Source organism: Lonchura striata, chromosome W (genome assembly GCF_050655825.1).
Source record: "Lonchura striata isolate lonStrDom1 chromosome W, ASM5065582v1, whole genome shotgun sequence".
In the NCBI taxonomy this organism is placed as follows: domain Eukaryota; kingdom Metazoa; phylum Chordata; class Aves; order Passeriformes; family Estrildidae; genus Lonchura; species Lonchura striata.
In genome coordinates this window covers 25,300,103-25,361,050 of record NC_140743.1, presented here as the reverse complement: position 1 = coordinate 25,361,050, position 60,948 = coordinate 25,300,103, and the positions used below count along the sequence as shown (strand labels likewise).

The following is a 60,948-nucleotide window of genomic DNA, read 5'->3' as shown; positions in this document are numbered from 1 at the left end:
GTTATAACTTGTTCATCCCAGATATCTAGGCTGTTCATTGTGGTTTCCACAGCCGGTGGGTGCCCAGGTGAACTGTAAAATTTTGTCGGGCTCCTGCAGTTGCCACCCATCTCCCCATGGTCTGGCATCTGTAACAATGGTTTTGCAGCCCAAATATCCGCAATGTCCCCACTCCGGGTAGTTGCAGTACCTTTTCCCTGGGTTGGACGCTGGGCACTAGTAAGATATGTACATTAGTATGATATGTGGGTTAATGGGCCGTAGTTTGGGTTGTCCTGGAAACAGATTGGCTATGTGGAACACGAAGGATGGGGTGTTCGCTGTGGTGACTTCTTTGAACACCTTGTCGCTTGAAAGATGTTTCATGACCCACCTGAATGGCTGATGAGGGTAATGGCCTGGGTCGGCCCGCCCTCCGGCGACAAGCCCCAACAGCAAAGTTGCACAAAGACACTGTGCATGTCTGGGTCTCACCAGTGTGGGACTCTTGGGTTTTCCCTCTGGAACAGGGGTGTACGCGTCACGGGAACAGCCCATGCACATGTCCTGCTAACAGAAACTCACAGTTTTTCATTAGTCTAATTGTAAAGGACAGGTTTGATCGACCTGAGTGGACACCACCTGATTCTGTCCTCTTTTTTGACCGCCGCGTACCCTCGTCCCATAAGCACCAGTCTCTAGCCCCGTTCCCATTCGCCTAGCTCGTTTCTGACCATGACCTGCGGGCCCTCCTCTAGTGTTAGGGTGGCCCAGTGCTTTCAAATGGGACTGTCTGTCTCATCTCCCCTAGAGAATTGGTTCAGTGCTAGCAACGTGGTTGCCAGCATACGTGCTTGGTCTCCTGAGGGAATGGAATTGGCAAAGCCCTCTGCCTTTGCCAATACTTCTAACTTGGCTTTCAGGGTCTGATTTGCTCGCTCAACAATGGCCTGTCCGGTGCTGTTATATGGGATCCCCTGTACTAAGCTGATGCCCCATACCGAGGCGAATTCCTGCACTGATTTGGAGATAAAATTGGAAGCATTGTCAGTTTTAATTTGCTTGGAGATACCAAGCCATGCCATAACTGTCAGCCAGTGCTGAATTGTGGCCTTAGAGTTGGATTTGAGGTGCTGTGTTGCCACGATCACTCCGCTGTAAGTGTCCACTGTCACTGCAAGCCATGCTCGGGGCTTCAGCAGTTTGCAGAAAGTAAAGTCCAACTGCCAGATTTCTGAGGCTTTGAGACCTCTCGGGTTGACCCCACCGGTCCATAGGGGTGACTTCTGGCAGTGAGGGCAAGTGGCCACTATGTGTCTTGTGTCTGCTGTCGAGACCCCGCATCTTTTTGCCAGTGCTTTGGCTCCGATGTGGAGTGACTCGTGCAGATGACGAGCTTCCTGCAATGCCCACACTCCCTTCGCCGCGGCATATGCTTTGTCATTGCCAGTCTGGAAGAAACACTTGACTGGGTTGTGGCTGTTGATGTGAATGACAGACACGGTGCCCCGTTGCGAGAAGAGCGCCTCTTCAAGCATTGAGGCTGCTGTAGATGTTGATACACCTGGTCTCGACATGGCTAGGCAAAGCTTTGCCACAAATATAGAGTCTGTCAAGATGTTGAGGTGTTCAACTTGGAAGAGTCCACACGCGAAGACCACTGCTGCTGCCTCCAGTTGTTGCACTGACAGTGTGGGGTCACATGTTTTGACACAATGCCATATTTCTCCTGCCTGCCACACCACTGCTGTGGTGGAAGTAATGGAGGAAGCATCTGGAAAGACCTACGGTCCTGGCTGCAGTCGGTCCATGACCTTTGGTGGCACGTCTATGTCAACAATGGTCATTAGCTGAGTCCAAGGTGGTCTGGTAGCATAGGAGATTTCTCCTCCGAAGCCAGTGAGAGCAAGGGCCAGATGCTCTGATATCGTGGTTGACTCCATGGTTGGTCACTTGCGGAAGGGAAGGCGGATTCTTGCCGGCTCGGTTCCCAGGTGTCTCAGGGCGAGTTTCCTGCCTTTCATGATGAGGTTAGCAATACATTCAACTCCTGGGGAAAATGCATGAGTTGGTCTCCGGAGGACCACCCATTGGATCGGCTGGACCTTTCGGAAGGTCCTTGGGCCAGTGCTCCCACTCTTCCCTTCTGCGTGAAGTGGATGTATAAATCTAGCGGTACGCTTGGGTTCCACCTGGCAAGTGTGCCAGTGGACATCTGACGTTCGATGAATTTGAGGGAGTTCGCTGCTTGCGGCGTCAGCTCCTTGGGGTCCCAGGGGTGTTTTCCTTTCAGGAGGTCATATAAGGGGTCCATGACCTCTGGAGGAATTAGGACGGCGTTGCGGAGCCACTGCAGAGATCCCACAAGGCGCTGCATGTCATGGAGGGTCTTGATGTCTCGTCAGACCTTTACCCTGGGTGGGGTCACGAAGGAATTTGTGATCCCCACTCCCAGGAAGGTCACGCACGGTCCTTTCTTGATCTTCGTGTTCGCGATCTCAAAGCCGTTGGCCTGGAGAGTTTCCGTGATTGTGGACACTAAGTGATCCACTTGGCTTGCTGATGGTGCAGCGACGAGGATGTCGTCCATGTACTGAATGATGGTTGCAGCGGGGTGGGAGTGCTGGACTGGCATCAGTGCCCTGTCTACGGTGATCTGGCATATGGTCGGGCTGTCCACAAGACCTTGTGGTAACACCTTCCATTGGAAGCGGAGGTTAGGTCGCTCGCCGTTTGGGAACACGACGGAAAAGGCGAATCGTTCTTTGTCCTCAGCGTGCAGGGGTATTGAAAAGAAACAGTCTTTGATGTCCAGCACTGCGCATGGCTGCCCTTCTGTGATGGCGGAGTTCGTGGGCAGCAGTGTCTGAACTGGACCCATGGGCTGGATTGTCTTGTTCACCTCCCTCAGGTCGTGGATGAGACGATAACCTTCTCCAGACCTTTTGGGGATTACAAATACGGGGGTGTTCCACGGGCTGGTGGAGGGTTCTATGTGACCCTTTTGCAGCTCGCAGTCGACCAGTTCCAGCAAGGCTGCCATTCGAGGCTTTGACAGGGGCCACTGCTCGACCCATACGGGGTCTGGTGATTTCCAAGTCAGTTTGATTGGCAGCGGCGGGTGTACGGCAGTGGCCCTCATTATAAATTTGTAATCCTGACTCCTAACATAGCAAGGATGTCCCTTCCTATCAGGGGTGGAGAGTTTTGCAAAATGTAGGGGTAGATCGTCATTGTCTGTTCTGGTCCCTTTTTTGTATGAAGTGTTATAGCCACCAACTGGGTGCTTTTCCAAGCTCGGGAAGGCCCTCCCACTCCGTTCACTGGGGGGACTTCTTTGCATTGCCAATCTTGGGGCCACAGTGCTTGGGGAAAAATCGAGCAGCCTGCTCCTGTGTCTACCCAAAACTGAAGCTCTATTACGTGGGAGTCCTGGCTGCCAGAAAGACAGCATGTCCCCCACACCTTCGGGGGCTCTTTCCCTATTTTCATGGCCAGGGCCACCCGGGGGTCCCGCTCTACGGCGCCCCCTGCTGGCCCTGCAGCACAAGAGCTGCTTGTTGTGGTAGTGGGTGCGAAGGTACCGCAGGCTGTGTTGCAAAATTCTGCAATTGTGTCACTGGCGGGGGTACGAAACTGGCTGCCTCCCATGGGGGTATGGGGTATAAGGGCGCCCCGCCCCACTTCGGGTTGGCATAGATGGGATGCCTTGCATTCGTGGTGGGAGGAGGCTGAGTGCGGCCCACGCACCCCCTCCCTTTCCCGTTTCCCTGGGGCCGGGACCTGCAATCCTTGGCGAGGTGCCCCTTCTTCCCGCAGCCCCAACAGGACCCTCTCGAGCGTGCTCGGGGAGGGGGCGCTGCCGTGAACTGCTGTGCTGGCTGGGGGCAGCTCACCACGATGTGGCCTGCCTGACCGCACTTGAAGCATGTCATTGCGCTGGTCATGGTGCGGACGGCTGCCTGAATGGGTGTCAGGTGCTCTTCCCTTACTACACGTCTGATCACGTCAGCCAGGCTGGCTCCGACCGGCAAGGAACGTAAGATGTCCTTGGTGACGGAGTTGCACTGCTGGCGCAAGCAGTCAGCTACCACAGGGCCCTTTGCCTCCGCTGGCAGGGTAGAGGAGTCTATCACCACCTGCAGGCGATCTACGAACTGCGTGAAGCTTTCACTCTGCCTGACTCACGGTGGACCACGGCAACGGCTTGGCCACGACTAGAGATGCGGCGCGGATAGCTACCCTAGCGGCTCGAGTGGTGGCCTTGATTTCCTCAGCCCGCATTTGTGCAGCTTGTTGCTAAAGCGTGATCATATCATCATGTTTTCCTATCAGCCTGGATAAGCTCGAGCCGTGCAGTGGTTGCCCCGCCCCAGATGCCTGGGCTAGTAGCCTTGTACAATTATCTTCCCATTCCTGTCTAAACACGATCATTCCTGCACCGTCAAACATCATGCAACCTATTTGTTTAATATCAAAGGGAAGCAAGTCGTCATTACTAAAGAGACCATCGACGAGGGTGGAGACCATGGCCGAATTAATCCCTTTCTCTGAAATGGCTTTGACAACTGTCTGTACATCTTTTGGGTTCACCGGAGTATATACTCTCTGCTGGTTCCCTTCCGGACCGGTGATCCCCACCGGGAAGGCTTGAATGGTAGCTGCTGGGGCCCATTCAGCACAAGCTATTTTTATTTTTCCCCAGTCGGTAAACTGGGCTGGTTCGTATTGTGATTGCTTTTCAGTGCGGCTTAAAGCTTTACTTGGTTTTGTTTTAAATTGCGTTGGCTCTGTTCTCTCCATTTCAGAGTCCCAGCTGGCTTCTGTCAGCTCTTCCGAGCTGCCGGAGCTGCTGCTGGACTCAGCGTCGGAAGTCGAATGCCAGCGCACTTCCGGGGTTTGGTGCCATTTTGTGCGACTCCGGCCCCGCTCCTCCCCCCGGGGGTGGTGCCGCTCCTGCCCCCGGGCTTGCCCTGCCTCCTGCAGGGGCGGGTTTCTCCCTTAAATGATAGCGGCATCAGGCGCGGCTGCCGATTGGGTCTGTGCCCTCTGTCGTTCTCCTCCTCTTTTGCCTGCATATGCGCATTAGCAAAACTCCGCGCCTCCAGGCTTTTCCTGCCGAGACTGCCCGCGCCCCGCCCATCTCCTTGGCCGCCAGCGCCATTTTCAGCGGGGTAGGGGTGTGGCGTGGGTCGGATCTCTTACTGAGCCACGGTTTCTACGTTTCTGGCTGCCTTCGCCAGTCCCTGCCAAAAGGATTCCGCGCGCTGCTGCACCTCCAGCGCCGAATCGCTGACCGGCGGCGGCGGGACGGATGGGGAACCCGCGGATTTTTGGGAAGGTTCCGTGGGGGGTTTTGGACTCTGGCTCGGGGAGGGGGGTGACGCGTCAGGCCCCCCCGGGTCTTTGCTCCTGGGCAGATTGCCCTCAGAGATGGTTTGCATTGCCACTCCTACCCCTAGCTTAGGTGTAGCTAATAAACATGTGCGCGCTGCGCTCCATGTCTCCTGTGTTTGTGCACGGAATGTTTCCATCCCTGCAAAGGACTTTAGAGAATTCTGGGCGTCTCTGAAAAGGGTTTCTATCGCTGAAGCCTCCGGCACGGACACTGCACCACCGGCAGCTGCAGCCGCCCCGCCACGTCGCTTTCTGGGACCACCCCCAAAGGGACTGAAACAATGAACAGCGTGTCTTCTGTGCAACCAGAAGGGACATTGGGCACATCACTGCCCAATAAAGGATGAATTTTTACAGTTTAAAAATCAAAAACAGGGGCAAGGGATTCCTCATCAGGGGGGAAATCAAAAAAACTAAGTTGTCAGCGCAGTCCCTCCCTGCGTGCAGACAAAAATGAGGTGGGACAAATACCATCACTGGAGGGGGCGGTGGGGGCAGTGACTTCCAGCACCCACCTGAGGACACAGACAATCATTTATGTGACATGACTTTACAAAATTAAATTAATAACCCGGGAGATGATGTGCCTTTATTTCCAGGTTTTGGTTGAGTTGGGACCCTGACCATCCTAAACCTGTGCTTAACACCTGTTCTAATTCTCCTTTCAGGCTGGCATTAACTGAGCCTTTGCATCTCAAGGACACAGATTGGCATTTCGTCACAGTCAATACTAAGAACCCCGGAACCTGGAGAAATATCCGCGGTAGGTACATCGTTATTGGGGACACTAAATACACGCCAGTTGAGATAACCATTGCTCCTTGTTTAATTGATTCAGACCCAAAACAGTTAGTAGTGTGGCTGCACTGTTTTCAACCCCCAGTGTTCATTCCCAAAGGACAAATCATTGCACAGGCTATTCCAGTGACTGGCCCAGCAGTGCATCTGGAACATCTGTGGAAGCTGTCACCAAAGAAGATCCATAAGACCTGTCAAGCCCAGGTACTGGGAAAATATCGCCCCCAAATTAACTATTTGTGGAAAGGAGGTGAGTGTAAACACATGAATGGACTCCTAGACACAGGGGCAGATGTGACAATCATTCCCTCACGGAATTGGCCATCTAATTGGGAATTGCAGGAGGTGGGTGGCCACATTCAGGGTGGAGGGGGTGTACAATTGGCTAAGCAATCAAAATACATTGTAAAATTTGAGGGGCCAAATGGGCAATTGGCACACTTATGTCCATTTATTTTAGATTACACGGAACCTCTGTGGGGGAGAGACCTAATGGCCCATTGGGTGGTCTCAATTGACATCCCGAGTCCCCAGGTTTTTTGGGCAGCCGTCACTGAGGAGCATTCTACCCAGAAATTAAATTGGCTATCTGATACTCCAGTCTGGGTAGAACAGTGGCCGCTAAACAAACAAAAATTAAAAGCACTCCGAAAGCTCGTGGATGAGCAGTTAGCCAAAGGGAACATCCAGGGAACAACATCTCCCTGGAATTCCCCTGTCTTTGTCATTAAAAAACCTGGCAAGGACGAGTGGCAGCTCCTCCATGACCTCAGAGAAATTAACAAAGTAATTGAAGATATGGGTCCTCTCCAGCCAGGGATGCCGTCCCCCACAATGTTACCCCAAGATTGGAATCTGGCAGTTATTGATATTAAAAATTGTTTTTTCCAAATTCCTCTGCACCCTGATGACGCACCACGTTTTGCATTCTCAGTTCCCTCTATCAATCGAGAAGCTCCAGCAGAGAGATACCATTGAAAAGTCCTTCCTCAGAGCATGAAAAACAGCCCAAGTATCTGCCAGTGGTATGTCTCCTCATTGCTGGCCCCAATCCATGCAGCCAACAACAGCGTGATTATCCATCATTATATGGATGATATTTTAATTTGTGCCCCCGATGACGATCTACTTGCACACGTGCTTGAAGTGACAACCAAGGCGTTGATTGCTGCAGGGTTCGAGCTTTGTGAGGACAAAGTTCAGAGGATGCCACCTTGCAAGTACCTGGGGCTGGAAATTGGTAAGCGGACCATCGTTCCACAAAAATTGGTAATTAAAAATAACATCAAAACTTTAACAGATGTCCAGCAGCTGTGTGGCTCTTTAAACTGGGTAAGGCCCTGGCTGAGTATCACAAATGAAGACCTAGCCCCCCTTTTCAATTTATTGAAAGGGGCAGAGGAGCCTAGCTCTCCTAGGGTTCTTACTCCAGAGGCCAAAGCTGCGCTGGAGAAAGTCCAAGAGACAATGTCTGCCCAGCAGTTCCATAGATATGATCCAGACCTGCCCTTTAAATTTATAGTCCTGGGCAGACTGCCACACCTCCACGGAGTTATCTTTCAGTGGAGAGACACCCACAGGAAAAAGAAGGACTGGAAGGATCCTCTCTTGATTATAGAGTGGGTCTTCATAAGTCATCAAAGGGCCAAAAGAATGACACAGCCACAGGAGCTGGTAGCAGAACTGATCTGCAAGGCCAGAGCCAGGATCAGGGAGCTGGTTGGATGTGACTTTGAGTATGTTCACATTCCTTTAAAATTAGAATTGGGCCAATTTACCAAAGCAATGTTAGAACACTTCTTACAGGAAAATCGGGCCCTACAATTTGCTCTAGATAGCTACACCAGTCAAATTTCTGTTTTGAGACTGGCCCACAAAATTTTTAATCTGGATGTTCAATTCACATTGTCAACAAAAATTATTCAAAGTAAAAAACCTTTAAAAGCTTTGACTGTTTTTACAGACGCGTCCGGAGGGTCCCACAAATCCGTGGTAACATGGAAAAATCCTCAGACTCAGCAGTGGGAGTCAGATATTACTGAGGTGGTATGTTCACCTAAGGTAGCTGAGTTGGCCGCAGTTGTCAGAACTTTTGAGAGATTTTCTGAACCTTTTAATCTGGTCACTGATTCGGCATATGTAGCAGGTGTAGTATCTAGAGCTCAAGATGCAATTTTGCAGGGGGTTTCTAACACTGCTTTGTAAAACTTGCTCTCCAAGCTGATAAGATTATTCTCCCACAGAGAGCAACCCTTCTATGTGATGCACATCAGGTCACACACCAACTTGCTGGCGTTCCTGGCAAAGGGTAATAGGCATGCTGATTCCCTTGCAGCTGCCCCCGTGCAGATGGCTCCGCTCCCAGACAAATTCCAACAGACAAAAATCAGTCGCCAGCTCTACCATCAGAATGCACCCGGCCTGGTGAGACAATTCCAGCTCACCCATGACCAGGCCCGGGCCATTGTAGCCACATGCCCTTCTTGTAAGTCACTCCCAATGCCATCTGTGAGTGCAGAGGCTAACCCCAGAGGTCTGAGAAGCTGTGAATTGTGGCAGATGGATGTAACACACATCCACTCTTTTGGCAGATTTAAGCACGTTCATGTCTCTGTGGATACTTTCTCTGGTGCTGTCTTTGCTTCTGCCCATGCAGGGGAGAAAGGTGCAGATGCTGAGAAACACCTGATACAGGCTTTCTCCACACTGGGCATCCCTAAAGGGATCAAAATAGACAATGCCCCAGCGTATACCTCCAAGGACCTCGAGAGCTTCCTGCAGCAATGGGGAATAGAACATAAGACAGGTATCCCCTATTCCCCGTCAGGTCAAGCCGTGGTGGAGCGGACCCACCAGAGCTTAAAGAGAGTCCTCAGACAGCAACAGCCAGTGATGAAGGTGGAATCCCCCCAGGTCCGGCTTGCTAGGGCACTTTTTACAAACAATTTTCTAAACTGCTCTTTCGAAAACCTAAACCCTCCAATCATCTGGCATTTTCACACATACCCAGAAGCTAAATTCAAAGAGAAACCTCCTGTCATGATAAAAAATCCAGAAACCTGGCAGCAGGAGGGACCCTATGATTTAGTAGCCTGGTGGCGTGGGTATGCTTGCGTTCCATCAAAATTATTGAGACCACACCCCTAAAGTACAGCCTGTTATTGTCAGTCCTCAGGTGGAGAATGCAGCGCTGAGAAGGCGGCGGAAATCATCCCTTTCAGAGTCATCCTCTCTCTCCAGCTCCCTCAGTTCTCTGTTCACTTTTGATTTAGACCTCCCCTACCTAAATTACTAATTTTGTATCACAGTTATTTTACAGAAATCATTGTCACCCAGATCCAACCTGTGATGCTGCTGAGAAAAGGCCTCATCCTCCTCATCCTGGCCACCATCTCACCGCTCCAGCTAGCATGGATTGTTCCTCAGCCCAACGCCAATGTGTGGGCCACATTAGCTAAATCCCTAAATCAGGATCACATTTGCCTGTCCATATCCTCTGCATCTGACCTTCTCCTATCCTGCCTCGTGGGGATCCCATACCAAATAAATGAATTCCCATTCACCCTCCCCAAACCCACTTCCACCCCTATGAATGGAGGAGGTGGGTCAAACTGTTCCCCATAATGGACACTTCGTTCTTCCCCTGCTTCTACCTGTGTGCATTTCTCAGTCACCCCTGACCCCCAAGACCGACTTGCCATTGAAATCAGGCAGACCACCACTGAGTACACTGCAGGGGAATGGTGCCAGAGGGTAATCCATGTCCCCATGGACTCCACCCCTGATAATAAACCTCACTCCCTACCCAAAGGTACCTTCCTCATCTGCGGCCAGCGGGCTTGGGCAGGCATCCCCCCTCGCCTAATCGGAGGTCCCTGTACTTTTGGGCAGTTGAGCTTGTTTACACCTAACAAAACTCAAATTTCACACTGGCAAAATCTAAACAAAACCTATCAATTGGCACGCCAAAAAAGGGACACTGACCTTGAAAATTGGGATCAAAATTGTGACTCTTAGGTTTCCCATTGGTTTACATCTAAAAACATAGCTGCCATTGCACTTTTGCCTTGGGTAGCTATGGCAAACACAGTCAGGGAATTGGTACACCTCTAGTGCTGGGTTGCTAAGCAGGCCAATTTTACTTCAAAGGCCCTAGCTGACCTCGTATCAGACGAGGAAATAACGAGGCAGACCACCCTCCAAAACCAGACTGCAATTGATTTCCTTTTACTCCTTCACAATCACAGCTGTGAGGAGTTTGCAGGACTATGCTGCTTAAATTTAAGATCATGGGCTGAGGACATCCATGACACAATACAAAATATGCAGATCCTGATGTGAGACCTAAAGAGAGAATCATCAGACTGGCTAGGGTCTTTCAGGGATGGAATCTCTCAGGTTGGATCAAGTCACTAATTCAAACTGGACTGTTACTTGCACTGCTTCTTATTGGGCTTGTCATGGGTTTCAGTGTTGTAAAGGGGCTTATTCTGAAAGCTCCGAACTCCACCATCTCAGTTAATAGAGCCTATCTCTCCATCAATGAAGATGAACATCCTACTCCAGAAGAAGAGCCTCTGAATCAGGATACTTGGTTTGAAGATCAAATGGACTCAGAGACAACCCCTGCTTAAGCCATTTTCATTTTTTTATATCTAAAGGGAGGAGGTGTAGAGTTGTGTTTTCAATGTATATCCCCTCATAGTGGTTTGTCCCTCCATATCCCCTCTTTGTACCTGTTTGATCCATCCCAGCTTTCCTTTCCTCTGGTCACTCTGAGGCCTTGCCCCCAGAGAGCCACTCCCATGTCCTTCCCCCATTGGCTGTTCGGTTTTCCCTGCCCCCCCTATATCTGGGTGCTCTGGGCGGGGCCCTCTCTCTCTTTTTCTGGAGGTCCTTCGAAGCCAGATGTGGCCTGGGATCTCTCCAGGCCCTCATTAAACTTTGGAACTAATCCTGAGGGAGAGCGCCTCTTTCCTTTGCTTGTGGGACCAGCTCGTCTTTGGACTCATGAGGGAGCTTCTCCAAAGCCCCTGGGATCCAAGGAGCAGTTCCTTCCCTCTGCCCACCTCGCCCCACTGCCCAGCTGGCCAGGCTCCACAGGCGTTCTATCCCCGTGGATTCGAGGGAGAGACGCAGCACAATACCAACAATCCATCTGACTGACATTTCTCAAATGTTCTGTTTTGCAGAGACATTTTTGATAGTTAAATAATTACAAATACTTTTATCTTTATACTGTGATATCCATCCATATCGTATTTGAAATAACATTGATTTGCATAGTGTTCCCCCTTCTTTGCATCTTGGACAGTGACTCAGTACTGCTGCATCTTCTGTTGTGTTTTCTTTCTCTTGTAAGAAATCGGAAAAATACTGTTGAAATTTTTCCTGTAATGTTGCAATCCCACCACCGGTGGCGCTGCTGCCCTCGGTGTTGTCGCTGTCATGGCAACCAGGACTAGGTGGTGCTGTGCAGATCGTCTCTGCCCAGACCACGCCCCATCTTTGCTGCGTCACCATGGGGATGTGAGAAAAAATGCCCCCGCCGTGGCCACTTCCCACCTGCCCTGGCTCCAGTGAGGCCACACCCCCAGGAATGACCCTCTCTCCCCTTTCGTTGTTGCTTGACAACAAGGAACTTTCCTTCTCTCGGCCGACACCAGCGCCGCCTTGGACCCGCCTCAGGCTCAGCGCCGCCCGGCCACTGCCGCCTGGCTCCGTGCCCACCGCCAGCGTGTTCTGCCCAGGCCGCTGGCTGGTGCTCATTGCCACAGCCCGCTGCCTTAGTTCTTGCCACCCCGTCTTGCAAGGGATGAGTTACGGCTTCTGTAACTTTCCTTTATCTTTTGCCCACAGAGTCAATTGCTCTAAATTGGACTCTTTTATTCTTTTTCCCTCTCTTGGAGAGGATATTCAAAAGGAGCTGCAGCGCTGCTTCCCAGGTGCTATCCATGTTTACACTCTCTGTCTTTGCATGCGGCTTACCTTCCAACCAATGTGAGGCGCTCCTAGCTTTCACTTGAGCCAGCAGCGGCACTCGCTTCAGTCCCCCTGCTCCGAAATGTCCACGTCTGCTGCGCAGGCAATGCGTGAACCACGGAGTCTTCTGTGTTGTGCTCCTGTGTTTCCCGTCACAAACAAGCAATTTGGAAACCATCCTCCCATCGTGGCCAGCATGATTTGGAGTGTGTAGTCTTCACTGCTCTGGCATTCTGATCCCCATTGCTTATAGAAGCGATTTGGGATCGTGAGTTTCCCATCGTGCGTCCTCCCTTCACATGATTTGGAAATCACTCCCCGCCGCCCCTGAGGCGATTCGGGAACTCATCAGAGTCTTTCAAGTCCTTGTTCCAGGTACCAGAAGAAGCTAGGGACTTGTTATAAAATAGGGAATGCTGGACAGGACAAACTCAGATCAAGCCAATATGGTTAATGCTACATTCTCTGTTTATTCTTTTTAAGATGGCAGTTTATATACATTTCAATATAGTTTACAAATTGTGAGCACACTATCATTGGCTAGTAAACATTGTTTGTTTTTGTCTTAAGGTGGCTAGAGTTCCACACTGCAGCCCTATGCCAATTCACACCCAGAAAACTCATTAATACTGTAGTTACCTTAACATGATTTCTAACTGCGCCACGACTAATTTCTTACTGCATCAAAGGCTTCAAAGGCCTCACCAAGGCCCATTATCTGAGGCCTAGACTGGGGGTAGCTCAACCTTCACTCTTAATATGAATTGTGTCCTCCCTTTCTCAGAAATTTGGCTACAGGACTGCTACCAACACCCTGAGCAACAGGGTGTCAAATTGTATTCTGACTCTGTCAGTGTTGTTTTGTATTACTGCATTATTACTTTTTCTAATAAAAAAACTGCTATTCCTACTCCCCTATCTTTGCCTGAGAGATTCTTAATTTCAACATAATAATTCAGAGGGAGGGGTTTTACATTTTCCATTTCAGGAGAGGCTTCTGCTTTCCTTAGCAGACACCTGTCTTTTCAAACTGAGACACTCTACGAAGTGCATAATTATTGTCTTGTTGCACATCGGGTAAAGAATCTGATTTTTGTGGACAACATGACCTCCCATAACGAGCTCTCTTACCTTCTCAGCAGTACCTGTATCTCAGACCTGTGGGAACTCAAAGTGTCTCTCAGACATTTTTAGAGGTTCCAGGCCTTGGTCAGAAGCATTTTATACCCTGGCAGACAGCTGAAAAACAGCTGTGATTTTGAGTTTGAGCCATGAAATGAATTACCAACTTTGGAGGTGGAACAAGCAGTCACAAAAGGTTAGATAGTGTCGCTGTAGGACACGTGAAAGCACGACGTGAGCCACCTGCTATTTGCAAGGTAAAGAAGAAAGTTTATTATCTGACTCTGTCTTTTATACTTTCCCAAAGGTGATATTGGATTGGAGAGTGAATGGGCCACCTCTCTAAAGACATTGGACAAACTACCAGTACATTAAGTGTTCTCTACTCCCATAAAAGAATGTAAACAATATGTTGTATACATAAATTGTGTGGGAAAGTTCTCCAAAGGAATGTAAACTCAGAAGGCTTTAGGAAGTCTTAAGAATCAGGGTGACAAGATAGTATAGTATAAGTAATTACAAAGTAGAGGAAAAATTTTTTTTAGTATTGTACAGGGGGGTTTTAACACTTGTACAGGGGGGTTTTTACTTTGTACATGGGGGTCAGAAGTTCTAAGATGGAGGAAAGTGAGCTGATCCTGTCCTTCCTCTTTCTTTTTCCTTACCTCCATGTTCTTGGTGATGTTGGCACTCACAGATTGGTTTAGAGTAGAAAAGCACTTTGTAATAGAGGTAGTAGGTATTGGGGGAAAACTATAAACATGTAATATGTAATATATCATATAAAAGAAAACAGCAGCCCTGGGCGCGGGGGAGAAAAGAAGAAGACAGCAGATAGAGAGGATGTCAGTGTGTGTGCACCTCTACCCAGGCCGTTGACAGAGCAGCCGCAGCCCGAGAAGACAATCTTTTAGATAACTAACAATAAACTGCCTTGAGGCCAAATAGCAAAAGCCTGCAGAGTTTTTCTTTGGAAGCACGGGTTGGAGGAGGAATTTCACCACCATATGAGACCCCAGAGCAAGGCTGGGGTTCTCACACAGACCCATCAGCACAAATAGGCCCCTCACAGATGCCCTTCTCTCAGGGCACTGCCAGTCTCCCCAGGCCAGACTTCTCTTCCTGTACCTCACACACTAGGGGAGCAATGGCAGCAGCAGCTTCAAGCTGCGGGGGTTCCACAGGAGCTGTTTGATACATGTAAAAAATAATAAAAATTAAAAACAAGTCTAAGGACTAGAAATGACGCATCACCCCAGATTCAATATTGAGTTCACAACATACATGCATAGCCAGAATCTTCCTGGACTTCTTCAGGATGAACAGATTGAGAGCAGCCCTGTAGAGGACTTGGAATTACTGGTAGATGAAAAACTGGACATGAGCTAGCTATAGAATCATTGAATTACAAAGGCAGGAAATGTGCTCTAAGATGATTGAGTCCAACTGTTAACCCAGCAGCACAGTTGTAGAGAGCTTGGCAGAAGAATGGTTAAATAGCAAGGGACATGAGACTGTAAGATTAGTCAAAGTATGAAGGGCTACGTGACTACTGCAAGGTCTGCATGACCTTGAAAGCAGGTGGTATGCAGAAATCAGGATGATTGAAACTGCTTGGTATGTAGAAAAGATAAAGAGGAACAAAGAAGTACTAACTACAAGCGAGATAGTAGCACAAGTCACATAGCAACCAATTAGGAGCTTGGCTTTCACAATATGCATGAGCTAATTAGCGAGTATATATAAACTGTGTAATCTATCACAATAAACTGAGACTTGATGATCATGATATCTTGAGTCTTGTCTCCCGCGGCACCCCCCAACAACTGGCGCCCGAACAGGGACCTCATCCGAGGTAAAGGTGGGGGAGGTGCTGTGTTGGGTTCGGGTCCTGCAGCTGAAAGGACAGCGAAAGAGCCGATACTCTCTGATCCGCGCCCTGAGTGACCGCAGCGGCGGGCTCAGCTGATACGTGCTGCCGAAGCTTGAAGGGGCCAGCAACGGTACCGACATAACCATGGAAAGGCAGGCAGCATATGATTTGTTTAGTACTTCTCTTAGAAAAAGGCAGATTAGGGGGATTGACTTAGATAAGGATCTCCCCTCGCTATTACATCATGCTCATTCTTATGGTTTTTTCATAAACCCCCATACTGTTCATGAACTTTCAGAATGGAGAAGATATGGGGATAAGTTGTGGGAATTAGTGTTAGATGATGACAAACTGGGCAAGAAAATGAGTAAACTTTGGAGAGTGGTTCATAACGAATTGCTAATGTGTCAGGCAGAAAAGAGGGCGGTGGAAGGGATACGGACGGCTCAGGAGAAAAATAAGGAATGTGAACCCTCGCTTCTCTCCAGTGAGCCAAACCCTCCGGTTCTCACAAATTTTCCCATTCCCATCTCTGCTTCTGAAATGCCTGTACCTCCCATAGACACTGGTAGCATTGCGGTGCTGCCGTCAGCTCCCCCTTTACCTCCACCGTCGCGTCCCACTCCGGCCATACAGAAAGTTACTGTAGCACCCGCCCCGCAACCTCCTCCGTCTCCCGGCCAGGAGCCTGTCCCTGGGGCAGAATCTGACCTCGCAGAGGCCATGGCTAAAGAAAGACGTGAGTTATGGGCTGCTGTTGCACAGGAGGGCATGCAGACGGGGGACACTGAGCTCTTCACGGCAGCGCAGGAAACCCTTGCTTTTCCAGTGATATTTACGCCAAATGGCCAAGGGGGGTACAATGCACAGGTCCAGAGCATGGACTGGAAAATTTTGACACAGCTGCGCGGCACTGTGGGGAGCTATGGTATCACCAGTGAGCCTGCTAGGCAAATGCTTGATTTTATCTTTAGTGCTCATACCTTATTGCCATCCGATGTCAGGGGAATGGCCAAATTGATCTTTACGCCACATCAACGCTTACTCTTTGAGGCACGCTGGAGAGAGGAGGCGGAAATAAGCACCAATTTACCAAGGGCTCAGGGGGATCCTTTAGCAGGGCTTACTGTAGCCGAGCTTCTGGGACAGGGTGCCCATGTACGTTTGGAACAACAGGCTGCACTAGGACCTGACAAATTAAGGGAAGCCACAGTAGTGGCAAGAAGAGCGATAGACAAGGTCAAAACCCCGGGTGGAATCCCAATATATATGGGGATTAAACAGGGCAGAGAAGAGCCTCTTGGCGCCTTCATGGACAAGATAATGGAGGCATTGTCCAAAGCAGGGGTGGCCGATCATATGCAGGATGCCCTGCTTAAACAGTGCATACTGCAGAATAGCAATTCCACAACCAGAAATTTGATTACTTCCATCCCTGGGGATTGGACCGTCCAGGCATTGCTAGAGAAGGCTGCTTCAGTACCAGTTGGATCACAGGCGCTATTGGTTAATGCTTTGCAAGAAATAGGACAGGGGTTGCGGGAACAAGCAATAAGCTCTCAAAATCAGGTTTTAGCAGCCCTTGCTCCCCTTCAAGCTGCAGCTGTGCGCCCCCGTTCCAACACCACCGGAGAGGCACGAGTAAGATGCTACCGCTGCGGGAACTTAGGTCACGTTCGAAAGGAATGCAGAGCGACAGGAGTCTGGTGCGGCAGGTGCCAATCAAATACCCACAACTCCAACGCATGCTGAAAGAAGCAGGGAAACTTCCAGAGCAGCGCGAACAGCGGCCGCGCCGGGACACAAATGGCAGCTGCAGAAGCGAAGCCCGCCAGCAACTCCAACCTGCCACCTGTGGGAGCCTCGGCCTGGACTTGGCAGCCGCAGTAGAGACTGATCTCCTAACTTCGAAACCATATAAGATTCTGTCCTGGGTTGTAAGATAAGCTTGTATTCTATTTGCCATCTGTTGAAGGCAAACCTGTTGGGCAGGTTTTGTTATCTTTTCCAAGAACCGGTTTTGCTCCTAAGAGGTAATGGTTTGTTAGTGGGCCATTGACTGATTCAATGCAGGGCTGGTAACATAACACCATCCTATTGTGAGATGTTCCACCCAGAGGGGGAAGCCAAGCACTCTTTTATTGGATATAAGGGGGTACCTTTTTGGGGACAGAGCAGCTCATTACTTTGGGGGATTGCCAGAGAAGCAGCTCTCTTCAGCAGCACTCGCAGCGAAGCAGCCGGAGCGCGCTGAGGCGATGGCGGCGGAGCTCGGAGGCAACCCCAGCGCAGAGGAAGACCGGCCCCACCGCCACCAGATCTTCAGAGGAAAACTATACCCTTCAAAAGATCACCACTGCAGCTGCAGTTCATCAACCACTGCAATGGGAGCAATCGTCCCAGCAGGACTGCTACTGGCACCCCGAATCCTCAGGTTCTGGACTTTTTCACTGGTTTTGTTTGTACCGATTGCATTTGCCTTTTTAAATTGTTGTCTAGTTTTCTCCTAGCAAAGAATTGTTACTCCCATTCCCATATCTTTGCCTGAGAGCCTTTTGATTTAAAACTCCTAGTAATTCGGAGGGAGGGGGTTTACCTGCTCCATTGCACAGGAGGCTTTAGCCCTCCTTCGCAGATTCCTGTCTTGTCGAACCAAGACAGATTTTGGCGCATCAACGTGAGGCCCGAGGGCATTGAGAGGGAAAAAGGATTAACAGTTCTTAAGTAATTTGGTTTTGTTTTTTGTTGTTGTTGTGTGTAGAAACATCTTAAGCATCACCATGTGGTCTAGTTTACCTTTGTTTGGGTGGCATGTGATCGTAGCTATACTTTTCCCATTTGCAGACCCTTATCTAAAAATGGGTCCTATAACTAAGGCTAGGGTGTCTATTGTCAAGTTTGGCTTCTGGGTTAATTGGGTGAGGAATTCATCGATCTTTAATTTCCTCTGGAAGGCAGGTACATGGATTCATAGCTATCACACATTAACTGTATGTTTTTGGGGTTACTTTAATAACGGTACCTACTGCGAGGAAATAGCGCCTGGGCAAACTTTCTCCCAACCTTTTAACCATCTTTTTGGGTCTGCTCCACCAGTTCTCAAAGGGTTAAGATCCTTTCTAAGTGCTAATGATACCATACAATGGGTGGTGTTGTTGATAGTCCTGTTATATTTAGCATTCAGAGATAAGGGAAGATTAACCTGGATAACTACCCTCACACCTACACCACAGACTCGAGATGCTGCTGCTCCAGAGCCTGACCCTGCCCCACAGCCCACCTCAGAAATGAACCACCCAGATTGGGTGAGGGTTCTGGTTAAGGAGATACGAGAGATGCTGAAGGAGTGCATTTCCCCAGCTGGTGAGAAACCGGCCCTTTGCCTTAAAGAGGGACAGTCTAATAGTACAGCTGTGGAACCCACAGATGTTACAACTGTCCAGGTTCCAGCTGAACCACAAAGGCAGTCATGGTCAGCAGCAGTTGCCCTGGTAGAAACAAGGAAGTCTAAGGAGAAAGCAGAGCACCCTGCAGATAGGGACAGGAATGGAGGAACCTCACAACCCACAGGGGACCCAGAGATTGCTATCATCACCGAGTCCCTGACGTACGAAAGTCTTTGTAATCTGCATAAAGACATTGTGCGACGAGGGCGTGAGGTTTATGCTACCTGGCTACTCCGGGTTTGGGATCTTATGGGTACAGGCGTGCAGCTGGACGGTGGTGAGGCAAGGAACTTGAGACCCTTGACCCAGGACTCGGGTATAAATCAGGTTTTTGTAAGGGAACCAGGGTCCCTTTCTCTCTGGGAGCGGCTCTTAATGAGTGTCAGGGAGAGGTTTGTCCACAGAGAGAGAATGCAAGAGCACCATCATAGAATGCGCTGGAAGACCCTCGAGGAAGGGATCCAACAGCTGAGGGAAGTGGCAGTATTGGAGGTACTCTTTGGGAGGGATGGACGACACAATAATGACCCCGACAAGGTCAGGTGTACGGGACAAATGCTGTGGAGTCTAGCAAATCTGGGGCTATCTCAATACACCACCTTCATTGCAACAATCAATACTGATGCCCACCGGGAGACAGTGGGTTCTGTTGCCAACAAACTTAGGAATTATGAGAGTATGATTAATGGCCCAATGCAGGCTCATATCTCAGCTGTGATTAAGGAGTTTAAAGAGGAGATGAGGGAGGAGATAAGGAAGGTTAATACAGCACCCGTGAGAGTCACAGGCCCCAGAATCAGCGCCCAACAATCCCCAGCTAGAGAGAGAGGGTACACCCCAAGGGCTAATCTGTGGTTCTTCCTGCGTGACCATGGGGAAGACATGGGGAGGTGGGATGGGAAACCCACTTCTGTCCTGGCAGCACGGGTCCGTCAACTTAAGGAGGGAAACTCTAACCGGGGGAGTTCCACCAAAGTGAAGGTAGCCTCAACCTCCCGTGACCAAGCTTGTGGGTACGATCTGTCAGACCCCCTTGAAGGGACCTCTAGTATGTATGCCCAGGAAAGGAATGATAACCAGTGTTAGAGGGGCCCTGTCTCTAGCCAGGGAGAGGCACGGGAAAACCGGATCTTCTGGACAGTGTGGATCCAATGGCCTGGCACATCAGAGCCACAAAAATATGATGCTTTAGTTGATACTGGTGCACAGTGTACTCTGATACCATCGGGACATGTGGGGGCAGAGCCTGTTTCCATTGCTGGTGTGACAGGGGGATCACAACAATTGACTCTGGTGGAAGCCGAGGTGAGCCTGACTGGGAAGGAGTGGAAGAAACATCCTATAGTGACTGGCCCAGATGCTCCGTGTATCCTAGGCATAGACTTCCTCCGGAACGGCTATTACAAAGACCCAAAGGGACTCAGGTGGGCTTTTGGAATAGCCGCTGTAGAGGCAGAAGACATTAAGCAATTGAACGCCTTGCCTGGACTGTCAGAAAACCCCTCTGCAGTAGGACTCCTAAGGGTGGAAGAACAACACGTGCCAATTGCGACCTCGACAGTGCACCGCCGGCAGTATCGGACGGATCGAGATGCCGTGATCCCCATCCACAAAATGATTCGGGAGCTGGAGAGCCAAGGGGTGGTCAACAAAACCCACTCACCCTTCAACAGCCCCATCTGGCCTGTGCGCAAATCTGACAAAGAATGGAGATTGACTGTGGACTATCGTGGCTTAAATGAAGTGACTCCACCGCTGAGCGCTGCTGTGCCGGACATGCTGGAACTCCAGTACGAGCTGGAGTCCAAGGCAGCAAAGTGGTATGCCACCATTGATATTGCTAATGCGTTTTTCTCCATTCCTCTGGCAGCAGAATGCAGGCCTCAGTTTGCTTTCACCTGGAGGGGCGTGCAGTACACCTGGAACCGACTGCCCCAGGGGTGGAAACACAGCCCCACCATCTGCCATGGACTGATCCAGGCTGCACTAGAAAAGGGTGAGGCTCCAGAACACCTGCAATACATTGATGACATCATTGTGTGGGGGAGCACAGCGGCAGAAGTGTTTGAGAAAGGTGAGAGGATCATCCATATACTACTAGAAGCTGGCTTCGCCATCAAGAAGAGCAAAGTCAAGGGACCTGCCCGAGAAATCCAGTTCCTGGGAGTGAAATGGCAAGACGGACGGCGCCAGATTCCCACTGAGGTCATCAAGAAGATCACAGCTATGTCCCCACCAACCAGCAAAAAGGAAACACAAGCTTTCCTGGGTGCCATAGGTTTCTGGAGAATGCACATTCCTGAGTATAGCCAGATTGTGAGCCCTCTTTATCTGGTTACCCGAAAGAAGAATGATTTCCACTGGGGCCCTGAGCAGCAACAAGCCTTCACCCAGATCAAGCAGGAGATCGCTCATGCTGTAGCCCTTGGCCCAGTCAGAACGGGACCAGAGGTCAAGAATGTGCTCTACTCTGCAGCCGGGAACCATGGGTTGTCCTGGAGCCTTTGGCAGAAAGTGCCTGGGGAGACTCGAGGCCGACCACTGGGATTCTGGAGCCAAAGTTACAGAGGGTCTGAAGCCAACTACACTCCCACAGAGAAGGAAATCTTGGCTGCCTTTGAAGGAGTTCAAGCCGCCTCGGAGGTAATTGGCACAGAAGCACAACTCCTCCTGGCACCCCGACTACCGGTGCTGGGGTGGATGTTTAAAGGAAAGGTTCCTACTACCCACCATGCCACTGACGCCACATGGAGCAAATGGATTGCCCTCATGACTCAACGCGCCCGTATTGGAAACCTGAATCGCCCTGGGATTTTGGAGATAATTACGAACTGGCCAGAAGGTGAAAACTTTGGTCTCACTGATGATGAGGAGCAGGTACAAGTGGCAAGGGCTGAAGAAGCTCCACCATACAACCAACTACCAGCAGAGGAGACCTGCTACGCTCTTTTCACTGACGGTTCCTGTCGCATTGTAGGGATGAACCGGAAGTGGAAAGCAGCTGTATGGAGCCCCACACGCCAAGTTGCACAAGCTACCGAAGGAGAAGGTGGATCAAGCCAACTCGCTGAGCTCAAGGCCGTTCAGCTGGCTCTGGACATTGCTGAAAGGGAGAAGTGGCCAAAGCTCTACCTTTATACTGATTCATGGATGGTAGCCAATGCTCTGTGGGGCTGGCTGGGAAGGTGGAGGAAGGCCAACTGGCAACGTAGAGGAAAGCCAATCTGGGCTGCTGATATATGGAAAGACATTGCCTCTCGGGTGGAAAAGCTGACGGTGAAAGTCCGTCATGTAGATGCCCATGTCCCCAAAAGTCGGGCTAATGAGGAGCACCGAAACAACGAGCAGGTAGATCAGGCAGCAAAAATAGAGGTGTCAAAGATAGACTTAGATTGGCACCATAAGGGGGAGTTGTTCCTGGCTCGATGGGCTCATGATGCCTCAGGTCATCAGGGCAGAGATGCCACCTACAAGTGGGCACGAGACCGAGGGGTGGATCTAACCATGGACAGTGTTTCCCAGGTTATCCATGACTGTGAGACGTGTGCTGCCATCAAACAGGCCAAGAGAGTGAAGCCCCTCTTGTATGGTGGGCGGTGGTCCAAGTACAAGTATGGGGAGGCCTGGCAGATTGACTACATCACACTGCCCCAGACACGCCAAGGCAAGCGCTACGTGTTGACCATGGTGGAAGCCACCACTGGATGGCTGGAGACTTTCCCTGTACCTCATGCCACTGCCCGGAACACCATCTTAGGCTTGGAAAAGCAAGTCCTGTGGAGACACGGCACCCCTGAGAGAATTGAGTCTGACAACAGCACCCATTTCAAGAACAGCCTTATCAACACCTGGGCCAGAGAACATGGTATCGAATGGATATATCGTATTCCCTATCATGCTCCAGCTGCCGGCTAAGTTGAACGGTGCAACGGACTCCTTAAGACTACCCTAAAGGCACTTGGTGGAGGAACATTTAGAAACTGGGAAATTAACCTGGCAAAAGCAACCTGGATGGTCAACACCCGAGGGTCTGTCAATCGAGCTGGCCCTGCTCAGTCAGAACCCTTACACACAGTAGATGGAGATAAGGTCCCTGTAGTACATATGAAAGGTATTTTAGGGAAAACTGTTTGGATTAATCCCACCTCAGGCAAAGACCAACCCATTCGTGGGATTGTCTTTGCTCAAGGACCTGGTTACACTTGGTGGGTAATGCAGAAAGATGGGGAGAGCCGCTGTGTACCACAGGGAAACTTGGTCTTAAGAGAGAACTGGGTGTAAGATTTCATGGTGTGCAGATGGAAATAGAATAAGGGGTGGATAATGTCCTGGGTTGTAAGATAAGCTTGTATTCTATTTGTCATCTGTCGAAAGCTTGGGCAGGTTTTGTTATCTCTCCCAAAGACAATGGTTTGCCCCGTAGAGGCAATGGTTTGTTTATACACTATTGACTGACTCACTGCCGGGCTGGTAAATGTAACACCGTGAGGGGTCCCACCCAGAGGGGGAAGCCAAGCACTCTATTATTGTTTAAAAGGGGTAGCTTTTTGGGGAGAGGAGGCAGCTCTCTGGGCGGGACTCCGAGAGAAGCAGCTCGCTCTCTCTCTTTGCGGGATTCCCAGAGAAGCAGCTCTCTCTTTTTTTCTTCGCGGGATCTCGCAGCGAAACAGCCGGGGAGGCGGCGGCGGCGGAGCTCGGAGGCAACCCCGGCGCAGAGGAAGACCGGCCCCACTGCCACCAGATCTTCAGAGGAAAACTATACCCTTCAAAAGATCACCACTGCAGCTGCAGTTCATCAATCACTGCAAGGGGAGCAATCGTCCCAGCAGGACTTCTACTGGCACCCCGAATCCTCAGGTTCTGGACTTTTTCACTGGTTTTGTTTGTACCGATTGCATTTGCCTTTTTAAATTGTTGTCTAGTTTTCTCCTAGTAAAGAATTGTTACTCCCATTCCCATATCTTTGCCTGAGAGCCTTTTGATTTAAAACTCCTAGTAATTCGGAGGGAGGGGGTTTACCTTCTCCATTGCACAGGAGGCTTTAGCCCTCCTTCGCAGATTCCTGTCTTGTCGAACCTAGACACATCCATGCTGCCCTTCAAAGCATGAACAGCCTGATCAAACAAGTGAAGCAAAAATCTGAGGATTGGTTCAAAGAACTGTTCAAGGGCTGGGAATTCATGGGGTGGTGGACATCTATAGTTAGATAAATTTTGTTACTCCTTGTTATTCTTTTCCTTGTAACCTTGGTGTCCGGGATCCTGCATCACCTGCTTTTCAAAGCTATCAAGGGTCGCATACCTTCTACCTCAGAAGTCAACCACATAGGGTTGGCAAACTTAAGGAGGTCTGACTACGCCAGTAATGATAGGTGGTGGGAAACCCATACTCAGGGTTAAATTGAGCCCAGTGAATTCCTGTAACCTTGATAAACAAATAAGAGGCAGGTGTTAGATTGCGCTCAGGCCATGTTTTCCCCCATTCCTCGGGACCCCTGTGACTCTGATCAGATAAGCCTGGTCTCCTCCTTCATGCCCCAACAGAGTTGGCGGAGACCCAGTAAAGCCCTTCTTGTAGAGAGCCTGGAAAAGTTGATGACCCTTCCTGTTCGCTCTCTTTCCCCTGTTCTTCCCCTCGAACCATGGAATAAAAAGAGCTGGACAACTACATCGGGGTGAGAGCCTCTTCTGGAAATCTTTGCCCATCTCCTGATGTTGCTCCCCTCAAGGCCTGTAGTACATAGGGACAGGCGAACGGAAGATTTCGGGATGTGACGGAAAGTAAGACCCTTCCCCCTACCCCTGTAATATGTGATCCATTACTCCCAAGACACACAACCTCACCTAACCCAGTAGTTTTCCACTCCTTACTAATCCTAGAGACCCTACCTTCTTCCTTTGACGTAGCAAAGTCCCCCTTGACTATTTAACCCCATGAGATAAGATAATAAACGCCATTTGACCATCCACCACGTTGGTGTCTGTGTATGTCTGTGGCCCAAGTGGCCTGGGCGAAGCCAGGCTGCCGTGCTGTTCCTCAAAACCAGGTCGCCTTGCCTTCCCCTGAAGGCAACAAAGGCCTCGTAATTCTGGACTAGTCTGATAATTTAGGGGCTGAGAGAGAGGAGAAACATCGCTGAGTCTGGTCTTATTTTAGTTTATAGTTCCACTACATCAGCCCAGCCATGGAAAGGCACTCCTGCTATTTCCCCCAAAGAGGAATTGCGCAGGGTCTTGGGAGTGGATTAATATAGCCTCATATTTTAGGATCCTGGTGTCAGTCAGCCATTTATCAGCCTTTTGCTGCAGGATGCTCCTTACACTCTGTGGGGTGTAAACTGTCAGCAGAGTCCCGAAGGTTACCTTCTTAGCTTCCTCTACTAATATTGCTATTGCTACAATTGCTTGTAAGCAGGTGGGCCACCCCCTACTTATGGGATCTAGAAGCTTTGATAGGTATCCTACTGGCTTCCTGGCCCCTGCCCAGTCCTGGGTTAGAACCAATGGGCAGTGTGATTGCTGACATTCACAAATAGTTGAAAAGGTTTCCTTGCATTAGGAAAACTCAACACTGGGGCAGTCACAAGAGTGTCCTTTATTTCTTTAAAACTCTCCTCATCCTGCTTTGTCCACTTGAGTTTATCTGTGGTAAGCTTTTCATAAGGAAACCTTATCTTCTCGCTGTATCCCTCAATCCATTGCCGGCAGTATCCTAGAAGACCCAGCATATGCCTGACCTCCCTTTTTGTCCGGGGAGGGGGTAAGGTGAAAATACCAATTTTCATGTCTGGATCCAGCTTTTTCTTACTTTTTGTTAACCAATGTCCGAAGTACTTGAATTCGGGCTCTGTGAACTGTAATTTGGATTTTGAGACCTTCAGCCCTTTCTGCCCCAGAACATTTAATAGTGTTATTATACCTGCCCGTACATCCTCCTCCCTGGGTCTGGCCACCAACAGATCATCCACATATTGTAATAACTTGGTCCCTTTGACAGGCACAAACTCACTTAACAGTTTCTCAAGGGCTTGCCCAAATAGGTTGGGTGAAGCTACAAAGCACAGAGGCAAGGATGTCCACCTTAATTGTTGCTTTCTATTTGTGTCCGGGTCTTCTCATTGAAATGTGAAATAGTCCTGACTTTCCTGGGCTAGTGGGCAAGTCCAAAAGGCATCCTTTAAATCTATTACACTGTACCAGGTATCTGCCGGGGATATGTTATTCAGCAGTGTGTACGGGTTCGAGATGGTAGGAAACAAGGTTTTTGTCCTTTGATTTACTGTCTGCATATCTTGCACCAGCCTATAACTACCATCTGCCTTTTGTACTGCCAGGATAGGAGTATTATGTATTGACATACTCAGCTCTAAAGTGTCCTTCTTTATAAGATCCTCTATTATAGGTTTTAGTCCCCTCCTACCATCCATGGGAATTGGGTACTCTTTGATCCTGATCAGATCCTCTGGTCTCTCGATCTCAGTGTGAATAGGCTTCATATTTAACTTCCCTGCCTCCCCTGTGTGTGCCACACTTTAGTGTTTATCTTATTCTTATCTTCCGCTGTTAGTTTGTATAAACTTATCATTAGCTGGGAGTCTGTTGGAGTCCAGAGCATCCCTCTGGCTGCCCCGGATGCCTCGAGACCCTGGCAAAGAGCCCAGGAACCTTGGCAGCAAATCAAAAACACCTGTGGTTTCAATTTTAGTTCATGGGAGAGGTTGCCAACCTTATACAAGCCAAAAGGGTTTGAGTAGTGTAATAGAGAAATTGACACAGGGTGGAAAAGTAGAATTTTGGGATTTTTTAGAATGAAATTCAGGGGTACAAGATGGAGGAATCTGGGCGTGTCCTAGCTTCTTCTTCCTTCTTCTTGTCCTCCATGTCTTGTGTGATGGTGACACTTTTCTATTGGTTTAGGATAGGGACACACTGTCCAAGGTAGATTTTAGCTATTGGTACGGGAAATGTAAACATGGTACATGCAATTTTGGGTATATAATGTGGGAGCCGCCCGGGGCTGGAAGGAGACTGCCATGGCTTTTGTGCTAGCTGGACCTCAACAGATCAGAGAGAAGCTATTATAGGTAAGAAAAAATAAACAACCTTGAAAACTCGACTTCACGCATTCCAGACCTTTTCTTCAGTGGCCAGGCTAGGGAAAAAGGGACTTTCACACTGTTGGGGTCTTGCCAAGTGACCCTGTGATATCAGGCTTATTCCCAGGACTACCATTAAAGCTCTCCCCAGCAAGTTATGATCTGCTTCTTCTAGCAGTAGTATGTTCCCCAGGCAAGACTTATTTTCCGATTCTACTTCCACATTTTTTAAAACCAGTACCTTGAAGGGTTCCCCTTTGGCCCCGATGACCACCACTGAGTCCTCACTTTTAGTATATCCTCATGGCAGTCGCTGAACTGTAGTTCTTTCTGCACCTGAATCCACCAAAAATACCAATTCTTGTTTCTGGGGTCCGATTTTGGACCCAAAATTATAGAGCCCCTGACACCTCTAATCCTACTGAAAAATGTGTTCATCTTTTATTCTTTTCTTGCACTCCCTCTTGAAGTGCCCTTTCTGTTTACAGTACAAGCACTCAGGGCCACTCACCTGTTGGTTTGCGCCCTTCCTTTGAGAGGGGTTTAGTTTTCCTTGGGGCCGTTGGGCTTGTGCCAGCTTTCCAGGATTCTGCAGCCACTCTTGTTTATGTGCTTCCCGTACTGCCGCCACTAACACCCTTGCTTGTACCTTTTGTTTTTCTTCATCTCTCCTCATGTAAACTTTCTGTGCCTCCCTTAGCAATTCTTGGAGGCTTTTCTCATGACAATTCTCTATTTTTTCTAGCTTTTTCCATATGTCCTCCCACGATTTAGCAACAAATTGTGTTTTTAACAAAATTCCCCCTATGGGAGAATTAGTGTCAGTGCCCTAATACATCTGAAGAATTTTTCTTAACCGCTCTAGCCATTTGGTGGGTGTTTCATCCCTCCCCTGGAAATCCCCCAATGCCTTACTGATGTTCTGCCCCTTTGGTACCGTCCCCCAAATTCCCTGTATTACCATGTTCCCCAGCCCTGTCATTTTGAGCCAATCCTCCTCTGCCTGGGCATTCTATGATGGCCTCTGTTCAGGCCACCTCTTGGGATTCCTATGTTCCCAATCCTTTATTGCAGCCTGCCGTTTCCTCGTCATTGAACACTGACCTTAGAATGGCGCAGATATCATCATATGAATAGATACTGTTCCCCAAAAACTTGTCCAGCCTCTCTGCCACCCCCAGAGGTTCATCCACTAATTTCCCCATTTCCCTTTTGAAGGCCCTTACATCCCCTGAGTTGATTGGCACATTTACATACCCAATGACTCCAGGAGTGGTTGGTACTTCCCTTAGGGGGTAGAGACCAGGTCTGTCCCCTTCCCCCTCACTATTGTCATGGTTGTCCCTTTGCGTCTTGTGCCGTGTCCTGCTAGCTGGAGGAGAGGCAGTTTCCCCAGTGAGGAGTGGGTTCCTGGGACTGTCCGCCTGTTGTGGCACAGGCAGCGGCTGGGAAGGACCCTGCGGGTCTGGCACCACCAGAGCCAAGGGCTGTATGTTACGCAGCGGTGCCTGTGCCTGTGCAGGTTGAGGTGCGTGACCCGCTGGTGCGAGCACTGGGGCATGGACCTGGTTTAGATACGAGGGTGGAAGGTTGTCCAAGGGTTCCCAGGTCTCACCCTGGTTTATGTTACTGCCCTGAGTTCGGACTGGGAATAGCCGGGCACCAGCATTTTCCCACAATCTGGCATAGTCCAGCTCCTCCCCTTCTGGCCTGCTTTCTTCATATATACTATCATATAATGCCCGACACATTCTTGTATGAAATGTGCCAAACGTGGGCCAAAACTGATATTTCCCAATTTCCATGTTCCCCCATACCTCCACACAGTAATGAATCATCTTTTCCTTAGATTTCCTCCATCTCTCGGGGCAGTGTCCCCAGTGCTCTAATATCTACCCCAACAGGCTCCTCCTTGGGATTTCTGGCAAACAGTCCCGCTGCCCTTCACTAGGTTTTCCCTGGGTTTTTCCCTGAATTTTACTCTTTTTCTGCCCCATATCTCAACAAGCCTGCTTACCTTAATTCCTTGAACAAAGTCCTTAAATCAGTCACGGTCGATACCATAGGTTTAGCCTGTCTCTACTGAATGTTACCAGCCTATCAGTCACACAGCAAACCACTCAGTGGACCTACGACTGATGGTGAGCTCTCTTACTTTTTTTCCTGGACTTCCAAAGTCCTGGACTGAAGAGGTTTGCCAGTTCTCACACACCCGAGAACATACTCTCCCTCTTCCATCCGCCTGTGATCAAACCCCTAAACTCCCCAAGTTGTAGGCTTTATTTGTGAAATGAGTTTTCCCAGTTCCATTCGCTTCCCCCACAACCAACCACTTTCCTCGCGGAATAGTGGAAATGTGATTTTGGGGTCCGCACTTTCCCCGTGACAATGTCACGTCTCACAACACGCTCGATCACCCCTCACTCAACCAGGCGATACTTACAGTCTTTTTTCCCATGTGGATTCTTCATGCACGTAGAGTTTTATGAATGAAAAAAATTAACTGCAGCCTTGGAGATTCTTCTCCGAGTTCCCAAGAGCTCTGGGCCCGTTTTTATCCCTTTTTGATAGTGGTTCTGTCTCAGAATTCAAAATCTGATTGGTTCTATGAGATTCCCCAATCCTGTCTGGCCGCTGAAATCGGCGGGGCACTGCCCGGACAAAAAAGGTTTCCTGGACCCCCAAATCAGATCCCCATACAGGCCACCACGATTGTTATAAATGAATTCTCCAATTTATTAATTAAAGAAAATTTATTAAATGGTCCAAATATAAATTTAGAGAATAACAACAAAAAAGCCACTATCAAAAAGGGTCAGTGCCGAGCCCGGGTTATCACTGCTGGGTGACACACAGGTTTGATCGCTGCAGCAGAGGGTCTCCTATGCTTCACACCGACTGTCCTGTCTGACCGATTTTTATGCAATTTTTCTTGCCCGAGGCAATTTTTTGGACTGCACGTATTCACGTGGAGTTCTTTTCTCTGTGGCAAGTTGAACAATACATGTCCAGAGAGTGATGAACACCCATGATCACGTTCCTAGAATTCGGTATTGAGATGTATATCCCTGGTGGCTCTGGCTATCTCAATCTCGGGTATTTATTGCGTATTTATCATCCGGGTGTTCCTTGGACCACCTTGATAGATGATACAACTCCGGGTTGGCCATGTTCACTTGATTGTAAATGAAGTCCTCCCTCCTTTGTCCAGGTGGTTTTGACATTGTGTTGCAATCCCCGTCCTGGGTTGTGTGTTTTAACAACTTCTTATAAGAGTATATCTTAACAGATTATAATTATAAAATATACAACAATTTTATTTGCATGAATTATTATATACACATATAACAAAACTATGTGACGTAAGATTTTTTTTTTAACCAGGTCAAGAAGTGGATGAGATAATCAAGAAATTCTTTACACAGATAACAGCAACAAGGCACTTAAGAGTTACTTTCCACCATCCGAGGCGGTGGGCAGTGAGTGGAGCAAACCTGGGAGGGGACCCATGGAGGGCGTGAAAAACACCATTCACTTGTGTTAAAATTTTAGAAGTTTAATAGTAATTGTGAAAAATGTATTTTATGATTGTCTCTTCGCAAATATTAAATTGAATACTATATGTATTATGGAGGGTTATTTTTTAATACTGTATTAATCCTTTTTAAGTAGTGTGTTGAATATAGTTTTAGATTACAACATCTGAAAAACACCAATCACTTGTTTTTAGAATCTTTAAAAGTTTAATAATAATGAAATGGTTATAAAAATAGTAATACAATTCGAGTAATAAAAATTTAGAGTTAGGACAATTACAAGACAATAAAAAACAAAGAATTACTGATGTCCGGATGTTTTTGGGCACTAAGCTACCAAAAACATGCCTTGTGAACAAAGGAATAACCCTTAAAAGCAATATCCTGTTGCATATTCATATAAATCATACATGATGCATAAATTCCTTGTAAATTAAGAACTTTTCTGTTTTTTGTCAACTTTTTCCCCTTAATCCTGGTGGTTCCATAAAGACGGAGAGAAGGTAGAAGAATGTTTGTCTTTTCCAATAAGGACGCCGTAAGTCGTATTGTGCCCTGTTGCTGTTATATCTGTGCGAAGAATTTCTTGATCATCTTATCCCTTTACTCGAGCTAATAAAAAATATCTTACATTGCATTGTTTCTATTTTAACATTATGTTATAACCTAAAACTATATTTAACACACCACTTAAGAGAATTAATACAGCATAACTTTCTAACATTACACATATAATATTCATTTTAATATTTGTGAAAAGCCAATCATAAAATATGCATTTTTTACATAACATAATGTTAAAATAGAAACTATGCGGTGTAAGGTATTTTTTTACTAGCCAATAACATTTTGGGATTTTATACTACCCATGGGTGTATATTAACAAGTGACTTGAGAACAGAGGCACCTTATTTTTGTGTTGTCCTGTTGTGAGTGAGAGTGATTGAGACAGACAATAAAGAACTTGAAATGAGTGAGTGTGAATGGAGGAAAGTATATGTAATCAGTGTTGTTCATTTTAGGTTTAATTTTATTTTCTGAAAGGAGGTGTTTTATACTGTGTTGTGGAGAAAGGTGATTTTCTGTGTTGTGGGAAGGGGGTGAAATTCAAGTGATTGGGAAGTAGGAAACAGGGGCCATGGACAAATAGATAAAATCCTGAAAAATGGGACAAAGAACCAGTAAGTTGGGTTCTGGGAAAGGAGGGAGTAAAAGGGTGCCAGCAGATATACCCCAAGATAGTCCTCTAGGAATTATGTTAGCTAACTGGGATATTGAGCCTTGTACAAGAAAAAAGGATAAAGTAATATTGTATGATAGAATGGACAAAAAAGGAAATAAGACCAGACCATGTTTATTGGCCTAGATATGGTTTCTTTGAGAGTTGGATTTGCCAAGCTTTAAACACATTTGTAAATTCTAAAGAACCATTTAATCCAGAAGAGGGAGAATATGCTGCATGCTGGACAAGAGACATGGAACCCCTGGGAATAAAAGTTTTTAAAATAGCAGAAACCCCAAAAACAGAGCAAGAAGAAAAAAAGTAAGAAAAGGGCTGGGATCCCTTGGAAATGCTACCTCCCTCACTCCCTCTAGTTCTTCCAGGTCAGGATTTTCCTCCTGGCCCAGCCCCAGCCACGCCAGAGCTCCTGCCTGTGCTGGCTCCGTCCACCCCAGTCCCGGCCGTGACAGGATTCCCGCTTGCTCCAGCTCCTGCTGCCCCACTTACGGCATCTCCATCCGCCTAAGCCCCTGCCACCTCGGCCACCGAGACTGCTCCAGTTCCTCCAGCCCCTCTGGCTGCGCCAGGACTCCAGCAGCTCAGGTTGACTTGGCTTTTCCAGCCTCCCCAGCCTCGCTAGTATCCCTGCCTGTGCAGGCCCCAGCTGCTTGTGGCCGTCCCAACCCCAGCTGCTCCGTCTGTGCCAACACCAGTGGTGCTAGGTACCACCAATCCTGCTGCCACGGACCTCGTGCACATCATCCACAAACCAGTTTGGTTTCCACCAGAAGGTTCTGCCCCTTTTGTAGTTCCGGCTATGGTCTGCACCTCCACCCTCTCCTTTTGGAGGACTCAGCCTGGGTACTGACTCCCGCCCCCAACCCTCTTTCTCTGGCAGCCCCATCAATCCCTGCCCTTGTCGCCATCCCCTTGGTAATGATGGCTCCTGCTGTTCATGGGAACTGTCTCCTTAAAGGAGGGCTACCATGCCAAAATACAAGAAGCTCAGTTAAAAAGTAGCTTAATAATCTCTCCCCTGACACTTTGCCTAAACAAGGGAAAAAAGTTATAAAGAATGAGGAACAAAAGGGTTGGGATCAAGATGTTAGTTTATTTCCATTACGAGAAGTACCAATGGGTGGAGTCCAAGGAGCGACAGGATTTGTAAATGTCCCCCTGACTTCTTCAGAAGTCAGAAATTTTAAAAAGGAGATTAAAGGATTATTGGAAGATCCCATAGGTACAGTTGAACAATTAGATCAATTCTTAAGTCCCAATATTTTTACTTGGGAAGAAATGTAGTCAAGAATGAAAATACTATTTTCCCAAGAAGAAAGGCAGATGATTAGAGCCACTGGAATGAGAATTTGGGAAAGGAAGAACCAACAAGGTCTACCAGGGGACCAGAAAATGCCAATTGCATGTCCTAACTGGAACCAAAATTAAGAAGCTAGGCGGGAACATATGAATGATTATCGTAACCTGATAATCAGAGGCATAAAAGAGGCAGCACCCCAAGGTCAAAATGTTAAAGGGCCTTTGAGGGACAGCAAAGAAAAGAAGAAACCCTAACTGAGTGGTTAGAGAGGCTCCAAAAGAATATGAACCAGTACTCTGGAATAGACCCTGAGACCATAGCAGGGCAAGCCCTATTGCGAGTTAATTTTGTCACTCATGCCTGGCCAGATATTAGAAAAAAGCTGGAAAAAATTGAGAACTGGCATGATAAACCCTTAAATTACTTGTTAAAAGAAGTGCAAAGGGTTTATGTATGGAGAGATGAAGAAAAAGCCAAAGTGGATGCAAAGATTATGATAGCCACAATGCGACAAAGCAATTTCCAGAGGAATCTAAATCCCCTAAGTACCACTCCCAAAAGTTTGGGTTTTAGAGAAAGGGAAAAGGGAAGAAATAGAATCCTGGAATGATCAAAAATTGAGGAGCAATCTAAAACTGCCTGCTATTATTGTGGGGAAGAAGGGCACTATAAGAGTGTTGCTGTCGAGGCGGTTGCGACACAAAGCAGAGACCACAAGCAGTCAAAGATGGAAAATCTTTAGTATCTAAAATGGCTGACCTTTTATACACTTTCTAATTGTTTATACTTCTTCTACCCCAACTATTGGCCACAAGGAATCAACATAACACCAATTGGTGAAAAGTAACAGTGACTTCTGATAACTTTTTAAAAATACTTTGTCCAGCTGCAAAGTTCTCTCCTTATCTTTCTTCAGTTCCTCTCTTCTCTTGGTCTCCTTGGTAACAGCCTTGGAGAGAGATCCTTATCAGCTTCTTCTTGCTTCTCAGCTTCTTCTCACTCTTTTAGCTAACAGGCCCCCTGTTAGCCCCTCCCACAATTCCTCCTTTTTGTTTTTGAACTGTAAACACAGCTGATATGGATTTTTGCAGGGCCCTTTGCAAAATCCAAGCAGACAGGGGAAACACAAAACAACAGTTAGAACCATCAACAAAATTAACATTCCCATTCTTAATACAATAATTCCTATCCTTCATCCATCTATAAGTGCTTTTAAGTTTCTTAACTACTCTATCCTATAAAGTTATATGCCTAATACTGAAACCTGTCGTGGTTTGACATGGAAGGGAATTTTCTCAGGAAGTTGGTAGTCAAACCAATCAGTGGTCATGTTTGGATATTGGCACCTGGAGTGATCACTGAAGTCTGGACACACCTCTGAGAACACAGGGGGTTAAAAGCAAGAACTCCCAGCAGAACTCTGTCTTTGGTTCCGGTCATCGGAGAGAGCAGACCTCCTCTGCCCAGCCACAGGTTGGGTGGGGGAGGGGAAGCCATGTGGCCTAGAGAGGTAGGATCTGGAACCAAGTCAGCTCCTTTGTGTGGAGTTGCGGTTTTATATGTTTTATTACATCTTTATTCTGTCATGGTTTGTTCCAGTGTACCCCCATACTGTATTGGTTTCTCCCTGAGTTTTCCCGCCTTTCCCCAAGTGTCGGTTTCCCTGGAAGGTGCCAAGCCAGTTCCCTGCTCCCTCCCAAGTGCCTTGTCTGTCACTCGGTGCCCCTTCCCCTACCTCTGGAAACTTCCATCCAGGGCACCGAGTGATTGGATGAGGTCCTGGGACCCCTACCCTGTCTCCCCCTCACTGGATCCCCCAGATGTCAATCCCCACAAGAGTAACTCCTGTCTGTTCCCCACTGGCTGATCGGCCCCCCTCCCTCTCCCTATGTAACCTGTTGCCAGCACCCCCGAGTTGCATTTGCTGGCTGGCCCCCTCCGGTACTGTTGGATCCACAGGACCTCAATAAACATCAGATTTTTGCCCCCAACAAGTTCCTCTCCTCATTTCCTTGCCGTTGGAATCAGCAGCGACCTCAGGACCCACAAAGCACTCTCCAAAGCCCAGCCGGGTACAGCGGAGGGTGCTTCCACTTGCCCTACTCACCCCGCAGGAGAGCTAGCCAGGGCTGAGGACAGTGGACTGGGGCGGGGACGTGGCACCTTTGGACAGAAGGGTGGAAGAAGTCTGAGATGTCTTTGTTCCCCTCCCCCAACCTAGAGGGAAAGAAAAAGAGAGCCTGAAGACACCTGGAAGTTTGCCGGCATAGGAAAAGTGTGTGTGTGTGTGGGGGGGGGGGGGGGGGAAGGTGCCCAGCATGGGAGATGGAGTCCTGGGCTGAGGTTTCAGCTGTCCGGAGAGTCCGGGACTTTTAACCCCTTTCCTGGGGAATGAGGGCTTTGTGAAATATTACTCCTCCTCGATTTGAAGAAGAGACAGCCTGGCACCTGAGATGTTAGGAACAGAATGTTGGGGGGAGATGATGGAGTGGCTTTTGGCTGGACTTTTCTTGTTAGCCATAGACTGAACCAATTTCTTCTGCAACAGAGACTGCATTTTAGGGGGATGCATGGTGAGCCAAGAGACCTGCTTCAGTGACTACCAGTGCAGAAATGGAGTGAACAGAGAAAAGCTGAGGAGGGTGTGATGATGCCCTCTGTCTTCAGGAAGAAGAAGATCTCTGTTTTCACCCTCAGCCCCAGGGGAGGAGGAAAATGGGGGGGACTGTGGTCCCCAAATGAGACACTGGACTGTTTTTCCTGTGGGTCCTTGGCAAAACATCCTTAAAGGAGCCCTATGAGCAGTCTGTCCATGCACGGTGGTGAGAGCACTGTGACATGGAGAGGAGAGTGTCACACTGGCAGATTTTCTCTGAGCGGTGCCATGTGTGACATGGAAACACAAGAAGTGGCAATTGTGTTTCCTGGGGGTCTATGGTGCAAGGGAGATTCCTCTCTCCCTTGATGGACTGAGTATTGATTATCTGAAGGGTGATGACTTGATTGAGGGTCCAAGTTGTGTCTCACTGTGGTTTGTTGGAGTTGGGGTGGGGGGAGGAGGAATGTTTTGGAAGGTTTTCATTATGGATTTAGTGTGTGTCTTTTATCATAGGAGTAGTTTAATAAAGTTCTTTTTCCTTTATTTCTAAGCTGGGACTGCTCTGCTCTGTTCCGGATTGCATCTCACAGCATTTATTTGGGAAGGTGCATTTCAGGGGGGCATTGGCATTGCGCCAGTGTCAAACCAGGACAAAACCTTAAGCTATTACCACCCAAAGTGCTCAAAAGGAGATGTAGGAATACTAGAACAAAGGTTCCAAAAACCTGCATTGTCCTGATCAGTGCAAACCAAACCCACTTCCTTTAATTATTGTAAAGACACATTATGACTGATGACATACATGTCCTGATATATGGCCTTAGCCAGTGTCATCCGCACGTTCTGCTTCAGCTGCAGAACCATTCATTCTATTCCTTCCTGCGTGCTCTAGATAAGGTTTAATACAGTGAGCAGGTACCCATCGAGGACCATTATCTGTCAAAACACAAGCATAACATCTTCCCCAGGTTATTAGTTCCACTGGACCAGGCCACATACCAGTAATTAAATCCTTAACACATACCTTAACATATCTATGGAAATCTGGTTGCTTAGAATTCAAAGAGGAAAAATGGTAAAAAATTGGAGACAACTGTGAGTCAGGTAGGGGATGCAAAAAATTTAACACATAAACAGCTTTATCTAATCTGACTTGAGGTGACTCCTGTTGCATTCCCCCTTTTTGTTTTTTAACCTGATGTTTAAGAAGACCATGAGCCCTTTTGATGACCACTTGGCCCGTGGGAACATGTGGAATGTCCCAAGCACAAAAGAAAGATTGCATTTTCTGCGAAGTGTATGCTGGGCCGATATCTGTTTTTATGTGACATGGAATACCTAGGATAGAAAAGGCATGATAAAAATGATGAATAGTATCACAAGTTTTTTCTCCTGTGAATGCTGAAGCAACCATTGCATGAGAAAAGGCATCCACTGCAACATGAACATACTTAAAATGACCAAATTCTGGCATTTTTGTAACATCAGTTTGCCATTCCTTTAAAGCGGATAGACTCCTAGGGTTGGTGCCATAATATTGAGAAACATGAGCCATGTGATGTCGCCCTGTTCTTTTAAAACTTTTAAAGTTATTTTAAAAGTTTTCTATGCCTTCTGATGTTTACATATTTCTACTGGAGTTTCTCATGCATGTTCATGTAAATAATGATTGTTTTGCAGTCTTCTTTGTGGGAGAAGAGAATTGATGGACTGTTGGTTTGACCAGTGTGTTTAGAGAGGTGGCAATTTCATCCTCCAATCCACTGTCACTTTTGGAATTCTATATATTGCAAGGTCAGGAATAAAATTTCCTCCTTTTGTTCTTTTGCGTCTTGGAGTGAGTGCGTGAGTTATTTCATGTCATAGTGCGACATCTGGTGGCCGCCATGTGTAGGACAGCCGTGGGTGAGGTCTTTTTAATTGTTGACTGCCTCTCTGCCTTCCTGTCTGCCTGCAGTGCTTGTGGTCAGGGCAACCCCTGTGATTTCTATGGAGGACTTCCTGGTCTTGGATGTTTGGAATGCTCTTCTGGAGCGAAAGAGGGCTTTTGTTCTTTGGGATGGCTTTAAACAACTGTTTTACTGGGACAAAGATCATGAGCTTTTTCAGCCCTTGAGGAGGCGTTCTCCAGGGAGGCATGTACTCTCCTGGGAGAACACCTCATGGGCTCTCTCTTTGCTGGTTATAGTGCAGGCATGGTGGCAATGCTGTTGAAATGGAGATGGATTGATAAGCTTTGGCAGAACTTTGAATCTCCCAGCTCCCCAGCCTCTGAACTGGGTGACGCTGAAGTCTTTTCGGAGGCTGAGGTAGATTTTGAGTCTTTGTGCAGATCGGAGCCTTCCCCTTCCCCCAGGACGCTGCGCTGGGTGACGGTTCCGGCTTAGATGGCGACTCTTGTTCCTCCAGGGTGGACTGGACTCCCGGCCAGTGAATGGGCCTCTGGGGTCCCGCAGAGTTGGCGGTGCCAACCCCGTTCCTTTCCGCTCTGGGGTGACGGCGGAGCGGGGTGGAAACGCCCCGTCTCCGTGCCTTTCCAGTGCTTGGGGGTTACGGGGAGCCCCTGGCTCAGCCTCAGCCTCTGCTGGAGCCTGATTCGGTGACAATACTTTGTCCGAACTGCGGGGTTTCCACAATGTATTCTTTGGGTGCGGCGGGAGTGTAGTCAGCTGCTCCCCCCCTGCTCTCCCGCTGGGGTCGACGTCATTCATTGATTCTGTGTCTGCGCAGCCTGCCAGGCATGCGCAGGTGGAGGAAGCCGCCGGAGGCTGGACGTTGGTCGACTTTCTGTTGGACCCCGCCCTGGTGGGCGGGCGGCCCTGCCCGCTCCATCCACGTGAGGTGTCTGCTGTGGCATTCCGCGTCACGGGTGGGACTCTTTTGGGTGTGGTGCCTGACGGCCCCGTCCTTGCGCAGCCTGTGCCGGGCCCCGGGGCCAGGGAGCGGAGCGATGGTGCGGCTCTGCGTCTCTCTCTGCGCACCGGTCTCCCCCCGTGCCGGGGGAGGGTGGCCCCGGTGGGCCCCCGGCGGGCGCTGGCCCGTCTCCGCCGCCCGTCCCTCCTGCGGGTACCGGGGCTGCAGCGAGTGCGAGCACTGCGGTGTTTACCTTTGCCGCAAAAGGTGACTCGGCCAGCGGGAGACCCGTGCTTCCCCGGGGCTGTGGGTCTTTTTCCTCGGCCTTGTGGACACTTCTGCTGTGTCAGGTGACTGTATGTCCGAGGAAGCACGAGCGGTTGTGGCAAGAAGTCAAAGCTAAGGTCGAGAATGTGCTTGATTGTGCCCCTGTGTGTAGCCTCCCGGGGTACTCAGATGGCTGCTCTGGCCCTGCTGATGCTGCAGGAGACACGATATAGGGTGGTGTTGAGCCGACTCCCAGTCAGGCATCTGCTTCTGTCCCTGTGGAGTCCACGGGATGGGACTTAGCAGGTGCTGCCGCCTTACCAGGGGGTCTCCAGGCTTTCCCTGTGCTCAGGGGTGTTGCTCATAATGCCCATCAGCCTTTACCATTGAAAGCTTTGATAGAACTCCATGATAAGTTTGGAAAATATGGTCTGGGGTCTGTTGAAGTAATGCAGATACTTCAAGTGTTTGCTGCTGATTTGCTGACACCTTATGATATTTGAAGCTAGGCTCGTGTTCTTTTTCAGCCCGTAGAATACAACCTTTTTGAGTCTCAGCTGGCAGCAAGAGCAGTGGAGCAAAATGCTACGTTGGGCCAACAGGATCCCAGATTTGTGATTGGTACTGATGTGCTGCTAGGCACAGGCAATTATGCTGATCCTCAGCTTTGCTCCCCTGGTGCTGGATCAGTGCCAGACAACAGGCATGGCAGCGTTGATTCAGACCATAGAAGTGGCTGCTCCAAAGGAGTAATTTGTGACTGTTGTCCAGGGAGGTGATGAGTCTTTCCTATGATTTGCAGACAGGCTGTCTGCCTCTGTGGAGAAGCAGGTGGGATATCCTGAAGCAAGGAAGCTTTTGCTTAAACACCTTGCGAGAAATAACTTCAATGTCGACTGTAGGAGTGTGGGAACTCAAAATGCCTCTCAGACATTTTTAGAGGCTCCAGGCCGTGGTCAGACGCAGTCTGGACCCCAGCAGGCAGCTGGATTTAGCTGTGATTTCGAGTTTGAACCATGGAATGAATTACCAACTTTGAAGGTAGAACAAGCAGTCACAAAGTGCTAGATAATATAGTAAATGTAGTCACAAAGTAGGGGGAAATATTTTTTGGTAGTGTACAGGGGGGTTTTAGTGCATGTACAGGGGGGTTTTTACTTTGTACATGGGGGTCAGAAGTTCTAAGATGGAGGAAAGTGGGCTGAACCCATCCTCCTTCTTTCTTCTTCCTTGCCTCCATGTTCTTGGTGATGTTGGCACTCACAGATTGGTTTAGAATAGAAAAACACTTGGTAACGTAGGTAATAGGTATTGGGGGATAATTGTAAACATGTTATACGTAATATATCTTATAAAAGATAGCAGCAGCCCTGGGCGGAGAGAGAGGAGAAGAAGACACCGGACAGTCAGGGTGTCAGGAGTGTGTGCCTCTCTGCCTGGGCCGCTGACCAAAGGGCCGCAGCCCGAGAACTTAATCTGTTAGATAACTAGCAATAAAACATCTTGAGACCGAACAAGAAGAGACTGTGGAGTTTTCCTTTGGGAACGCGGGTTGGAGGAGAAGCTCTACCACCACACAGGAACCCCAGCCAAACCCGGGGTTCCGACAACTGGCGTCCCTGGGCGGGCATCAGCAAGAAGACCAAAAAGAAACATCAAACAACCTCCAACCTGCATCAGCGGAGAAAAGAAAAAAAAAAAAAAAAAAAAGAAGAGAGAGAAGAGCAGAGCACACACTCGCCGCAAATTCCAAGACGAGAGGGAGCGGACAGCTCGAGATAAGAACCTGACCTTCACCAAAACAACTCGTCTCGGGGACTTTCCAGGGAGGAGACGACCCAGAAGCGCGCCTGGGATCTCTCACCTGTGACCTGCTGGACGGTGATCAGTGCCATCTCCGGACTGACCTCGAGCCGACAGCTTTTGGTGAGAACGGTCAAAATTAAGAACATGGGGGGGGAATTCTCCCAAGAGGAAAAAGAAATAGTATCTGCTTTCCAGGGCATCATCTCTGCCCATCCGGTAGAGATTGCTCAAAAGGAGTTGAAAGATTTATTATTATGGGTGCGGTGTAACTTCCCACACTCAGATCCAGATTTGTTGTATGAGCCAAATTTTTGGCAGGAAATTAACAAGCAATTATATTATCAGGCTATAAAAAATAATAAGCTTGCCGCAAAACTTTTATCTTCAGCAAGAACAGTTTTAGAGTCACTCTCACAACGCGGCAGCTCAAGCCAGGCAGCTACGGCTCCTGGTGACAAACAGGAGGGGGGACAGTCCGGCCAGCAGCTTGGGACAGACCCTCTCCCCACAAGCACAGGACAAGCGGGAATGCTTTCTGTGGAACATCAGGGAGATGATACCCCATCGCGTCCCGTGTCCCCGGGTTCTCACTGTTCCTCAGTTTCCCAAGAGTCCCTAAGCTCCTCCGACGCAGAAATTCCCCAGACGGAGGCGGGCGAGCCAGGCACAGCTGCGACCCTCAGTGGGGGGAAGGCATTGCCCAAGTCCAAACCCACGGTGGGGGGGGCAGCGGCGGCGGCAGCAGCTCCGGTGGGGGAAGGCGCGAACGTGAGTGCAGAGCAGGGGGAGGAGGGAGAGGAAAGCGCCTCCACATCTGCGCAGGCTGGGAGTTCAAAACAGCCCGCGCAGAAGGCGAGGCCGGGGAGAGCGGCGGGGGCGGGACGGATCGGGGCGAAAGCGGGGGGTGCGAGTGCGGCGGTGGTACGCTCGGAGCGCCCGGTGACGCGTTCAATGTCGAGAATCCGTGAGGCCGCAGAAGCGGCCGCCCAAAGGGCGTGGGAACTTAGCTCCCTGACCGCGGCAGCCAGGGCTGCTGAGGAAGCGGCAGAGGGACAGCGGGAGGCGTTCCTCGCTGCAGCTCAGGCGGCGGGCTTGTGCGCGAAGGTCGAGCAAAACCTAACAGCCACGGGTGGAGGGGATTTCTCACATTTCGAACGCGCGGGACGGGCACACAGGGGGCGGAGCCGGCGCGCGCAGGCTGTGGGTGCTGGCATGGAGCCAGGAGACGGGCAAAGTGAGACGGAAACATCAGGGCTGGAATGGGAACAGGAGGGTGATGGCGTCAGTCTTGGGGGGGACGGCAGTGGCTCTGATTCGGAGGCGGTGCGGGGCGGAGCGAGGCCAAAGCATAGCCGGGGTCAGAGCAGGAGCGTTCACTCCCCTGAGATGACGCAGGCAGGGATGGGGCGTGGCCAGGAGGTAAACATTCCTCAGGGCACGGTTCCATCACAGTTCCCATGGCAACAGACAGCCCAAGCCCACGGCCAATCCCTGTCTGCTTCTGACATGACCAAATTAGAACAGTTGTTACAACAAGAGTCAGTTTCATCAACTGCAGGGATTGCAAACGTGAATCAGTTATTAGGAGAAATGCTCAAAGGTTTATCGGGAATTAGTGCGGGATTTGCAAATGTAAATCAGTTGACAGAAGAGGTGTTAAAATGTTTGTCAGAAGTGCAGATTGATGAGCAGAGTGCGGTTCCGACCTCAGCTGGTCAGGCGGCAGCGCCATCTAGCGGCGGAACCACAACATTGCAACAGGCTTCGCAGAACTTGTCAGGTCGAGGCACTGCGCCACCCAGTGGTGGGACTGTAACATTGCAGGACTTTTTTCCAGTTTCTTATAAGAAAAAATCCAGGGTGAAAAAAGTCACATCTGCACGGCAGCAGGAACCTCCACTGACACCGGAACAGTGCGGGACTCAGGACACTTCTGCTGAGGCGCAGCAACGGGGGGAAACGATACGCATCACTGCTTCGGAGGGTGTCCCAGCTTGGACAATTCCAAAATCAAGGTCTGCCAAACTTTCGGGGCAGGGAGAGTCAATTTTAATATCAAAGGGGGTTGTTGAATTTCTTTTACGATATTTAAGCACAGCCTTGGAGTCACAGCCAGAACTGTTGGTTCATCTTCCAAAAATTTTCCAAATAATGCAAGGCAGTCGTGTGTTCTCCTCCACAGCAGATGCTTCACTTTTCTCCAGAGGCTTCCAGCCTTCGTCTTCACAGATGCTGCAGACGCCATTGGTATCGGTGAGTGCTGCTGCACCAGAACTGCAGCCACAACAGATGACTCCACTCTACAGGCAAGTACCCACTGAATTTACAGCTTTGCAGAGCGCAAAAGTGGACTGGCAGGACATTCGAGCAGAATTGGAGAAAGAGAAAGGTTTATTGCAGGGCTCGGGAAATATAATGATGCCAGTGAACTATGACGCTCAGGGCCAAAACCCAAGATGGGAACGCCTGGATCGTGGAGCAATCAAAGATTTAGCTAAGGCCATTCGGGACAATGGGTTGTCATCACCATATTTCAAGCAAATGTTAAAAAGTATTTTTGGAATGTATGATTTGACACCGTATGATCTTAAATATCTTGCGACATCAGTTCTTACAGACACCCAAGCTCTCGTGTGGCAGAAGGCGTGGAGGAGATCCCTGGAGGAGCTGAGAGCCAGATACCAGGGCGGGCCGAATGCGAACCTCACCATGGCGCAGCTTGCTGGTGATCCTCCTGAGGACGATCCAACTCAACAGGCTGTGAGGCTCCCGCGTCACGTGCTCAGCGACATCAAAGAGGCAGCACGGAGGGCGATTCTTCAAATTGCTCCAGCGGGGGTCCAGGACACAATCTACACCGAGATCAAACAAGGTCCTGCAGAGCCGTTTTCTTCATTCGTGGATCGTCTTTCTCAGGCGGTGGAGCGGCAGGTGAGCGAGGAGGGAGCGAAACCACATCTGGTCAAAAGCCTCGCGTTCTCCAATGCCAATCCGGAGTGCAGACGGATCATCAGCATGATGCCGCACCAGGCCACCTTGGCAGACATGATCGAGGCGTGCAGCAAGGTGGGGACACCACAACATGTTGCTTCCATCATGGAGGAACACTTGGGGGATCAAATTGAAAAACGTGTTAGGGAAGCTCTTGCAAATTATACAAAGAGCAACCCTAATGCAGAGAGACGGTGCTTTGGGTGTGGGGCACAAGGACATATTAAAAGGAACTGCCCACAACTTTCAAAGCCCAACAAGCTACCAGACCTTTGCCCTCGGTGCAGGAGAGGGAAACATCTCGCCAGTGAGTGTCACTCACAGACAGATGTGGATGGGAAACTTCTTCCTATTCCGGGAAACGGGAAAAAGAGCGCGAATCAACGCCAGCGCGCTCAGACACAAATCCTGGCAGTGGCACAGAACCAACAGGGACAATCCTCGGGGAGCAACAAACAGAACCTCTCAGCAGAGCAATCTCCAAAATCCCCAGCGACCCAGACTTGGTACCACCCGGATTCCAATGCGTCTTGGCAACCTCCAAACTGACGTGTCTTTTGGACAATAGCCATGCAGTGATACCTACAGGTGTCACAGGGACCTCTTGGAAAAGACAGGACTTTTTAATAATGGCCAGGGACAGGAGCAGTATCCTTGGACTTGTTGTTTATCCATCTTTGATTTCAGCAAACTGTAATGAGGAGCTGATGGTCACGGCAAAAGCCTTGCGACCACCTCTGACAATTCCACAAAACACACCGATTGCTCGAGCTATGGCTTTGCCATCTCATCCAGAAAGGCAAGCCATGCCGGTGTTCAACAAACGGGACTCTTTTCCTGGTGATCAAGCAGAAGTGCATGCATCTTGGGTGAAACATTTGAGCCGGGATCGGCCCATTGTTACTTGTCAGTTGACTTGTAACGAAAAGACAATTGCTATTACAGGGATGCTTGACACAGGAGCGGATGTTACAGTTATTTCATACATTTTTTGGCCTCGGGAATGGGACTTGGTTGCACCTTTGGGTTCTCTCACAGGCATAGGGGGGAGTTCCCTGTGCATGCAGAGTGAGAACGCAATTGTTGTCACAGGTCCGGGAAAAAAGACAGCAGTTATCCGTCCTTTCATCGTGCAAAAGCCCATCACAGTATGGGGAAGGGACCTTTTGGCACAATGGGGACTGAAATTAGAATTGGATTTTTAACAGGGGTCACTGTGGCACTCGCCACTTTGAAACTGACCTGGAAAACAAATGATCCTGTTTGGGTGGATCAGTGGCCCCTGGAGCAGAAAAAATTGAGTGCATTGAAAAAGTTGGTCCAAGAACAGCTGCAGAAGGGACACATCAAACCAACAAACAGCCCATGGAATTCCCCAGTGTTTGTCATTCACAAGAAAACTTCAGGGTCTTGGAGACTGCTTCATGATCTCAGGAAAATCAACGAGGTCATCGAGGACATGGGGCCACTGCAGCTTGGGCTTCCATCTCTCTCGATGATCCCAAGGGACTGGTCGCTTGTGATCATTGATCTCAAGGACTGTTTTTTCAGCATTCCACTTCATCCAGATGATGCCCCACGCTTTGCATTTTCTGTTCCAAGCATCAACAGAGAACCTTTGCAGAGATACCACTGGACGGTTCTTCCTCAGGGACTCAAAAACTCTCCAAGCATTTGCCAATGGTACGTGGCCCAAGCCTTGCATCCAGCACGAGAAAAACATCCAAAAGCAAAAATTATCCATTATATGGATGATTTGCTCATTGCAGCGCCAACAAAACAAGAGGTGCAAGAAGTTCGCGACTGTGTGATTGCGCAGGTGCAAAAAGCAGGACTGGAAATTAGTACACCAAAAATACAGGAAATTGCACCTTGGAAATACCTGGGGTGGAAGATCACGAAACAAACAATAAGGCCACAGAAACTGGAAATCAATACAAAGATCACCAATCTCCAGGATTTGCAACAGCTTTTGGGGGAGATCAACTGGATGAGACCGATCCTGGGAATCACCAATGACGACATCTCATCGTTGCTTGATCTTTTGAGAGGGGACAATAACATTAAATCTCCCAGAACTCTGACGCCTGAAGCAAAAAAGGACCTTGAAAAGATCACAGACATGATTCAGCAGAGACAAGCACATCGCTTTGTAGAATCATTGCCTTTTCATTTAGCAGTGTTGGGGGAAACAGCACAGTTATATGGGTTGGTTTTCCAATGGGATTTGTCTCAAATGGACCCTCTTTTGTTGATAGAGTGGGTTTTCTTAGCTTACAGGCCCTCAAAAACAATTCTTACGGATCTAGAAATGGTAGCACAGATTATCATTAAGGCGAGAACCAGGTTGTTGACAATGTCAGGCAGAGATTTCTCAGTTATTCATGTTCCTTTGAAAAAAGTATATTTTGAATGGGCGATGCAGAAATCACAGGATTTTGCAATTGCTTTGTTAGGTTATCCAGGAATTTGTACTGTTCATTTTCCAGCTCACAGGATGCTGAATGCGAAAGTAAGTCTCAGAGAAAAGCCAAAAATAAGCCAGGAACCAGTGGATGGGATGACAGTGTTCACCGATGGTTCAGGAAAAACTCATAAATCAGTAGTTACATGGCAAAATTCTAAAACAGGGGAGTGGGAATCAGACATAAAAATGGTACAGGGTTCGCCACAAATTGTAGAATTGGCAGCAGTTGTCAGGGTTTTTCAATTGTTTCGGGAACCTCTCAATCTGGTCACAGATTCAGCATATGTTGCAAATGTGGTCAGACGGTTGGAGGGATCACTTTTGAAACACACTGACAATGAAATTTTATATTCATATCTGTCATGCATGAGAACAATTTTGGAAAACAGAGAACACAAATATTTTGTTACACATATCAGGGCACACTCATCACTCCCAGGGTTCTTAGCAGAGGGAAATGCTCAAGCAGACAAACTCACAATGACCATATCTCAGACATTGCCGGATATTTTTGAGCAGGCAAAATTGAGCCATGCATTTTTCCATCAGAATGCACAGGCATTGGTGGAATCCTTTCGCCTCTCCAAAAGTCAGGCGAGGGAGATCATCAATGCTTGTCCAGACTGTCAGCTTGTGCAGCCTCCTGCGTCTACAGGAGCTGTCAATCCAAGGGGATTGCAGAGTCTTCAGCTCTGGCAGGCTGATGTCACAAAATACCCATCTTTTGGGAGGCTCAAAAATATCCATGTTTCAGTTGACACATTTTCAGGGGCAATTTTTGCATCATTACATACAGGGGAAACCGCAGAACATGCCTGCAGACACTTTTTGCAAGCTTTCGCATCACTCGGGGTGCCACAAGAAATAAAAACAGATAATGGTCCAACTTATACAGGCAAAGTGCTTGACAAATTTTTGAAAAAATGGGGAGTGAAACACATTTTTGGTATTCCTTATTCTCCCACAAGTCAAGCAATCATTGAAAGAACACATCACACCCTGAAATCCCTTTTGGATAAACAGAAAAGGGGAGAGGCAGGTTCAACACCTTATATGCGGCTGAACAAAGCTCTGTATGTATTGAATTTTTTAAATGGTTCTTTCTCAGAGCCCACACCACCAATTGTTAGGCATTTTGCAAACAGTACACAAGCAAAGTTAAGGGAAAATCCTTTGGTTTTGATCAGAAATCCGGAATCAGGACAAATTGAAGGTCCATTTACATTAATAACTTGGGGCAAGGGTTTCGCTTGTGTTTCCACAGAGCGAGGACCGAAGTGGGTGTCGGCGAGGCACGTGAAACCTTTCCGGGTGCAGACGCAGGTGGACGTGGACCCGAGGAGCAAAGAAGAGAGCACGCAGACGGAGGCAGACAAGGACGCTGCAGACGTCTCGTCAGACAACAATTAATTATTCAGAGACTTGGGGTTTTTCGGGGAAATTAAGTGTCATTTAAATATTGCTGCATTGCAGGGTTTTTCACAAAGGTTGGGGACATGGACATGGAGTTTAGACAGGTAGTGTTCATGTGTCTCATTCTCTTGTCCGTTGCTTTGGACAATGAGACAGATTTTCCCATGAAACAACCAAGGGAAAATGTGTGGGAAACTTTGGCAAAGGCAGCGGGTCTGGACAGTATTTGTCTGACTCATTCAAAGCCAGGGAAACCATTTTCAACATGTTTGGTAGGTGTACCAGTGAAGGAGTGGCCAATTCCAAAAAATATCCCTCTAAAGGTTTTAAAAACCTTTTCAGATCCTATGGAAGGGTGGCATGTTTGGACACCATACCTTCCTGTGGCTCACCTGGAACCTCCAGAACTAGACATTTTTGGGTCAACAAAAATGAAATATTGCATCAAATTTGATCCAGTGGGAGTGGCAAAGACAGATAATCATACAATAGATGTCACTCCAAATCTATCTTTTTATAAAAATGCATCACCTTGGTGCAATTACACCAAGGTGACAAGCAAAGCATCCCTTCAACACCCAGTCACTTTACCGAAGGGAGTGTTTTTGATTTGCGGGGACAGAGTTTGGCCTGCTATCCCTGCAAAAATCAAGGGCGGTCCATGCAGCATTGGGGAACTCTCATTGATTGCACCTGATTTGAAAACTTTAAAGGAGCAGACACGCAGGGAAGAAAGATCCCTTGATCAATACAGTCCAAATTGTGATGATGATGTTTATACCTGGGACAAGGCTCGGAGAATTGCAGTTGCAATTTTCTCGCCCCAAACAGCATCGGGGGTGGCCTTGACACAATTGGACCACATAGCTTGCTGGTTGAGCAAACACAGTCGTGCCATTTCGTCTGCACTGAGTGACATGTTAACAGACATCAGCAGTGCAAGACAGGCAGTGCTTCAAAACAGAGCGGCAATTGATTATTTGCTGCTGTCACATGGGCACGGATGTGAAGAGTTTGAGGGGATGTGCTGCATGAACTTGTCAGATCATTCAAAATCCATTCATGAAAATATAAAACAAATAGAAAGTAGTATCACCAAGCTGAAAAAAGTAACAGGGTCCTGGTGGGATGATTTCTTTAACCTTTTTGATCTCTCACCAGTGTGGAAAGAAATTTTGAAAGTAATATCATATATTCTTATAGGGCTTGTAGTTCTTCTGCTTGTCATGCCATGCATTTTCATGTGTATTCGAAGGGCCTTGAACAAAGTGGCAAAGCAGGTGTTTTTGGTTCAAACAGGGAGGGGAGATGTGGGAACTCAAAATGCCTCTCAGACATTTTTAGAGGCTCCAGGCCGTGGTCAGACGCAGTCTGGACCCCAGCAGGCAGCTGGATTTAGCTGTGATTTCGAGTTTGAACCATGGAATGAATTACCAACTTTGAAGGTAGAACAAGCAGTCACAAAGTGCTAGATAATATAGTAAATGTAGTCACAAAGTAGGGGGAAATATTTTTTGGTAGTGTACAGGGGGGTTTTAGTGCATGTACAGGGGGGTTTTTACTTTGTACATGGGGGTCAGAAGTTCTAAGATGGAGGAAAGTGGGCTGAACCCATCCTCCTTCTTTCTTCTTCCTTGCCTCCATGTTCTTGGTGATGTTGGCACTCACAGATTGGTTTAGAATAGAAAAACACTTGGTAACGTAGGTAATAGGTATTGGGGGATAATTGTAAACATGTTATACGTAATATATCTTATAAAAGATAGCAGCAGCCCTGGGCGGAGAGAGAGGAGAAGAAGACACCGGACAGTCAGGGTGTCAGGAGTGTGTGCCTCTCTGCCTGGGCCGCTGACCAAAGGGCCGCAGCCCGAGAACTTAATCTGTTAGATAACTAGCAATAAAACATCTTGAGACCGAACAAGAAGAGACTGTGGAGTTTTCCTTTGGGAACGCGGGTTGGAGGAGAAGCTCTACCACCACACAGGAACCCCAGCCAAACCCGGGGTTCCGACATAGGAGAATCATAGATGCTCTTCCTGGTGATCCTTCTGTCCCTCAGATGGCAGAGGCCTGTACAAAGGTAGGCACCTCTGGTCATAAGATGGCTGCCTTGGCTACTGCTGTGCAGCCTACTGTGGCTACTGCTGTGCAGCTGGTCTGGGTAATGCCGCAGAGCGGGCAGCGACAGCACAGGAATGCTCAGGCCAGCAAGAAACAGAGAAAGAAGGTACAGCAGGTCGCAACTCTCTTCTTTTTGTGTGGTTGGTGTAGAAGGCCAAACCATACTGCAAATGTCTGTAAGGAGACTGTTCATGCTAATGGCCAGGCTTTGCCGGGCTCGGGAAATGGGAAGCAGACGATGAAGGGGAGACACGCCCAGACACAAGCTTCTCTCTAAGCCCCGGTGCCGATGCCGATGGAGGTCTGCTTAGCCAGCTTGCAGCCAGCACCCGCGGCTCAGCAGCTGTTGATTTCTGCACCGAAGCAAGAGTTGTCATAGATTCTGGCAAAATACACAGGGTTCCCCTGGATGCCTTTGATCCCTTGGGTGAGGGCATGAGTGCTCTCCTTATGGGGAGATCTAGTGCCACCCTTCAGGGCATCATTGTGCAAATAGGACTCATTGATGCAGATTTCACAGAACAGATTTGTGCCATGGTCTCCACAACCACCCCTCCTGTCACTATCCTGAAAGGGACACAAATTGCTCAACTTGTGCCTTTTAAGTCTTCTGTTCACAGGACAGTTGATCGGTCACGAGATGACAGCAGCTTTGGATCCACTGGGCTGCCTCAAGTTCACTGGTCTGCTGTCCTGAATGAAAAACATCCTGAGATGCTGTGTACCCTGTCCATCCCTGGCGCGATGCTGCCGGAGATCTGTCTCAGCGGGCTTCTTGACAGCGGTTCGGACGTCACAGTTCTCTCCCTTGCTGCCTGGCCCCTGGAGTGGCGCTTGGATCCAGTGGAGACACCTATTGTGGGATTGAGAGGAACAGCACAATGCTACGTGAGCCAGCAGCCCATGCTGATCGTGAATCCAGAGGGACAGATGGCCATGATTTGGCCTCATGTTACTTCAACTACTGTTAACCTCTGGGGGAGGGATGTTCTGTCCACTGGGGGTGCGCATCAGGATGGATTTTTGATGGGAGCCACTGCAATGAAGGGCGCAGAGTGTCCTACACCTCCTTTACAGTGGCTGGTGGACAAACCCATCTGGGAGAACCAATGGCCCCTCCCTCAAGACAAATTAGTCGCCCTTCGAAACCTGGTGCAGAAGCAGTTTGACCAGGGTCATCTGCAGCCTTCTACAGTCCCTGGAACACTCCTGTCTTCTGCATCAAGAAAAAATCTGGGAAATGGAGGTTGTTACAAGACCTCCGAAAGGTCAATGCCATGATGGAAAGCATGGGAACATTGCAGGTGGGCATACCATCGCCTACCATGCTTCCTGCAGATTAGCCAATCCTCACTGTGGATTTGAAGGATTGTTTTTTAACAATTCCTTTGCATCCTGATGACAGACCAAAATTCACCTTCTTGGTGCCAGCAATCAACAATGCTGAGCCTGCACAGCGATATCAAGGGAAGTTTTTGCCCCAGGGCATGCGAAATTCTCCAGCCATATGCTGATGGTATATGGCCCTGTGCCTTGTCTGGAGTTTGCAAGCAGTTTCCTGATGCCCATCTTTAACACTATATGGGCAACATTTTGGTGGCTGCGTCCACCCAGGATGAGCTGCTGAGGATACCACCTCAGTTGCTCAATGCTTTGCATTCTCATGGGCTGCAGGTGGCTCCAGAAAAGGTTCAACAACAGCCTCCTTGGAAGTATTTGCGGATCAAAATTCTGGAACGGACAATCCGATACCAGGAGGTGCAATTTGTGCATTTGGTGAAGACACTGAATGATGCCCAGAAATTGGTAGGTGTCATCACTTGGTTACATCCATACTTGGGACTGACCAACGCACAACTGTCTCCTCTGTTTGATTTGTTAAAGGGAGACTCTGATTTAAAGTCGCCTCGCACATTGACCCCTGAGGCACGTCAGATGCTGGAGGAAGTTCAGCAAGCTGTTTCTGCTTGCCAGGTTTTTCACATTGATCCTTCCATTGATGTCACTGTATTCATTACCACTCCAGATTTGCATCCCACAGGCATCATTGGCCAATGGAGTGACAAATGGTCCGATTCTTTGCACATCTTGGAATGGGTTTTCCTGCCCCATCAGCCGCAGAAAATGGCAACCACATTGTTTGAGCTAATTGCTCGCTTGATAATCAAATGCCGGCAACGGTGTTTGCAATTGATGGGTGTGGATCCCACAAAGATCATGCTCCCGGTATAGTGGGAGGATTTTGACTGGAGCTTTGCATGCAGCGTGTCCCTTCAAAGTGCTCTGGAAAACTTTTCAGGGCAGATCACATATTATCTGCCCAGCCACAAGCTAATGCAGGTGGCAAAATTCACACAAATCTCTTTGCGGCCCAAAAATAGTCAGAAGCCAATGCAAGGACACACCGTCTTCACTGATGGTTCGGGGAAAACAGGGAAGGACATTGTTACTTGGAGGGATGGATCTGAGTGGCAGGTCCTGGAAGGTCATGAGGATGGGTCAGTCCAATTGGTTGAATTGAGGGCTGCTGTCATGGCATTTGAGAAATTTTCCCAGGAACCTTTCAATTTGGTCATGGATTCTGCCTATGTGGCTGACATCGCACAGCGGTTGGGTTATTCAGTTTTGAAGGAGGTCAGTAACCCTGCCTTGTTTCATTTACTGAAGACCTTGTGGTGTGCCATTCAGGCCTGCGTTCACCCATACTACGTTCTGCATGTGAGGAGTCACACCAATTTGCCAGGGTTTGTAGAAGAAGGTAATGTGAGGGCTGAAAACTTGGTTAACCCAGTGTGGACAGCACCTCAGCCTGACACACTTGCGCTGGCCAAGGCATAGCATGGGTTTTTTCCATCAGAATGCACATACTCTGCAGAAGTAGTTTCAGTTGACACCAACTGAGGCTCATGTCATTGTTGAGTCATGTGACGACTGTCACGCGCTTGCTGCGCCTTTACCGGCAGGGGTAAACCCCAGAGGTCTTAGGGCCTTGGAGCTTTGGCGGACCAATGTCACCCAGATTGCCGAGTTTGGCCGGCTCACGTATGTGCATGTCATGGTGGACATGTTCTCCTCTGCGATGTGGGCTTCTGCTCACACTGGAGAAAAGGCCCACTATGTCCTTGCCCACTGGAGGCAGGCCTTTGATGTTCTGGGCATACCTTCTGCGGTGAAAACCGACAATGGTCCTGCTTATGCATCACAGAAGGTGCGGCAGTTCCTGCAGTCATGAGGTGTGTCACACAAGTTTGGTATCCCTCATTCTCCGACTGGTTAAGCTATTGTAGAACATGCTCATGGTACTCTGTAGCGGGTTCTTCAAAAACAAAAATGGGGAATGCAGCGTGAAACCCCTCACAGTTGGTTGGCAAAAGCTTTGTATACTATCAATCATCTTACTGTGCCGCAGAATTCAAATAACCCTGTCATTTTGAATCATCACCTATTGTTGCAGGCTTCGGATGAGACACATCAGCCTTGACTGAAGGTTTGGGTGTGGAATTTAGTCACCAAACAGTGGGAAGGTCCTTATGACCTTATCGCTTCGGGGCATGAATATGTGTGCATATCCACAGATACTGAGGTACACTGAGTACCTTTGATGTGTGTTCGTCCTGACCTGCGACTGCAGAAACAGAATCCGGCCGACAGGCAAAATGGAAACCTTGTCCAAACTGAAAGTCATCAAGTGGATGAATCATTGAGTGATGACTCAGATGCAGACGACACAAGTGATCACTCTGATAATTCCTCCACAAGTGGACACTGAACATTGTTCAAATTTTCATTTTCCTTTTTCCTTTTTTTTTTTTTTTTAAACGGAAAAACGGTGAGATGTCTCCCTATTCTTTTAAAGGTTTTAAAGTACTTTTAAAAGTTTCCTATGCCTTCTGATGTTTACATATTTCTACTGGAGTTTTTCACACATGTTCATGTAAGTAACGATTGTTTTGCATTCTTCTTTGTGGGAGGAGAGAATTGATGGACTGTTGGTTTGACCAGTGTGGTTGGAGAGGTGGCAATTTCATTCTCCAATCCACTGCCACTTTTGGAATTCAATATATTGTGAGGTCAGGAATAAAATTGCTCGTTTTGCTTCCTTTTGCTCTTTTGATCTTAGTGTGCATGCGTGAGTTATTTCATGCTGTAGTGTGACAGTTTTAAAAGTTTTTAACTTTGAAATGTGTGTTTTCATGTTGTCTCTGAGCTAGCTCCCAAAGGATTAGGGGTGGGACTACAACTTGATTTGCTGGTGCAACAGCTTTTCTATTTTCTATTATCTCAGCTTTAAGGAACTTAGTTTGTGGTCTGCTTGGTCATATTTTGGGGTGAACTCTGACAAATTAATCTTTTTTTGTGGAATTACTGTAAAAATACTTTTTTCTGCAATTCTTGCTGCTTTATTAGCAAAATGATTTCTCACTTATGGAGTGGTTTTTCCTTTTTGGTGACTTCTACAATGCATGGTAGCTATTTTTGTGGGTTTTTAAATGTTCTCTAAGAGGGCAAGGATCTGTTCAGCATGTTTGATTTCATTACCTTGACCGTTCATAAGTCTTCTCTCTTTCTAGATGGGTCCATGGGCGTGGACAACTTTAAATGCATATTTAGAGTCAGACTATATATATTTACCTTTTTTCTTTCACTTAGGTCTAGGGCTTTCGTCAGTGTAATCAGTTCAGCTTTCTGTGATGACACATCTGCTGACAAGGCCATTTTCTTGATCACCTTGTCCTGTGTGGTCACTGTATAGCCTGTCATCTTTTTGCTATTTTTTATAAAGCTGCTCTTATCTGTAAAAAGCTCTCAATCTGGATTTTCTAGGAGCACGTCTTTTAGGTCTGGTCAGCTGAAATAGACTTCTTCAATTATCTCTGAACAGTCATGGTCAGGCACATTGCCAATTAAGGTAGAGGACAGAAACACTGTAGGGTTAATAATAGAAGTTGCTTTTAAGGTAACATCACCCTGTTTTAACAACAGTGACTGATATTTAAACATCTGGTATGGCTTTGTTGGCCCCATGTTAGGCCACTCCCTGGGGGTTCCACTGACGGGGGAAGCCCTCCTGGAGCAGTTCTGTGTCAGGAACAAGAGACACATTGGACTTTTTCGGTCTTCAGCTTCTTATTTATTGTTACCTTATCAAAACTTCAGCACACCGTCTGCACCAGACCTTGCATGCAGGAAAACAGCACAAAAATGGCCCCAGAAGTACAGTTTCAAGGTCTTTTAAGGCTGAACTAAAATTAAACTACCCAATTAAGAAATGACACCTAGATTATTTTCCCTTTTAACCCAACAACTGATCCCTCAAGACCTGCAATGTGGACTTTTCTGTCCAATTGCAATATACCATCCAAACCCATGAAGAAGAAGGAGGAAGAAGGAAGAAAAAGGAACTTGAGACAATGCCCTATACCCTCCATCTTGTTTCATATCCATTACTATATTCTAAAACCTAAACTTTAAGTTTTCCACACTGTGATATTACACACTTCTAACCAACTACACACCTGTAATCCCAGTGCTATTAATCAATTTTGGAAGTCTTCTCCACAGCCTCAGGTAAAATGCAGTGCTTTCTTGCAAGTCTGTGCCTTTCAGCACAGAAAGTTTAAAATTCTTGGCATCCAGGATTTCAACAATCTGGTTACTGGACAGCTAATATCTCTCCTTTTGTTCAAGTACAGGTGTTACAGCATGGGGTACATACACTACAATGTGTCTCCCAAGGATGAGTTTTTAGGCTTCCTGGATCAAGATGACAGTGGCTGCCACAGCTTTCAGGCACCTTGGCTATCCTTGGGCAACACTTTCTAGCTGTTCAGAAGAGTAGGCTGCAGCTCTCTGTGCTGGTACTCGTAAAGCTTCATTCAGTCTCTCATATGTAAAAAGTTCAAAAGGTTTAATTAAGTCTGGCAGTCCCAGTGCCGGAGTTGACATTAGAGAGTGTTTCAGTTGTTTAAAAGCTGTTTTGGTGTTTTCAGTCTATATAATAATTCTTGTTTTGGCTGTCTTTAATGTTCTATATAGGGGTTTTACTAGCAGTCCATAATTTGCTATCTACAAATGACACTAACTTACTATTCCCAGGAAAGTTTGCATCTCTTTCATGGTATGGGGCTCTGGGGGTCGACAGATGGCTTCTTTCTGTTCTTTGCTGAGCTCTCAATGTCTAAAAAAGGTCTCAAGCCCTAAGTAAACTGCTTCTTTAGCAATCTTTGCTTTGTCTTTAGAAACTCTGCACTTCGTCTTAAGAAGTTTAATAAACTCACGGTAAATCGTATGCAGTCATTTCTGGTTCTAGCCCCAATCAGGATTTTATCTACATATTGAAGAATAATTCTTTCTGGTTCCTGTCTTTTCTAGTATTTTAAATTTTTTGCTAGCTGGTTTCTAAATATTGTTGGGCTATTCTTGAAACCTTGAGGTAGAACTGTCTAAGTAAGTTGACTTTTCTTCCCTGTCTCGGAATTTTCTCACTCAAAAGGAAAAAGCTCTTGGCTGTTTTTGTGCACAGGAATGCAGAAAACGGCATTCTTCAGGTTTACAACAGTAAACCACCCTAATTTGTCTGTCAGTGTGGTCAAAAGGGTGTAGGGATTGGCTACCACTGGGTGTATGTCCTCTGTAACTTTGTTAATTGCTCTTAAATCTTGTACTAATCGATAATTCATATTATCTGCTTTTTTAACAGCTAAAATGAGGGTGTTGTATTTGGAATCACATTGCACTAATAAGCTATGCTGTAGGAATTTTTTCAATTATAGATACTAGTCTCTTACAGTTCTCTAATTTCAAAGGGTATTGTTTTTGCTTTACCAGTGTGGCTCTTGGCTTGAGTGCAATTCTCACTAGTTCAGCCAGTTTGGATCTTCCTGGGATATTACTGGGTTACACTATTGGATTAACTGTATTTTCAACTTTAATGGGAATTTCACTACATTTTTTCTCTGTATAAAAAGTGCAGCAAGTTGGACAAATTTAGATCCAGATCTTGCACCTTTTTTCTTTTTAAATTTAATTTCTGCTTCAAATTTTTCTAGCAAATCCCTTCCTAGCAATGGTTTAGGGGAGTTAGGCATATAGAGGAATTGATGAGTTACTTAGTGCTTCTCCATTTTACATTTTAAAGGTTGAAAGAAAGGCTGAGTTTTGCTTTTTCTGGTGTCGTGGTTTGATACAGAAAGATAATTTTTTCTGGAAGGAAGAGGTTAATTTAGATATTAACTAATTAAAAGTAGACACGCCTCTGAGAACACAGAGAGGTTAAAAGCAGAATTTCCAGGGGAACTCACTCTCTTTAATTCTAGTCAGCGTGCAGTGCAGACCTTCCCCCACCCAGCCACGAGCTGGGTGGGGGAGGGGAAGCCCCCATGGCCTGAGAAAGGTAGGCCGAAAGCCTCAAGGGTGGTAAAAAAACTAGAACCGGGCTGGCTCCTGCAAATAGAAGGGTAGAAGAAATCTAGAATGTCTCCATTTTCCCCCCCAGAGTTCTTCTCCTAAGAGGGAGAGAAAAAGCCACAAGAAAAAAAGAGCGGGGGGAGCTGCTGCAAGGTGCCCAGTTGTATAAAAATTGCTAGATGTCCGGGCATCAAGCCATCTTAAAAGTTCAGACTTTTAACCCTTCCTTGAGAAATGAAAGCTTTGTAAATTTTCCTTTCTCCTCCTCAGTTTAAAAGAGAAGAAGAGGAACACCTTAAATCCTGGGATGGGATGTTAAAAAGAAAAATTCTAAATAAGAGAAAGACAAAAAATAGTTTTTAACTAGACTTTTCCGTGTTAGCCACAACTTAAACCAAATCTTCTCCGTCAAAAGAGACTGTGTTTTAAGAAGATGCCAGTAAGTCAAAAGACCTGCTTCAGCTAAAAAAAAGACAAAAGTAAAATAAACAGAGAAAAAGTTAAGGAGTTTATAGTAGCGCCCCCTTGCCCTAGAAAGGAAAAGAGAAGAAAAGAAAATCTCTGTTCTTAAACCCTCAGCCCCAGGGGAAAATGGGGGGGGGACTGTAGTCCTAAACAATAAAAAACTGAACTGTTGTTTTCTCCCCTCTTGGCAGGGCATCCTTAAAAGGAAAAATCCTAAAGGCAATAACCATCCATACATTAGTAGTAAGAGCACTATGCATAGAAAGGAGAAGGGTCACCATAGCAAACTTTTTCTCCGGGCGGTGCCATGTGTGACATGGAAACACAAAATATAGAGCTGTGTTTCTTAGGGGGTCTGTGGCACAGGAAAGACTCTGTTCCCTCAATAAACTGAATATCAATTGCTTAGAAAGTAGAAACCTAATTAAGGTCCAGATTGTGTCTCACTGTAGTTTATTAGAGTTAGGTAGTGGGGGGAGAAATGTTTTACAAGATTTTCATTTAAATCTTTATATATTTTTTTTTCCCTTCTTTAATTTTCTCTTTTCTTTTATAATAATAATTTAATAAAGTTTTTTTTCCTGTTATCAAGCTTAAGCCTGCTTTACTCAATTCTAAATTCCACTTCACAGCATTCCAAATAAAAATCACATTTTCATAAGAGCACTGGCATTGTGCCAGTGTCAAACCATAACATTTGGTTCCCTGACCGGGAAAAGATAAGATAAGATAAGATAAAATAAAATAAAATAAAATAAAATAAAATAAAATAAAATAAAATAAAATAAAATAAAATAGTGATAAAGTGAATGCTGTAAAATAGAATCAGGAAGAATAAGAGCAAAGCATATATTGAGTTTTAAGATAAATTGGGGTGGAAATTTAGTGTAAGTTACTGTTTTATGTAAAATGTGTTGAATATAATTTTAATAATGATTTTTTTTTTGTAGTCTGTGTTCTCAGAGGCGAAGGGTAGAATGTCGTGGTTTGACACAGAAAGATAATTTTTTCCGGAAGGAAGAGGTCAATTTAGATATTAACCAATTAAAAGTAGACACGCCTCTGAGAACACAGAGAGGTTAAAAGCAGAATTCCCAGGGGAACTCACTCTCTTTAATTCCAGTCAGCGTGCAGTGCAGACCTTCCCCCACCCAGCCACGAGCTGGGTGGGGGAGGGGAAGCCCCCATGGCCTGAGAAAGGTAGGCCGAAAGCCCCAAGGGTGGTAAAAAAACTAGAACCGGGCTGGCCCCTGCAAATAGAAGGGTAGAAGAAATCTAGAATGTCTCCATTTCCCCCCCCAGAGTTCTTCTCCTAAGAGGGAGAGAAAAAGCCACAAGAAAAAAAGAGCGGGGGGAGCTGCTGCAAGGTGCCCAGTTGTATAAAAATTGCTAGATGTCCGGGCATCAAGCCATCCTAAAAGTTCAGACTTTTAACCCTTCCTTGAGAAATGAAAGTTTAATAAAGGACAATAGGACACAAAGACCATAAGGGAAAAGGTTATTATGGCTGGTTGTATCTTGGAACTTAGCCAAGACCATACTGTTATCTTTGGAGATACCCCTTAAATACCATTTCCCTTGCATCAGCCTATTGCATATTCATAGACTCTTGTGCATAGTAAACTTTTCCCCAAACTAGTTTACATGTTCTAAGAACTGTTTAGCATATCTTCTTCTTGGGTCAACCTTTTTAGAGCATGCATATTCCTTGGTTGTGGTTTTAGTCCTTTTTTATCATCATCTTCAGTTTTGGCCCCAGCCCACATTGTCTTCAGACAGTGAGTGCTGATAGTTGGCATATCTGTAGCAGGTATCCTCTTATGTTCATTGGATGTTATCCCATCCAAGCAGGCATTTTAACACAAGCATACTTACATCAGCTATTTCACTAAGCTTAATCAACAACAGAAATAAAAATTATATCTTTATTAAAAAGTTACTTTAACCTTACACATATAGAATACGAAACCAGGGTCCTCATATGACAGGAAAGCTGGACAGGACAGAACACACATCGAACCAATATGGTTAAGCAAATATTCTCCCTTTATTAGTGAGAAGATGGCAGTTTATATACACTTCTATATAGTTTACTGTGGGAACTCAAAATGTCTCTCAGACATTTGTAGAGGTTCCAGGCCTTGGTCAGAAGCATTCTAAACCCTGGCAGACAACTGAAAAACAGCTGTGATTTTGAGTTTGAGCCATGGAATGAATTACCAACTTTGGAGGTGGAACAAGCAATCACAAAAGGTTAGATAGTATAGTAAAAGTAGTTACAAAGTAGAGGGGAAATTTTTTTAGTATTGTACAGGGGGGTTTTAACACATGTACAGGGGGGTTTTCACTTTGTACATGGGGGTCAGAAGTTCTAAGATGGAGGAAAGTAGGCTGATCCTGTTCTTCCTCCTTCTTCTTCCTTACCTCCATGTTCTTGGTGATGTTGGCACTCATAGATTGGTTTAGAGTAGAAAAACACTTGGCAACGTAGGTAGTAGGTATTGGGGAATAATTGTAAACATGTTATACGTAATATATCATATAAAAGATAGCAGCAGCCCTGGGCGGAGGGAGAGACGAAGAAGACAGCAGATAGAGAGGATGTCAGTGTGTGTGTGTGCCTCTACCCAGGCTGCTGATCAAATAGCCACAGTCCAAGAACATAATCTGTTAGATAACTAGCAATAAACTGCCTTGAGACCGAACAGCTAAGCCTGCGGAGTTTTTCTTTGGAAGCACGGGTTGGAGGAGGAATTTCACCACCACATGAGACCCCAGAGCAAGGCCGGGGTTCTCACATTTGGCGTCCCTGCGCGGGCATCAGCAAAAAGAAGAAAAAGAAACATCAAACAACCTCCAACCTTCATCGGCAGAAAAAGAAAGAAGAAGAAGAAGAAAAAAAAAAAAAAAAAAGGAAGAGCAGTACACACTCTCCGCAATTTCAAGAAGAGAGGAAGCGGAAAGCTCAAGATAAGAACCTGACCTTCACCAAGGCATTTCGTCTGGAAGACAGCCAGGAGGAGAGAAACCAGAAGCGCGCCTGGGATTCCTCGCCTGTGGCCTGCTGGACGATGGACAGTGCCATCTCCAGACTGACTTCATGTTGACTCAGCTTTTGGTGAGAATGGTCAAAATTAAGAACATGGGGAGGGAAGGATTTTTCCCAAGGAAACACCAAAGATTTTTTTTTAGCCCTATAGGGCGAAACTTCTACCCATCAGGTAGAGACAGCCCAAATGAAATGAAAGCTTTGTTATCATAGGTGCGGTGTAGTCACTCGCACACAGATGTATATTTTTTCTTGGGATTGAATTTTTGGCAAAGGATCAATAAGTAACTTTATTACTGAGCCACAAAAGTACAAAAAGATAAGACTGCCGCAAAACTTTTGCTTTTAACAAGGACAATATTATAGCCAGCTCTACGGCACGGCACGTCCAGCCGGACAGCTGGGGCTTCTATGGGAACACAAAGGGGGAAGATTGCCCAGCCAGCAGCTTGGGGCAGTTTTCCTCACCACAGATCCAGGGGAGAATCAGGGGATGGTCTGTCATCATGCCCTTTGTCTCCGGGTTCCCACTGTTCCTCAGTTTCCCTCGAACCTCAATCCCTGAGCTCCTCCAATGCAAATCCCCCAGACAGAGAGATAAGCCAAGCACAGCCGCAGCCCCCGGTGGGGGAAGGGACCAAGCACTGCTCGAGTCCAAACCCGCGACGAGAGGGGCAGCGGCGGCGGCGTCTCCGCGGGGGAGGGTGCAGAGGGAGTGCAGAGCAGAGAGGGAAGAGGAGGG

At 47.6% G+C, this 60,948-nt stretch overlaps 1 long non-coding RNA gene across 4 annotated transcripts; it reads left to right on the top strand.

Moving 5' to 3' along the window:
* Positions 1-5,109: 5,109 nt before the first annotated feature.
* LOC146763150 (uncharacterized) lies at positions 5,110-13,074 on the top strand. 4 transcript variants are annotated; one of them, XR_014952590.1, is made up of 5 exons: positions 5,110-5,320; positions 6,045-6,139; positions 6,260-6,424; positions 7,109-7,414; positions 9,483-13,074. It is a non-coding gene; the product is annotated as an uncharacterized LOC146763150 (long non-coding RNA). The 4 variants fall into 4 exon arrangements; XR_014952592.1 differs by having other exon boundaries at positions 5,121-5,320; positions 6,292-6,424; XR_014952591.1 differs by having other exon boundaries at positions 5,142-5,320; positions 6,292-6,424; positions 9,343-9,984.
* The last annotated feature ends 47,874 nt before the right edge of the window (positions 13,075-60,948 follow it).